Source organism: Ictalurus furcatus, chromosome 6 (genome assembly GCF_023375685.1).
Source record: "Ictalurus furcatus strain D&B chromosome 6, Billie_1.0, whole genome shotgun sequence".
Taxonomy (NCBI): domain Eukaryota; kingdom Metazoa; phylum Chordata; class Actinopteri; order Siluriformes; family Ictaluridae; genus Ictalurus; species Ictalurus furcatus.
Genome location: NC_071260.1, coordinates 33,707,051 through 33,778,132, shown reverse-complemented (window position 1 = coordinate 33,778,132; position 71,082 = coordinate 33,707,051). Strand labels below are relative to the sequence as shown.

The following is a 71,082-nucleotide window of genomic DNA, read 5'->3' as shown; positions in this document are numbered from 1 at the left end:
CTCATGATGATGCAATTCCAGGTTCGTAAGAACGCAAACGGAATGTACCAAGTCAAAAAGCCAAGAACACAAACAACGACAAGGAACATGAGCATTCTGGAGCCAATTTCCAGAAGTCCAGAGATTTTAGCCATGATTAGCGTCAACACTGCCAGCGCTAATAGCATGAAAATGTGCCCCAGCAGCTCCTGAAGGTCGCCGAGCACATCAGTGCCGTTTCCAGGTTTGCAGTCATTAAACAGGGTGAAAGGAAGACCATAAAAGTAGTCGAAACCATGGCTGTTGGGATGGTGGCAGTGATCGTTCCTGCTCTTACAGCTCACTCCCAAGTGCCACTTTCCTGGTCAGAATGAAAAAGTAATCATTAATCCCTAAGCAAAAAGAAAAACAAAACGTTAGCACTGACCTTTTACACACCAACCACACCAGAAAGATTGTCTTACCCACAATTCCTGTGGTGTAACCCTGCTTTTGTAGGACTCTGGCAAACGTGGTTTCATTGGGAGGAAGTCCTCCTGAAGCACCGAGGAATAGGATCACCTGCACTCTTCCAGTACTTCCGAGACCTTAGATGGAAATATTATCGAGAAAGTGGTACGGACTTCATCAAGGCATTTACGTCCATGAAAATGATCATGTTTATATTTCATATACATTTTGGATTAAAACTTCATATAGAAGTGAACATTGTAGTTTGGCTGGATTACGGTAATGATGAAGAGAAAGTGTGCATAGTGTTTTATTCTTTTCATTTTATGCTGTGCTGAGGAAGAAGCTCCAGATAAGAAGAACCAGATGTTCATTACACTGATACAAAGAAAACTATTTTGAATAACACCCTTGTTCCTGAGGCTCAGAGATTCTCCTCCCCCAAATAAATCAAATAGTTCTTTGTCCAGTGTGTCTGAGAAAGATATTAGCATGAATATTCATAGATAGTCACAAAGTGACTGTAAGAGAAGACTGCTGGAGGATGAGACTGTTTGAGCTCTTGCGTGCTTACCATGTCAGTAAGCAACAAAAGTCTCACTTGAAGAGACTCTGCTTTTTGTTATATTTTAAGTAATGTTCAACGACACCCTTCATCTAGCAAATAGCTTGAAACCTGGAAGAACATCAGATTTCTCTGAAAGAGGGTTCACCTCTTGGGCATTTACTTGGTGTCTGGATTGGACATGCTAGGTCATGAGATTTAGCCCCATTGTCTTAGTGCCCAAGTTTCTTTTTGACTCTCTCATGGTTGGCCCGTCTTCAGTGCTATGGGCTGATGTGTTATTGGAGTTGTTGGACCTGTGATAGGGGAACTGGAACAGGTCTCCTTGGGCCATAGGTTGTATTAGCTCACAGCCTTTAGGACACCCTTTGGTGATACTTTTTGGATTGCAAGGACCACCAGCGACCTTCTAGAGGCTCATGAACAGGTTTCTGCTGGGGAAAGAAAAATTTGCTGCTACACACCTGGTTGATAGAGCACCTCAGACAGGTCAATCACAGAAGTTGGTCAACCTCAAGACGTGTATAGTGGCAAAAGACCAAGAACAGCTACTTTGGTTTTAATACTTGTGCTGGAGTGATTCAGCTGCAGGTGGAAAAGTACTGGGGATGGTGTGATGGTATAGAAGGTTCATTCCCAGATTCTCCTCCTCACAGATCTCAGAAATAGCTTCAGCATCCATCTGCAAAGAGCAGTGCCTGGCAGATTCCCAGCATCTCGAGTAAGAGGAAATTGTGCAGGGAGGCAGATCTGGTGAATCCAGACTTCAAGCAACCTTTGTGCTGGAGAACCAGTGCTTCAGGTGTGAGCCTGGAAGCTGTGCTGCTGCAGGAAGTGAATGAAGAAAGACTCCTGAGCTGCAAGGTGTTGTGGAAAGAGGATTTATGTTGAAGAGTGACATCTTAGTATTAAGGTGACAGGATGAAGGACACCAGTGCAAAGATCGCTATCTGGTACCTCATTCCATCTGTTCTTTCATAAAAGGGCGTCAGAATTTCTGCAGTTGACTGTATACAAGCAAACCAAGACAAATATCATCGCAAATATTGTCAATTAAGTACATAAGTAAAGTGAAGAGAGAACTTGCTAATAGATACAGACCTGAACGCAAAGCGTGACGTCCCGTCATGAACGCAGCTCTGCTCGGTGTACAGAGAGGAGCAGCGGCAACGTGCTGAGTCAGTTTCACTCCTTCCTTCGCTAACCTGTCGATGTTCGGGGTTCTGACCACAAATCAGATGTCAGACTTCAAGCTTGTCTGAAAATTCAAGTCGACAACATCAACGACAAAACGTGCATGGTTTATTCACCTGATCGTATCGTTACCATAGCAACCAACGTCCCCGATCCCCAGATCATCAACCATCATGAGTATGAAGTTGGGTTGGGTGGCATCTTCAGCGTTTGTAACACACCGACTTACACCGACGGTTAGGATAAACAATCCGAGCAAATGCCTGAAATGGTGGAAACATTAGAGTACAAAATATTGCTTTAAAATATCATCTTTCCTCCTACATTTTTTACTTATTTGATTAACAGTAATATTTGTGAACACAAATACTGACACCAGATGATGTTTATACTTAGCTAGCTAAGGTACAAGCAGTATACACAACTTGCTAGCAAGATAGCTAGCTAGCTCTGGATATTGCCTCAAACATTTAGGAGGGAAAACCTTTCTAATTAAATATTAGAGCAATTTTCCTACATAAAAAAATACTGCAGTAATTTATGACTTCAAGTTTTTAATAGTATTATGATACAGTAGATATAACAGATTTTCAGCACATGCCTAATCTCACCAAAACTACAAAATAACACACAAAAATAACCCCACTTCATACCTCAGGCTTATGTGAGCCATCAGAGGAGCAACCCGCTTCTCCTAAAAGACACGTGTTCAAAATAAGTCATGAAGATCAGAGTCCAGTTCTGGGATTTACTAGGAATTACAGTAGACTGGAATGAGTAAACTGTCTTTAAAGGATAAAGTCCTGCGCAGTTCTAAGGACACAGGTAAAATATTACCCAGCATGCACCACTGAAAGGGAACGACATGTGCAGTTAAGTTTGCCAATGATGACATGTTTATTATTACAGACAGATCAAAGAACAGAGGTCAGTGATCCTTGACACAGCAGCTGGGTTATATAACACAGAAATATGGCATATGTCTTCATATTAAAATGCACACTATACGGCTAAAAGTATGTGCACCCCTGACCATCACACCCATTTGTGGTTCTTCTCTAATCTGTCTGAAGCACACAATTGTACAGAATTTTCTCTGTGAGCTCTAGAGTTACAATTTCCCTTCACTGGAACTAAGAAGCCCAAATAAACCTGTTCCAATTGTTGTACAAAACAAGTCCATGAAGACATGGTATGTGAAAATTGGAAGAAGGTAGAAGAACTCGAGTGTCCTGCACAGATCCCTGACCTCAACTCCACTGAACACCTTTGGGATGAACTGGAACTGGAGTCTCCTCACCCAACATCAGCACCTGACCTCAACCTCACTAATGCTCTTGTAGCTGAATGAACACAAATCCCCACAGCCACACCCCAAAATCTAGTGGAAAGCCTTCCCAGAAGAGAGAGTGGAGCGCGTTATAATGGGATTGGAATGGGATGTTCAACAAGCACATATGGGTGTGATGGTCAGGGGGTGCACATACATTTGACTTTCTGGTGAGTTGAACTGAACTGTCAGTGCTTACTGAAGATCAATGAATGAATGAATTTAAAATGAATACAGATGTGTGGGTAATATTTCTCAATACTGTATATTCAACAGTGTTTAAATGTCAATATTACGCTTTTAACATTCAAATCTTTGTCTGTTTTCTGTTTAAAATAAAATTCATGATACTTTTGCAAAAATAATTCACAATCATATAGTTATAACAGTATATAAATTGCATCATGAAGGCTGGATTCTCAGACAAACTGAACTTTGGACTAAATTTTATACTGTGAATAAATCACCCTTTCTTACCCCTTTTGCTCCACGGTGCTGTTTCAGAGAACCAAACAGGAACCTGTCAAATAGTTCAGGATCAGAATACCGTTCTCTTGCGCGTTTCCCAACTCTCTCGGGTTGAATCCCAAACGGCTTCATGTTGTCTCTGGAGTGCACTACACGGAGCGGTGAACGCAGTACTTTCATCCACTATGTAGTGCACTTATCTAGGGCTCAGGCTGTCATTTAGGACATTTTGCACTAAGATAAAGAGTAGTTCTTTACTACGCTCTATACCCGTGTGTCTCTAATACACGTCACGGCAGAAATATTTATATTTCGCTTAATAAAAACAAAAGTAGCCTTTGTTTTGGCCGCTTGTTTTTAGTATTGTTATTCTAACGTACGAATGCTAACTTCTGCTAGCTCGACTATGAGATTAGCAGTGTAATTTTAGCGCCAAGCTTTATGTTTACCTTCCTCCAAATATGCAAATACTCATTTAATATGGTCTTTACGGTACAAGGCGTTTCTTCAGGAATAGTGAATTTATTGTACAAAAGTTCAACAAATGTTGCATACAGGTTGGTTTAGTTTTGGCATATTTTACACAAAGTTTGCATAATTTATCTAACTGTTTGTACTTGTCAGAGCAAGTATACCTTTCACACACACCTTTCAACACATATTCACACACAAGCTCTAAGTCCAACCTAATTTTATATATATATATATATATATATATATATATATATGTGTGTGTGTGTGTGTGTGCGTGTGTGTGTGAGTGTGTGTGTGTGTGTGTGTAGTGATGAAATATTTGCAGGGGATGTGCAATTCATAAGGTTTGAAGTTGTGTTAGGTCTGAACTCAAACTACTAGAACAGCTAAATAAAATAAAATGAGATGGTGTAAAAGGGTTGGGGGTTTGATTCCCACCATTGTCCTATGTGTGGGGCGTTCGCATGTTCTCCCCGTGCTGCGGGGGTTTCCTCCGAGTACTCTGGTTTCCTCCCCCAGTCCAAACACATGCATGGTAGGCTGATTGGAATATCCAAAGTGTCCGTAGTGTATGAATGGGTGTGTGAGTGTGTATGTGATTGTGCCCTGTGATGGATTGGCACCCTGTCCAGGGTGTACCCCGCCTTGTGCCCCATGCTCCCTGGGATAGGCTCCAAGTTCCCCGTGACCCTGAAGAATAAGCGGTTTAGAAGATGGATGAATGGGTGGCTGGAGATGGTGTAAAACTGTGCCTGAGCACCAGGAGGTGGCAGTACTGCACTGTGGAATAAAAGAGATTTTGTGTAAGAAAGAGGCCACTGCTGAATAAAAAGTGTTGCTGAATCAAAAGTCGCTGAATAAAAAGCCCCCCCCCCCCAACAATCAATAAATATAAATAAATATAGATTGTTATATTGATATATTTATCTAAACTATAGATAAATATATATATAATAAAGTAGATTGTCTCTTTCCACAAAATGACATCGTTTATTAACAGTTGGAAAGCTTCCATTAGCATTAAGTGCCCTACCATAGACATTTACAAATCATATTCTGGTAAAGATCTAGTAAGATCTGGTAAGATGATGAGCTACATTTTGTTTACAAATATTTTGCCTCTAAATCCAAAACACTGCATACTATTTACAATTATAGGTGTAGGTAAGTCAGGAAGCGGAATGAGCTGGAGAGACTTGTAGTCACCACTATGATGGCAGATCTGTCAAAAAGTTCATGGTGATATGGGCCCATGGTCATTTTGGGACTCAGCAGGAACCTCGCCCTAGACACACATGGAGCATGACTTAAGTAATCTCTTATATGTCTGGTAGAATGGTTTCCCACCAATATTTTATGGTGAGAGGTTAATGCGTGACCAGTGAGAATGACAGTATGAGCCCAGGCTGTTTGACCATTAATAAGATTGGAAGGGACATAACTCTTGTTTCCAGGGTCTGGGTGACTTCAGGAACCCAGCTTGTAGTTGGAATGAAGAAGGTGTTGGTGTTGGTAGGATTTGGGTCTGCTGGAACAATTTGAGAAGAGGGCCCGTTGGTCCTGTCTCGGGGTGAGTTGCTCGGCTGTTTTAATAAGATATTGAAGGTTCTTGTGGTCAGTGTAAACTACACAAGGTTGTTCAGCTCCCTGTTGTCGACATCAGAAAACAGAAAATCTTCCGGGGGTGGGGGGTGCGGGAGTATAGGGATAGCTGGTGTGTCACAGTGTGTGTGTGTGTGTGTGTGTGAACAACATACACTGAGTACAGTTGCATCGAGGACAGTCTCTTTTTGTGTGTAGTGTGTGAGATCCGGAGGAGATCAGTGCTCCCTCTCTGTCTCGCCTTCCATCCTCCTCTCATCCTCATCCATGCTGCCACTTGTTTCTTCTCTCTTCCATCATGCAGTCTCTCATCCCACCGCTGTACAAAGCCATCTTAATTGGACTGTTCATCTTCGTCATCCTCCTCATCCTCTATGTCATCCTGTGGTACATCTGCAGGGACATCGACTGCGATCACGGCATCTGAGCAGGTAACAAAGGATACTAAATGTATGGTATTATGCGCAGGTAAAGAAAATCTCTGAAGCAAAGAAGCTTTCAAAATAATTTATTAATAATTGAAAAAGTTTTTCTATGTATGAAATAAATGACTAAAATAGCAGAAAACAGCAAAAAATAATTACTTCCTAGTTGCTTATATATAAATGCAGAGATCTCCTGAGAAACAAATCATTTTCAGACAAAAGTCCTTCAACAGCTCTGCAAGCAAAGTGCTTTTTTCTAATCTAATGACAAAAATACTGTAATCTCGAATATTGCACTAAGAACATTTTAAATGACAATAAAATAGTTTCACAGAAACAATTTACAACAAATATTTCCTAACAGAGCAAGAAACAGCTCAAATGATCTCACAGTTTAAAACTATGGAAATAAATTTAGTCGAGGTTTCTCAATTGTCTAAACAAAACTAAGGCTTATCTTAAAGTTGCTTTGACATAGAAAAAGAATAACGTTTAATCGTGTTAAACTAGAGAAAAAAACACCAAAACATGCACAGATGATGCTAACAATGTGATACGAGTTGTTTAGAAAAGCTAGACGCTTAAATTAGCGAAGAAGTATTATGTATCAGAAAATAACTGTTTGTCTATACCATTATTATATAATGTTGAAAGTATACCAGTTTAAATAATCCTGGATCAATAATACTTTTATTTCTATATTATTATATGTCCAGGTGTCGCATGTTAAAGGTAGAACTATTTCAGATTTCACAGAATATTACCATACTGCTCAAACACAATCCAGGAATAGAGATGGAGGGACTGGGACCACTATCAGTACCTTTTTGGTTTTGATTTACAAAGAGCAATTGGTAATTAAGAGTCATCTTGGTAATATCTGTATGATTTTGAAACTTTATTTGTATTATTTCCATGGTTGTTAGAGAAACGGAGTTGGGGAAAGTGGGCCAGGAGGAATCCTTTGGGGAGGAATCACTCATTGGAAAGACACACGTTCACCTGTCAGATCGATTCGTTTCCACTCCAGATGCAGCGTGCTGGGAAAAATATGATAAATTCGGGTAGGCAGACGCCTGAGGCAGAGCAAGATAAACACACACACACACACACACACACACACACACACAAAACGCTGTGGAGGATGGAGAGTGCCATGGTGATTGCAGAAATCAAATCAAACTTCCTGCTGCTATGACTTAAAGCATCAAGCAGCTTATCTAAAGCAGGTATAGCGAGCGAAAATGAGAAATGCTAACGATATCTAGGTCATGGGCTAAATTAATTACAGTTGTTATATTAATGAGCCAATGCAGTAACGTTAATACAGTTAAAAATAGGCTGCTGTGACACGCCGTCCTGCTGTAAACGCTTCTAAAAGATTGCAATTTGAATGTATTAAAGAACGACGTGTAGTACTTTTTATCCATTTAAAGTTACATTTAATCCTGTGGATCATCCGTAAAACAAGTTAGTTCTTGTTTTCACTTATGTTATAGCCGCTATAAACGGTTCCATCACCAGCCTCACTTTTTTTTTCCTCTCCAGAAGTTAATAAGATTTTTATTTTAAACCCTGCAGCTGATCATGTTACCGATAACCGCAAAGCGTAAACTCCTTCCCTTAGTTACAGCTTGATTGTTACAAAGTGCTGACACTGGAGACTCCTTCCATAAATGTTAAATAAACATCTTACAGAAAATTTCCCATCGATGACTATAGAGGCTTAAAAACAAAAACAAAACAAAACTGTTTATTAGCATTAGATAATGTAGAGCGTCAGCTGTACGAGTCCCTGTGAATGAGCTGTTACTATAGAAACGATAACATATTAGAACAAGCGCATTAATATAAACCTGTGATTTGCAGCTGGAATAGGGGATCTTGTGGGGTAAGGGGATCTTATGGGTTCGGCGATCTTTTGGAGTCAGGGGATCTTACTGGTTAGAGGATCTTATAGAGTTAGGGGATCTTACGGGTGAAGGGATCTTACTGGTTAGAGGATTTTATGGCGTTAGGGAACCTTTGGGGGATTTTTTGGTGGGCATTGGTTTTTGTTTTGATATTATATGTTATATTTAAATGCTTTGAATTGTTCAGTTGTTTCTTACGGATCAAAATTTTCGGATTAAGATAGTCTCCGATTGCACAAAAAAACACGTTTTATAATATTTTGAATAAGTTTTTCCACGAAGAATAAATCTTAGCCGTATGCACTGCTATTTACAGTATTTCCAATAAACACGTGAACATCACCGAGTCCTTTAACTTGGACCGCATTCTGATTGGTCGAGATTGTCAGGCCGCTCTAATTATGATTGGTCAGTGGTTGCTATGCGCGCGTCACTCTCAGCGCTTTCGATTCTGATTGGTCACTCACTGCACGCTCTGGTTGCAATTGCCCATTGAACACAATGGACCCACCCAAACATGGCACGCTCTGATTCTGATTGGTCAGCGGCCTCTGTAGTCACGTTGTACACAGCGAGGTCTGATTCTGATTGGTCAGCAGTTCCGGGTGTAGCGGTAGAAGTTGAGTGTGTAGCAGCTGAATCATGGCGATTTTAACACGAATAATCTCGGCCTTGAAGCTCTACCTGGTCGGCGTGAAGCTTCTGCTTTATCAGCTCATTCACAGGCCTTTTATTTCTCCAGGTTAGCGTTTAGATCTCCGTTCATTTGATAATGAAGTAATCTAACAGCAAGTTTACACAAGGACATCGGGCTGTGTCCCAAACGCCTCCTTACTGAATATATAGTGCACGAGATGATTTGTTGTGTAAACCTCACCAAGCTCCCTGAAACTCATCTAGTGCACTAGACAGAGTGGAGAAGTGTTTCATTTCACTTGCTTTTACAGTCAGTAGGAAGATAAATCCAAAAGAACACTAGATAGTCTGTAGAAACCTATTTGTTCCTCTCATATTGGGCATGTAGTGTACTATGTAGGATGAAGAGGATTGTACCCTATGTAGTGCACTTTAAAGGGGCATAAGGAGCAGAGAATCACTAAATGGCTCCGTACTGACCATACAGTATATCTACTACTTCTTCTTCCTCTTATTATTATTATTATTATTATTATTATTGTTGTTGTTGTTTCAGTTTTGCCAGAGCAGCATGGAAAGGTTGCCATAGTTACAGGAGGAACACGTGGCATCGGATACGAAATAGTGAAGCGACTCCTTAATCTGGGAATGCAGGTTATTATAGGTAACACACACACACACACACACTAAAACAACTCTGATGACTGTACCACGATCCAAGATTTAAGAGTTAGTGAACTATTATTGGGTTAAACTCTTTAGATAATCATGAATAATAAAAAAAAAACCCAAATGAATCAATATTGGATTCCTGACCGTATGCAACGCTGTGCTTTTCAAAACCAGTTCCGTATATCTGAAGAGTTCATTTAGCTAGTGATTAGATAGCCAGTTGCCGGCTGATGATTGGTCAGCTGATTCGGTTACGTCGCAGATACTGTCGTAAATATAACCTGCTGCGTTTCCTCCCTGTTATCTCCAAGAGGTTTCGGCCACTGAAGACTTACGGGCTCGCCGTATGTACCTGGACGTACCGCCGTCAGATGTCTCCATAATCACAATCTTTCGGAAACGGCGGTCCTTACTTTCTTTATCTCATGGAAAATATTTCGATTTGTCTTTATAAATTGTCAAAAGTCTCTCTTTTTCCTTCAGCTTTTACCATCACGGTTGTCGGACATGTGGAACGCTCTCTCTCTCTCTCTCTCTGCCCTCCACCTCGTTGTCTAATAACAGGAGGATAACTAATGGGACTCGTTAATTAGGCCGTGCATTTAATTCCCAGAAGCCAAAAATATTACGAGACAGCCTTCGGTGCCGTCGTCCACTGCTCCGGTTAGGACACTAAAAATAGGAAGAGCATTCATGCCTGCTTCGTTTTCTTACCAAGTCTTAAAATGTCAGCCATTTTAAAGTTCTGTCCTGATCCTGAATGTATAGAACCCTGTCTAACAAGACTTCTTGATAGGTATTTAATGTGTTTTATTTGTGTTACCCACAATGCCCTGTCAGCACAACTGATTCGTAAGTCCAGTTAATTACCGTGTGGCATTTTAACTCCTAGTTAGCTAGCTACTAAAATAAGAAGAATTGTTTTCCTTGTGCACTAATTAGTGGTTAGCACGTTTGCCTCGCACCTCCGAGGTCGAGGGTTTGAATCCTGCCTCGGCGTGTTCTCCCCAGGGGGGTTTCCTCTGGGTACTCTGGTTTCCTCTCCCAGGCCAAAAGACATGCATTGTAGGCTGACTTGCATCTCTAAATTGTCTGTTGTGTGTGTGTGTGTGATTGTGCCATAAGATGTGTTGGCACCCCATCCAGGGTGTCCCCCGCCTTGTACCCCGAGTTCCCAGGGATAGGCTTCAGGCTCCCTGTGACCCTGTGTAGGATACGGAAAATGGATGGAATGGATTCTTCCACATTTTTTACCTTAATGTGTAACTTTGAAGTGTTTTTGTTGAATAAATAAACATGAATTAACTTGACATTTAGAATTTCTTGATTTTTTTTTTGGTCTCCAGCCTCTCGTGATCAACAACAAGGCCTCGTTGCAGTGGAAAGGCTTCGTAAAGAGAGTAGTGAAGCTCAAGGTGGGTGTTTATAGAGTTTTTCTCTGGACGTAGTATTCGGTAATTGGTATTGTATCGTACGTATGCAGATATTTTTATTTGTTTAAAGTTAAATCTAATGTTATGAGACATGAAGTTTTCACTGTCTGTGAAGTCAGTCCCAGAAAGACATCCAGCTCACCCTGAGGATTGTAAAGAGCATGGAGTTGACGGTTTAACTCTTCTTGATCTTCTTGCAATTTTTTTGTTCAAGTCCTTGTTCTTTCTCTTCCTGTCTAAATTTGCTTCGCAGCACTTCTCGAAAGTCTGCAACTTCCCGTAAAGGTTAAACGAAACTGGGAAGCCAGCCATCGGTGGTGTTTGTGTAGACTGTAATGTCGTTGCTGTGAATAAATTTTTTACAATGATTTTTTCTGCAGTATCGTAAAGCCTGAGATAACTTCACAGGATGTTAACGCTTAATGACGCTGCTCCGTTATGTCACCGTTCTGCTCATTGTGGCTTTTTGTGTTTTATTTCAGTGGATTTTGAGCTTCTGGATCTGGCCTCCCAGAGCTCCGTGCGAGAGTTCGTGCTACGGTTTAAAGAACGAAAACTGCCCTTACACGTACTCATCAACAACGGTGAGGTTAACTGCCCCTCATTCCATCTTTCATTAGCAACAACAAAAAGAAAAGTGGTGTTTGTTAATAATGTGTCTCAAGATATGGAGAGCTTAATGCTCTCCTGCTTGGTGATCAGAGGGTGATCTTAAAGACCACCATGAAAAGATTAACTGCCCAGATTACAGGTACACATTCCCTACCCTGGAGCCAGGCTTGGAGGTGGTCTCTGCAGGTGAGTGCCTGGGCCCCAGGACACCCACATTACCAGAAATGGTGGTGCGAAGCTGCAAGATGAAGGAAGGGCAGCAGGTGTGTGATGGACAGATGGGTCCAGATGTCATTAGCAGGGAATGGAGTGGGGTGTCAGGAATTTCGTGCCCCTGCCGTGCTAACACTGGGGCGTTTCTCCTGCAGCGGCTGTAATGCTAGTTCCCGAGGAGAAAACAGACGACGGTTTCGAGCTTCACTTCTCCGTTAACTACCTAGGTCACTTTCTCTTGACTCGGCTCCTTCTGGACACGCTGGCACGTTCTGGGACGGAGGAATGTTCTAGAGTAATTAGCATTTGCTCTTCGGCGCACTACGTGTCCGATAGAAACCTGCGGGACTTTCGCAGCTTGTAAGTACCGCATTTGTGTGTAGCGTTAATGCGTGACTGTTACATTAATGTAGTAATGTTAATGTTGTATGTAAGTGATCTGTGTCTCTCCGCTCCGTTTCGAAGGCAGGATTACAGTTCCCATGCCTCGTACACCCGAAGTAAACTGGCGCAGCTCCTGTTCACCTATCACCTCCATCAGGAGCTCCAGACCGCCGGGTATGCCGTGACGGTGAATGCTGTAGACCCGGGCATGGTGGACACCGAGCTGTACCGCCACATGAGCTTTCCAGTAAAACTGGCACAAAAACTTATCGCCTGTCTGTTGTTCAGGGTACGAGAACATGACGATTTGTTTGACTGAGCATGGATGAGATGTGTGTTTGAAAAAATAAACAATATGATAATGAGTACTTTGGGAACTGTTGGTGATCTTAGAGACAGAATTCCCGTCATTAACGTGGTAAAATCATTTAGTGTTCCGGGATGTAGTTTGAGAAACGACGTTCGTGATCCATTAATGTCTGGTCTCTCTGCAGACTCCGGCGCAGGCGGCAGAAACAGCCGTGTACACAGCGGCATCTCAGGACTTTGAAGGCGTCAGCGGCTGCTACGTACACGAAGGAAGACCCGTGAAATCATCTCCGGCTTCTTACGATGCCAAGCTCCAGGCTGAACTGTGGGAAAACACCTGCAGGCTGTTACGACTCCCAGTTAAAGACGTCAGAGAATTATGAGGGAAACGAGTTGGGTTTTTAATCAAAGCAGGAAATGTTTTTACTTTGTGTCTTTGTTTTTATGTGTTCTGTGTGAACGAAGTATAAAATGTAGAGAGTATAATATCAGCGTAAAAATGTCGGATGTGTTTCACAGTGCGCAAAAAAAATCCGTAGACTCGGCATATGAAACACGTCCTGACTGACATGGAGTAAAGATGGATTTGTTTCTGTGCATTGGATTTTTCTTTCCGTCTTGATAATGTGATTATTCCACTTTTTTGCACTGAAAGCCTGTGAGAATGTACAGTACAGAACTATTGTGTTTTCATATAAAAATATATAACGTTGTGGTTTGTTATTTATAATAAAAACGTGTGTTTCATTTACATTTTGAAATCATTTTATTTATTGAAACGCATCTTATTTGTTTGCTTTATACACCTCTGGGAGTGAACTTGGATATAAAACTTGTGAAATAGTCATGTGTTTTTTTACTGTCTAGCGGTGGGTGAGATATGAAGCTTGTGTGACAAAGGCCACGTTCGTTAAACGTAGGAGCACACTGGACATGATGACATGGTGGGCTGGACGTACAGAGGTGGAAAGCGACGTTACCTCACAGCTCCATGGTTTACAGTTCCATCTTGAGTTCTGGTTACTGTTTTTGCAGACTTTCACAAGTTCTCTTAATGTCCATGTGGGTTTCCTCTATGTTCTCTAGTTTCCTCTGACTTCCAAAAACATGGCAGTATGTGGATTGTCTAAGATAGGTGTGAACGTGTGTGCATGGTGCCCAGTGATAGACTGGCTATACTCGCACCTCAAACCCAGTATTCCTGAAATATGCTCTGGATCCAGCAGAACCCCGACCAGGATAAAGTGCTTACTCACAATGAATGAATAATGTACTTTATCCGGGTTAAAGGTCGAGCATCAGCAGCGCTGATGATGGTGATGGAGGTCATCACCAGGAGACATCTGACATATATGAGTGGTGAATTAAATGATATTACTGACTCTTATTGATTGGCAAGATCTGTAACGGTGAATAATAAACGTGCAGTAAATGTGCACACAGCCAACACAGCAGAGAACCATCCATCGTACCACTTATCCCACACAGGGTCTCGGGGAGCTTGGAGCTTATCCCACGGCACAAGGCGAGGGAAACCCTGGACAGGGTGCCAATCCATTGCAGGGCACAATCTCACACAATCAGCCTACAACGCATGTCTTTAGACTGGAGGAAGAAACCGGAGTACCTGAAGGAAACCTCCAAAGCATGGAAGAACATGCAAACTCCATGCACAGAGAGTGGGGACGGGATCCAAACCCCCAACCTCAGAGATGCAGGGCAAACTACTAAAAACTAGACACTGAGACACTTAGTCAAAAACTTTTTCGTTTCGCGTCTCCTCTTCCAGCTCTCGTTGGATCCTCTCCTCGACTGCTAACGAGAGGAACATCTGCACCTCGCTTATTGACCATGGCGTGGTTTTGCGCGCAGCCATTTCTTTTTACAAATCCAAGGTTGTGTGAACAAATGATTCTGTTATTGCTGTTTCTAACTAACTTTAAAACTAGCGGGTTTGATGGCCCCAGTGACGATGATAGTGACGATTCCCTCTGACCAATCAGTGATCTGCAGGGTTTTGACGTAAATTTTTGGTATCGGCTCCACTCGACCAAGGTAGTGCTAAAAAAATACCAGGTACCAGTTACTATCCACAGTGGAAAGACCCCAAAAAGTGAGCAGAGCTGAGTCAAGCCGTACCGTGCAGGGGGAAAGCGCCACAAGCCACCGTGCCAACCAAAGAACCATGTTTACTGCAAATGAGCTGCTAGGATAGAGTAAGACACGCCCCTGGGGGCGAGGCATATACATTCTAGAGAGCACTTAATTGGACGAACACAAGATATGAGTTGTGAAAATGTTTTTTAACCGTTTTCCTGGACATGAACAACTATAAAATTAAAATCTCAAAAACTCTTCTTTTTTGTTTGTTTTTTGTATTTTATTTCTAGATGTATTGATATTCATAGCACTAATGGTAGAAAAAGCAGGTACAAAAAGCTCTGAAACACCGAATTTTGAGTTTTAAAATTTATATAAATTTAGATTTATATGAAACTATATTTGGGAATATTTGATATTGTTCATACTTCAGAATCTTTTTAAAGTATTAAAGCTTTATGTGAGGCGCTGCTCTGCTTCAGTCCAGTAGGTGGCAGTAAAGCACCATAACTGAGTCGCACGTAGAAGAAGATAAAAAATGATGGTGTTTAATGCATATAAGCCTCACCAGTCTTAAAAAACAAAACAACAACAACAAAAAAAATATAATAAAAAAGAGCAAATAAAAAAAAGTTCAACTTTATTTTATCTGTATGCGAGATATCTCAAATCATCTCTGCTTTAGAGTCGGAGGTAAGTTAATGTCGCTCTCTGAATCCCACATTGTTTTTCTAATTTAATTATAGGAGCACTACACAGGGAGCTTCACCACAATAACGCGGATATTACTGTATATTTATTTGATTTTATTTAGCTCGTGAATGTATGTATAATTTTCAGATTTAGTATTTCATTGTGTTTTAGTCTTCACTGCTGGTTCAATCTAATTAAATCCATAGTTTAATCGTTTTCCAAATATAACGATGTAAACGCTTCCTCAGATGGGTTCAGGTTAGAAAGCCTGAATTGTTGATGTTTTTATCAGAAATACAGCGCGTCTGTCTACATTGCTGATGGGAAATCTGTCTCCTTTCAGTGAGTCGGATCATTTGATTCGGCTCACCAGTGAGAGTCGACACTTTCAGCTCCTAAACAGCTCACTGCCGTTACTTTTCTAAACCAAAGACAAGGTTTTGCAGTGTTTAGACCTGTCATTCTTGTTCCCATGACTACAAACCTTTCCCGAAATCTTACCTTACTCTTTTAATAAACAGAATTATGTGTGTGTGTGTGTGTATGTATGTGTGTGTGTGTGTGTGTGTGTGTGTCTGTGTGTGTGTATCTATCTATCTATCTATCTATCTATCTATATATATATATATATATATATGTATATATATATATATATATATATATATATATATATATATATATATATATACACACACACACACACACACACACAGTCTTGCTGATTCAAACACACAGCTACACACGTCTTACTTTCCATTCACACAAACAACCAAGTCAGATGTTGGATTTGAGGTTTCTGAGGATGAATTTGGATTAAATTATGCTGTAATTGTAACAGAGTTGTGTTAAGAAAGAAAGAAGAGAAAGAAAGAAATGTCTCTTGGATGCGAGTCTTGAAAGTCTTAAAGTTTACCTCAGGAGACACACGGCTAATCAACAGAACTTTGCTCTCATCCATTTCTAGGCTCTATACAGTTTGCGTCAACGTTTTAATCGGTATAAACCTCATTATTCCTGTAATATCTTGTCATGTGTTGTCTGATTTTGTTTCTTGTGTCCATGCCAGTAGGAGTAAAGGTGAACTTCTCATCAGTAAAGTGAAAACACGCTTCAGAAGCGTTAGGAGAAACTGACAAGGCCTAATGACTTCACATTCCTTAACGAAATCCTAAATAAGAAACACAAAATTGGTCATCATGTGTATCGACTCAAACAACTGATAATGACCACGATTATATCTAACGAAAGCCCAGTGTATTTTGGTGTTATCGTGATGTTAATGCTGTAGAACTTGGAGAAAGTGCATTGGAGAAAGAAAAGCTACGAGAGAATAAAGGTGTCCATAAAGGTGTTGTTGAATATATATTCTTTACGTTTGGTTTGGTTTCTCCTCCAGAAATGAAAGGTGCTCTGTTTTGAGTGCTCTCCTGCTCCTCATGGAGACATTCCTACATAAGATGATGCTCTGTTTGAGGAAAACGCTGAACTATGATGCCCATAGCAATCGCTTGTAGTCAGCAAATTTCTTTCCATCTCAATCCTTCTCGTGTACAAATGCAGGAAGATATTAAGTGTGAGGCAGGTTTTACTCCAGACAGTACGCACCAGAGCCTCCAAAGCATCCACACGAGAGAGAAGCCGCATCACTGCTCGCAATGTGGCAAGAGTTTTAATCGACAGGGCCACCTCCTGACACACCAGCGTGTTCACACGGGAGAGCGGCCGTACCAGTGCTCGCAGTGCGGTAAGAGCTTCACTCAGCTGAGCAATCTCCACTTACACCAGCGCATCCACACAGGAGAGAAGCCGTACCACTGCTCCGAGTGTGGGAAGGGTTTTACTCTGCGTGGTCATCTTCGAACGCACCGCGTCGTGCACACGCGAGAGAGGCCGTATCAGTGCTCGCAGTGCGGCAGCCGTTTCAGTCAGCCCAGTCACCTTCGACTGCACCAGCGCATCCACACCGGAGAGAAGCCGTACCTGTGCTCGGAGTGCGGGAAGACTTTCAGTCAGCAGAGTCATCTCCGAATACACCAGCGCGTCCACACAGGGGAGAGACCGTATCGGTGTTCACATTGTGGGAGGAGTTTCACTCACCAGAGTCATCTGCAGCGACACCAGCTCATTCACAGCAGCGTGAAGCCGTATCACTGCCTGCACTGCGGGAAGAGTTTTACACACGGGAGCACGTTTCAAGCACATCAGCGCATCCACACCGGAGAGAAGCCGTATTACTGCTCAGCGTGTGGACGCAACTTCACTTATTTAAGTAACTTACAGAGGCACAAGTGCAAGAGTCAGTTAATGTGATTCAATGTGTACACGTCGTTATTTGCGTTTATTATATAATATAACTTTTAGCCTTGATGTCCTGTTGAAGGAAAAACTGAATATGTTCGATTGTATTCATTTTTATCTTAAAGCTTGTGTTGTACAGGAATAGTTTCTGTGTAAACTGAATAAATTATATCAATCATGAGTATGCAATAGTCTTGGCATTAATTTATTAGTTATATAGACAAGCTGCCAGTTGTCGTCCTGTTCGACCGGATTTTGGATGAGGCCCCTGAGCAGTGTGGGGATTGTGTACCAACTTATCCACAGACAGTTCGTATCCACTGCCCAACATCTTGTCATCTACAAGAACCACGACCCAGTCATAGCTCAGCACCTTGTCCTGGTCTGTATGTCACTTTCTTTAAAAAATATAACAGTCCCATGTGAATGTGCATTTGGAACCTGCATGAACAAAACCCAATTTATTTTGGTTTGTTCTTCATATATCTATCTCTTGAGCCCAGTCTTTGCTTTTAGTGCCACTATTCTTTCATCAGCTGATACATTTTGGAAGGAATGGAAAGAGCCCCTCTTGCAGGGGTTTGGCAAACTGTACAGCTTGTACTCCTCCAGTAGTCTGTCTGGTGATGAGTCATTTCAGGAAATCCATGGAGGTGTAATTCCATTTGTTGTTCCTTGTGGACTTTGGCACCACATACAGTACATATTCTACACCAGTGGTCACCAACCCTCTTCCTTGAGATCTACCTTTCTGCAGGTTTCATCTCCAGTTAAAATCTAACACACCTGTTTTAGTTGATCAAGAACTTCCTTAAGACAATGTTTAGATGGTCAGGTGAGCACCATTATGGTTGAAGTCTTCAGGAAGGTAGATCTCCAGGAACAGGGTTGGTGACCATTGATCTAGCATGTAAGATTTATGGAACACTGTGAGGGGAAAAAAATGGATGATACGACTGTTGAGACTTTTGGTAGAATCTCAGGGTTCAGTCATAAGGTTACTACAGAGCAATGAAGATCTCGCACTCTTTTTGCTGAAGTGATCAGTCTTCAAAGAGATGTGAATCAAAGCGATTCAGATTTCAGTTCTGCCCCGTACATGGGCCCTTAAGGGGGACATTTTAAAGGATTCCGATACTAGCGCACCCATTGAGACACCATGATGCTGTGATGTACAGCATTACCCAACTTTATGCTGTCTGGCAGTCCTAGCAGGAAGGCTTGTAGATTAGGATTCACATGATTGAGTAGACACCATTTGTGGAAAAGTTTCCACCTGAGAGCTTACAAGACCTATGTGTTATGGGCTCTAACAAACTATAAGTGAGGTAATCTCCTGAACATGGAACTGCGTCATTTGACCTACAGAACGAGGTGATGTGCTGTCAGAAATCATATGATAGCACCAAGTAACATCTGTAAAATCTTTATTTACCCAGTGGTGTTAAAGTGCACAGTAGAAACACTCACTTATTCACATGATCACCATAATGAAAATGCGGAACTGTGGGGTTTTTAAAATGAGGTTTTCTGTGACCAGATGTTGCTCTTTTTCTGACCTTGTGACCTAGGAGAAGAGTGGGATTGCATTTAGAATTTTAGGCATTAGAGGGCGCTGTTGGCCAAACTTTCTCAAATCCTCTCGCCGTGCTGAAATTGACTGCAATTCAGCTCCTCGTTTTTAAACAAACAAGATTTCCAATTTTCTGCAAAAGTTAATCTTATCCTTTAAAATATTTGTTGGGACAGTATAAATGTTAACAGATCCAGGACATTTGCAAGCTTTGCCATGTGCCATTGTTTGTAAAACTCTTAAAAAGCTATTGATGAGATTAAACTGACTTCAATTGTTCAGATTTGACTCCTGCATTAACCTGTTTTTATGCTGTATGTCTATAAAAGGAGAGGAAGGAAAGCTCACACTACGAGTTCTTTCAAGTTCTCCCCCTCTCTGACCACATCCTGTTCTTTACTGCAGTGTGTTCAGCATGTTCCTGTCTAGCCACGGCTGCGGCCTAAATCACTCACTAACACACTTTTTTAACACCCAATTTTTTATCAAAATCTACTGCCACCATGTGCTATATCATCCCACAGTGGCCAGTTGTCATGGTAACCGGGGAAGTCTCGTTGTCCGTGGCTGTCAGTGCTAGCTAACCACGAATTTGCTTACAAACATGTGTGGCCATGTTTTGTCATGCTATATAGTTTAGTATAACCCAAGTGTGACATGGCAGTATAGTGGTTTGCGATGTGACCCCAGTAAGGCATGGTGATATATAGTTGATCCAAAGTGCTGTACAAAACATTAAAGTACATTACATTAGATAAGATTATAACACAAAGAATAAAAAAGTTTTAAGAGAAGATTTTAAAATATCTAAAGACGGAGCAGACCTCACGTGAAAAGGGAAACTGTTCCAAAGTTTGGGACCAAACACAGAAAAGACTCATCTTTGTCTTAGTACAACAACGGGGGACAGATAAAGAAGTTGATTGCATGATCTCAGTGCTCTAGTGTTAGAGTAAAGTTGAAGCAGATCAATGATGTGCTTGGAGCAGAACCAGAAAGAGCTTTGTATACATGAATTACAATTTTAAAATCAATTCTAAACTTGACAGGAAGCCAGTGAAGAGATGCCAGAACAGGGGAAATATAATCCCTCTTTTTGGTCCCTGTTAAAAATCTACATTTTGCACAAGCTGCAGATGAGATAAGGCGGATTGATGTAACACAAGCATGAATCACGGTTTCTAGGTCTTTTCTAGAGAAAAACTGTTTTAACTATGCCATAGATCTTAAATAAGAGAAGCTTCTCCTAATAGCACTGATTTGTTTATCAAAGTGTGAGTCAAAAATAACTAAATAAATAAGATTTTTGACATATTTGTTAACACACACACAGACAGACAGAGAGAGAGAGAGAGAGACAGAGAGAGAGAGAGAGAGAGGACCTAACTGGGCCTCAAGAGCAGAGGAGACAGTAGGGGAGCCCAAAATAATGACTTCAGTTTTGCTTTTATTTAACTGCAGACAATTGTTAGTTAAATGTCTCAAGACATTTAAAAAGGGACCCAAAAGGACTGATGTTATTTGACCTAACTGGCAAATATATTTGGGTATCATCAGCGTAGCAGTGAAAGGAAATATCATATTTCTAAAAAATAGAACCCAGGGGACACATATAAAGGGAAAACAGCAGAGGACCCAATATGGAGCCCTGAGGAACACCAGACGATAAGTGCACCGATGAAGAAGAGAAATTCTCTATGCTTACTGCAAAAGTCCTATCTTTCAGATAAGACGCAAACCACTGCACAAGTGCCAGAGTTGAATGACATTAAAATATCACTAGTAACCTTTTACAGGGTGGATTCAGTGCTGTGTAAAGATCTAAAACCTGACTGAACTTGTCTAAAATATCCGAAAAAATTCAAATAAATACAATTGTGCATAAACAGGCGATTTGGAAATAGGTCTATACTTGTTGTGTAAAGTTGGATCAAGATAAGTTTTTTTTAAGCAAAGGCTGCACAGTTGCATGTTTGAGGCTGGCTGGTAGAACTCCGGTAGCTATAGCGCTATTAATAACAGCTTTCGCAACTCAAAAACCTCTTTCAAAAGACGTGCAGGAAAAACATCCATCATACAGCGTGAACACTTCATCTGTGAGATTAAATCAGACAGCCGAGGAGACTGGAGGAACGTTAGTTAAATACCTGAGCGGAAGTGAATCTTGAAGACATAAGAGAAGAATTGAACACTTCGATTTTGTTGAAAAAATGAAGAACTTCATCACAGGACTCAGGAGAGGGGTCAGCCCCAACAGCCCGAGAAGGGTTTAGCACAGAATCAATAGTATTAAACGATACTTTAGGCCGATTTGCATTCTCAGCTATTCATTTGGAGAGATCATTTGATTTTGCCTCTTTCACTGACCTCTGATCATTTATTAAACACGCCTTAAAAATACCAAAAGAGACATGAAGTTTATCTTTCTTCCACTTTCACTCCATTTTCCTGCACTCTTGTCTAAGAGCACATGTACAATCATTAAGCCATGGCTGAGAGTATCTTTCTTTTTAACTCTCCTGGACTTGAGTGGGGTGATGGTGTCGAAGGTAAGAGCGCAAGTATTATTAAAATCTTCAGCCGACTCTACAGTATCCACATCATTATTAAAAGCATCAATAAAATGACGTGCTGGTATATGGAGGGTTGGGACATGACCCCAGTGTGTGTGTGTGTGTGTGTGTGTGTGTGTGTGTGTGTGTGTGTGTGTGTGTGCATAGAGAGGAAGGGTAAAAATGCAGAAAAAGCAGAATCTGTTTGTAATCCTTTTATATATGTGCATTGTTATTAGCATGATATCCAGCTGTATCTACTAAACATGTGGAAGTTCCTGTGTGTGTGTGTGTGTGTGTGTTATTTGTGATTAAGGTTCTTTTGCTGAGTAACTTCCTCTTTCCTTTGTTTGTGTTCTCTGTTCTTATTTCATGAGCAAAGTTCACACTCAATGTGTGTGTGTGTGTGTGTGTGTGTGTGTGTGTGTGTGTGTGTGTGTTCCTTTAACAGACATATGTAACACTAATAGCAATGCTAATGCTAACACTGAGAGGCAGAAAACATCCGCACAGGAAGCAAGAGGCCAGGACGTGGTGAACTCTGTGCTCCTGAAATGTGCTTCTGTGGCCATTAGTGAAATAATTCCCTAAACACACACAGAGGAAATCATCTCACAGGTCATTATTTTTTGCCAACATGTGATCAACTAGCATTTCTCACCAATGCTAATGCTAACACTCAGAAAAGTAGCTCAAATAGAAATTGGCGTTTAAGTTGCGTGTACGTCACTTTTAAGCTAATTTCTTTCCCCACACCTTTTCTTCAGTAAGCTAATGAGGAACAGAGCAGGGGTGAGACATCGGTGAGTTAGCGAAACATTACCTACAGCGCACAGTTTGTAAGCTAATTACGTTATTGTCAGTAGCTAGCATGCTAATCTAACCACGTTGTTGATATGTAGATAAATACTCAGACTTTGACAGGAATTTATTAACCACACAGATGTTCAGCCTTTTTGTGAGCTGGTTAGCGTTAGCTCGTGTAACTTACAGGATGTAATGTATCAATGGTATGAGGTTATATCTACATTATTTTCATGGTTCTCTGAGAGAACTTACAGAACAGTTTGCGTTCGCTAACACTGGAAAGAGGACGCTGACTGGGCATGAGATCTGACTTCATCGAAAAACATCCACGACCATGTTGTTTAAGTGCAACACAATCATGCTAATCATGCTAACCCGACTCCTGAACAGAAAAAGAAATAGTCTGTAGAGATGATCCGTCTATCCTTTAGCCTTTCTGATTTTTTTTAAAAAAATTAGACATTACTGATGCAGCATTTGTTAGGTCTGTAGATTAAAGATTTCTCTCATGCTCATTTTGAAAAAACTAAAACGAATCTATTTTTAGTTTCGCACATTTAGTTTTTTTTACACAGATGACATTCGTTCCAGTGAGACAGTGATGTCAGCCACACGTCCCGTCTCAAAGATGAGGTATTTCACACGTTAAATACTGTGTTTAACAAAAGTGTTAAAACCATACCCTGTACAGAAAACAGCTACTTCGTGGTTTAAAAACAAACAGGAAAAATAAGCATTTCCTGTGGGGGTTTGTTTTTTCTGCCAGTTTGATTAGCTGTCACGCTAATACATTATTCTAGCATTTGTTTTCATTCGGATTTATTTGTGTGTTATTGATCATGAATCCTGAAGAAATAAAAAAAAATAATAATAATTTTTTTTAAATGTGATTTTCGCAGTTTGTGCACTTTTTTTTCTCCTTGTTTCTCCAAACTAATTTTTTTTTTTTTTTTTTTTTTACACTTCCTGTTCATCTCCATTTGTTTTGTTTTTTTTATGTCCCAGAGTGAGTGTGTGTGTTTATTTTTTTAATGCTGGTTGTGTGTATCAGTGTAACACACACTTCCTGTGTGATCACTCCACAATATTCCAGCTCAGTGTATTTATAACCGCTGTGGGCTTTGAGAGATAAACATGAACATGGCTATCACTTTTCCACTTCTGGAATGATGAGAGTCTTTATTGTTTATTTGCTGTGTTTCTGACTGAGTGCTAACATCCCATAATACATCTGGAGCTGGTAACCCATGGTAACTGGGCCAGTGGCAATAAAAAAAATAAGTGATCAGGGTGTTCTGGGGGAGTGAGATCACAACTGAGTCATGATGAAGGTGTGTGTGTGTGTGTGTGTGTGTGTGTGTGTGTGTGTGTGTGTGTGTGTGTGTGAAATGAACAGAGCACAATGAACAATGAACCACACACTGAGAAGAAAGACACATTGTGTGTGTGTGTGAGAGAGAGAGAGACAGTTCAGTGAATAAAGACCCCCCCTCCACCCCCACTGCAAATGAATAGACACTTTACTGATGAGAGAACTGAGAGGTCTGGAGGCGAGACAGCAAACCGAGACAATTTATAGAAAGTTTGCATGTACGGAATAAACGGAGCACGACAGGGCGGCGTGAGGCGGAGTCACTGTTAACACCTCGAAGTTGATTATTTTACTATAACAACACGAGCCGAAGAGATTTATTCCTCTTATACTTTTGTATTTATTAATGTTGAGCTCTGTTACCATTTATAGCTACAGTTAACATTCTACAAAACACGTTTCACTCACGCTATAAACACTCGTTCCTTCACCAGCCTCTGGTAACATTTAACAAAAAACACAGCTTGTCATGTTACCGAGAAACCTTAATAATAATAATAATAATAATAATAATAAGCGTAAACTCGTCTGTCCTGAAGATGTCGGAAAACTTCAAGTTATAGCTTCACCTCTGACACTGGAAACTCCTTCCATAAGTGTAACATACTGTAAACATGTCCTTTCAGAAACACATGATTACACATGTTGTTAAGTCCCTGTGAACGAACGGTTACTATAGAAACCATAAGGTGTTAGAACGAGGACGTTAATATAATCCTGTGCTACTGTCCGAGCTGCTGTTCGTGGCGTTTTTTGTTGTTGTTGTTGTTGTTTTTTGTGATTGTTGCGGCCAAAAATGCTTGATTTTGCTACTGCATGTTTTGGGTAAAAAATTTCCTTAAAATAAGACCTTTTGGCTGTACTCATGTCTGAGAGGCTGAATGTGCGTAGTGATGACGTCACCTGACACGTCTCGCCCCAAATCTGCAATCGTTTTGAAAAATCACTCAGAATATTTTGCGTTTTAATCTCTGTGATGGTGAAATCCTGGAGGGACTGAATAATCTACAGCTTCTGCTTTGGACCACGCCGTGGTATACGAGGTATTTAATCACGATGTGTGATGATGTAATAACGGTCGTCATGGCATTCGTTTCGTAGTGTTCCAGGGTTCGGAGACTGTAGATGTGTAAGCTCCTTTTTCTCAAGTCTCCTCACTTCACTGTTCCCATAACAACAACTAACCACGCCCACGCACACGGACACGCCCTCAGTGTTACAGCTACTTAACCTTAATGTAAACACCGAGCATTTTACACAAAAAGAAAAAGATTTATACTAACAAATGTTGTGGAAATGAAACACGGTCACTGGATCAACATTCGGTCCTCACAAAAGGGTTAAACACACACAGACACACACACACACACACACACACACACACACACACACACTTGAGACAAAAGAGCTTTGTGTATAAACTTACGGGGAAGTGAATTCCAAAAAGGAGGATACTACTTTTTTCACATTTCACTACCTAATATGGCCTCTCTCTCTTTCTCTCTCACTCTCTCTCTCTCTCTCTCGCTCTCTCTCTCTTTCTCTCTCGCTCTCTCTCTCCCTCTCTCGCTTACTCTCTTTCCCTCTCTCTCTTTCTTTCTCTCTTTCTCTCTCTCTCTCTCTCCCTCTCTCTCTTTATCTCTCTCTTTCTCTCTTTCTCGCTCTTTCTCCCTCTCTCTCTTGCTGTCTTTCTCTCTCTCTCCATCTCTCTCTCGCTCTCTTCCTCTCTCTCTCTCTCTCTCTCTTTCTCAACCTCTCTCTCTCCCTCTCTCTCTCTTGCTCTCTTTCTCTCTCTCTCTCGTCTACGTCTCACCAAAGGAATTTAGGGAAGATGTTTTGGGTTTTCCCCCCCTTTAGCCAAATACTTTGCAGGAGTAAAAATTGAACTTCACACCCTGACTCAGCATCTTCACACCGTGAGAGTGTGAGTACCGAGTGCAGTCATCGTGTCAGCGTTAGCTACGTGTTAGCTTGATAAGAGATGCTGATGGATTACATTCAGGTGATTGAGTGTGAAATTGTTTATATAAGAGCACCGTCACTGTAGTGCTAAGTTCGTCATACAGGACTCACTGATAGTGCTCGGTGTGTGTTTATAAAGTTTCTCCCCTTGCTTCTATCACTCTAAAACAAACACTTGTGCTGAGAATTGTCTCGGGTCACTCGGCTCCCTGACTGACTGATTTATTTATTTTTATCCCACAGGTTTTCTTGTCTACATCAACATCACCTCATGCAGTCAGCAAAAGTCAGTTAAATTCGTTTCCTCGTTTTTAATCTAATTGTGCTTTTTGGCAACCTGATCCACCATTTTGAAAAGGAAAGTGTTTTAAGGTTGCAGCAATGCTTTCCAGGTACGTTCCCTCACCTCACTAACATCACCCGAGCCGACGAACGGAGCGGCCCGAATAAATGGCCAAGCTCTGAACAACAACAAAATATCTCCTTTAATTCATCTGTCACACGTTCAGAGTGTCACTGTTATTATTAATCTGTTATTATTAATCTGTTATTATTAATCTGTTATTATTAATACGTTATTATTCATCTCTGTGTGCTGCTAGATTCTTAATGACTTTCACTGAGGTGAGAAAATCCGATTCTGCTCCCATAGGCCTCCCATGAGAGGTCACACACACACGCACACACATGCACACACACGGAGCATCGCAGGAAAACCCCAGAGAGGACACTTGTTTACGCTTGCATTGACATTTCACATCATGGGAAAAAGAAACCAAACATAATGAAGACATTTGGGGAAAGGGATGTGAACACACAGTATGGCTAAATATATCCAAACACTTTATTATCCAGTGTGTGTTCCATGTTTCAGCTGAGTCCATCATCGCTGCCCCGCCCCCCATCCCCGAACCTTCCCACATGGAGGAGGAACTGCTGACATGGAGTTAATTGGGATTATGTATGTCATAAATGAAACTACGTTTGGAGGAAATGCCGTGCTGCTCATCATCGTGTGTGTGAACCACCACAAACTGTGAGAAGCATGGTGGAGGCAGGATCATGTTCAGAGAACATCCATGTGAAACTCCACGGACTGTATCAGGAACTCCACTGTTCTATATGTACTGAATATTCAGAACAGGATCATGAGTGGGATATGTTTTGTGCAGCTTTTAAACAAACTGGATGTGTGATGCTTCACAGCGATTGTCTGCTGCCATGGAAACAGGGAGTCTTGGTAGTGTGTGTGTGTGTGTGTGTGTGTGTGTGTGTGTGTGTGTGAAAAAATCCTGAGGACTAACAAAATGACACCAGTTGTGATCTGTAGCTATTGCTATCAGAACCGAATATGAAGTGCTGAAAACTCACGCTGGAATGAGATTCATTTCTGTATCATAAAGACTGTGTGCAAAATTTCAGTAATAAATAAGCAAAGTCTTTTCTCCCTAGACTGGCAGAGTCATGTGAAGGTCTGGAAAAGGAACCAGACTGAGTCCAGATGTCCTGACATTTTCCTTTAGAATTCGCTGGTATAATTCAAAAGTGACGAGTCGTCCTGGTCCAGATGCAGCAAAACAGGTCCAAACCATGATACGACCACCACCATGTTTCACAGATGGGATAAGGTTCTTATGCTGGAATGCAGTGTTTTCATTTCTCCAAACATAACGCTTCTCATTTAAACCAAAAAATTCTATTTTGGTCTCACTCGTCCAAAAACATATTTCCAATAGCCTTCCAGCTCGTCCTTCAGCGAACTACAGAAGGGCAGTAATGTTCTTTTTGGAGAGCAGTGACTTTCTCCTTGCAGCTCTGCCATGTACACCGTTGTTGTTCAGTGTTCTCCTGATGGTGGACTCATGAACATTAACATTAGCCAATGTGAGAGAGGCCTTTAGTTGCTTAGAAGTTACCCTGAGTTCCTTTGTGACCTCGTGGACTATGACACGTCTTTCTCTTGGAGTGATCTTTGTTGGTCTCCACTCCTGGGGAGGGGAACAATGGTGTTGAATTTCCTCCATTTGTACACAATCTGTCTGACTGTGGATCGGTGGAGTCCAAACTCTTTAGAGATGGTTTTGTGAACTTTTCCAGCCTGATGAGCTTCAACAACTCTTCTTCTGAGGTCTTCAGAAATCTCCTTTGTTCGTGCCATGATACACTTCCACAAACACGTGTTGTGAAGATCAGACTCTGATAGATCCCTGTTCTTTAAATAAAACAGGACGCTCACTCACTCACACCTGATCATCATCCCACTGACTGAAAACACCTGACTCTAATCTCACCTTCACATTAACTGATAATCCTAGACGTTCACACATACTTTTATCCCTCACAGATATGTAATAATGGATCATTTTCCTCAATAAATAAGTGACCGAGTATAATATTTCTCACTCATTTGTTTAATTGTGATCTCTTTATCTACTTTTAGGACTTGTGTGAAAATCTGATGACATTTAGGTCGTATTTATGCAGAATTATAGAAAATGCTAAAAACTTTCAAGCAGCACTGTGTGTGTATATGTAATATATATATATATATATATAATACAAAATATTATATGTAATACGTAGGTTGATCTCACTTCTTAGCACTACAGTGATTATGTTCTCACTTACCATTAATCTATTTCAGGAATGTGCGTGACATTTTCGGTAAATGGGTTCGCATTTTTAAACAGAACTCACAGCATGAACGCATTCAGGTTGAAGAAACACCACCTCCACTTTTTCAGCACCACTACGGACAATACAGACCACTGATACACACCTTTTAAAATATATGGGATTTATAGGAATGTATGATTTAATTAAATTAATGCCAAATCATAATGTTCTAAATTTAGATAATAGAATAATCTATATTTCAGGTACACCATGCAGCCAAAAGCATGGGCACCCCCTGACCATCACACCCATACAGTATGTATTTGTTGAACTCATTCCAGATGTATTCCCTCTTTGCTGTTATAATGCTCTCCACTTTTCTGGGAAGGCTTTCCACTAGATTTTGGGGTGTGGCTGTGGGCATTTGGGTTCATTCAGCTACAAGAGCGTTAGAGAGGTTGAGGTCAGGCGTCATGTGTTCCAATTCTTCCCAAAGGTGTTCAGTGGGGTTGAGGTCAGGTTTCTGTGCAGCACAGTCGAGTTCTTCCACCTTCTTCCAACCTTCACACACCACATCTTCATGGAGCTCGCTTTGTGCACAACTTGTTCCTAATGGTGTTGGAGTGGTTTATTATTTTGGAAATTGATTACAAAAACACAGTAAGGTCATGATGCAAATCTGTGAAAGCTGAAGTACAATGGCTGCTAATGATATTGCTGGATTATGCTAATGCTAAAGCTAAGTGAAGGAAAGGTGCAGAAGGTACGGAAGTAACACTTCCGCTCACTTCAGTTATTCTGGTCGATTGTGACTTCCTCTCCTCTTACTCTCTGTATGTGTGTGTGTGTGTGAGAGAGAGAGAGAGAGAGAGAGAAAGTGTAAGAGAGATGTGCCTTTCAGATTTTGTCTGTTTTGCTACATCTAAATGCTAACTTCCTCTTTCTGCACAAGAGGAAATATGCGAGGTGTTTGTCTAACACATTGAGTTCTTTATTGCTGTTTTTTTTCAGGACTATGTAGTGAAGGTTACAGTCGCATTCAAAATTATTCACCCCCCATTTCAGATCAGGTGTACTGTCAGAATGTTCAGACTTTCAGCTGTAACAATGAACAAATCAAACAAAAGCAGTTGAAATAGTTTGATACAACGAATGCTTCAAGCAGTTTCCCCAAATTCAACTGAAAATGCAACTTATAATGACACCTCCAGTTTCAAAATTATTCAACCCCTCATGGCGAGCATCTTTAGTACTCAGTAGAAAAGGCTTTTGCTGTTATGACCTGCTGCAAATGAGATGCAGAACTTCTGCAGCGTTCCTGAGGAATCTTCTCCCGTTCCTCATGAGCAGTGGCCTCCAGTTAAGGAATATTCTTGGGTCTGCGTGCTGCAACCGCCTTCTTCAAATCTCACCAGAGATTTTCTATGGGGTTCAAGTCAGGTGACTGTGATGGCCCTGTGGAATCTTCCAGAACTTCTTCTGTAACCAAGCCTTGGTGGAATTTGAGGTATGCTTGGGATCATTGTCCTGTTGGAACGTCCGATGACGCCAAAGCTTCAGCTTCCTCACAGACGGCATGATGTTTTCTCCTAGGATTCCCTGATACTTCAGCGAATCCATCTCGCCTTCCACACGCTACAGGTTTCCAGTGCCAGAGGATGTAAAGCAGCCCCACAGCATCACAGAGCCACCACCATGCTCGACTGTGGACAGAGTGTTCTTTCTTCATTCCTCCTCCAGACGTACCACTGATCCATCATGCTGAAAAGTTTAGTTTCATCGCTCCACAGAACAAAATCCCCAAACTTCTGTGGATTATTTATATGATTTTGAGCGACTTTTCTTGTGCTTTTGGGTCAGTAGTGGTGAACGTCTTGGAGTTCTGGCATGGAAATCTTCTGAGTTTAGTACGCTCCTTACTGTGTTCACTGAAACCTCAGTGCCTGTTCCACCAAGTCTTGCTGCAGGTCTTTTGCAGTCTCGAGAGTTTCTCACAACCTGTCTTCTCAGAAATCTGCTTGCAGCCATTGATGGTTTCCTTTTTCTGCCCCATCCAGGTATTTCATACATTTTTGCCCCTAGCCAGTTCAGGTATTTCATGTGTTCCAGCTCACGCACCTGGTGCAACTAAAGAAGCCCTTAATTTATTGCATCAGGTGTGCTTGAGACAACACCTGTTTTGCAAATTTATGATGTTGTGAGGGATTCTATTCAGGGGGTGAATAATTTTGACTGCAACTGTAAATATTACTGTGTGTGTGTGTGTGAAGATCATAATGAAAGTAGCAAATTACTGCAGCAAACAGGAAGTTACAGAAAGAACTGCTGCATGAGTTATAAATGTGAACATGAGCATGTTGTGTATATACAGAGGTCAATTCTCATCTATTTAGGACAAACCCATGTTTCAGCGAATGTGCTGATGACCAATGTTGTCCTGGCCCTGTGTGTGTGTGTGTGTGTGTGTGTGTGTGTGTCTGTCTCTCTCTCTCTTTAACATCACACCACCTGCAAACGTAGTAGGAGTTTATTAAGTGGTGATCTAATGATCTCCCGTTTAATGTTAATATTTATGTCAGGGAGTTCGCTTAAATGGCCGTCTGTGATCCTAACATGGCAGAAGGTGCCAATACTTTCATCTCTAGAGGAAAATACAGAGAAGGACACATGAGCATGCCACCTGTGAGCCAAACACAGCCGAGGGTGCTAATAGAAATGCTAATCTTTATAAGTCCTCATTCACAGCTCTGTATGTTTGAAATTCAGTTGAAATAATAATTCCTTCTTTTGAGTCAATGATTTACAAATGTTGCCATTTAACAGATAGGAGCAGATTTGCACATGTTTCTAGATGTTGCGTAATCATAGTGTATTTAGCTACATCAAGTTATTACACCTAGTGGTCAAAAATGGGAACTGCAACAAGCGCTAATGAATGGAGGCCGATTGGGGTAGGAATCACGCCGGGGCAGTAATCACGCTGCCCCATGTTCATGCTGTGATCATTTTGATTGGAGGAGGAGCACCAGACTGGACGGATAATGACGGGGTGGACAATGATCTTGTTTGATAGCAAATAATCTGAAATAAATAAGACACATTTCCAGAAACAAAGGCGAAGTGTAAGTGCAGAAAGAGTGTCTAGGATGTACAGAACCATTTCTACTGTCAGGTACAGTGTAAAGACTGAAACGGAGAGTAATGGAGTGGATACTGTCTGTGCATCAATAATGTGCGCGCGCCACAGTTTGCTTATATAAAGGATGAGAAATCCAATGCAATGCAAATCAACATTTTACAAAGTCTCATCGTCTACTTTTAGGACGCTTTTGGGTCATATTCACGCAGAAATATAAAAAATTCAAAGGGTTTACGAACTTTCTAGCACCGTTGTAGCTTTGAATGACCTCAGTGCTTTTAGTGCTGGCAGTACAACACATTTTCTTAGCATTGATGAGATTTCAGACCACTTGTTGTTCACACCACAACACCGTCACCACAGTGTAACTGCTACATTACACTGAATTATGGAGTGTCGTTCAAAATGGCCGCTTCACTGGAGACCATCGCATGTGGATCGGTCTTCAGAGATCATTTCTTAGTGCACAAAAATGCGTCATGAGTCATGTAGAGAAGGATCATTCACTAAAATAATGATATTTTCACTTATTTAATTCGATTATTACATTTATTAAGCTCCGGAAAGCCGGATCCTGTTCCAGCACGTATTAATCACTCAGCGTAGCCGTGCGAGCTCGTATTTATAGCAGCCTCACAGCATCCTACACCACAGAGGAACATCCCTGAAGAGCTCGATGTGGTGTGAGGCAGAGTAAAGAATTAAGATAAATAAGTATTATTATTATTATTCAAAGCAGGTTTTTTTTACACTGCACTTCCTGTGCATTTCTCCACCAAGAAAATGAAAACACAACCTTCACCAGAAGATTAACAGCTTTTCTCTTCTCTTTTATTTGCATAAACAAAATATTGTGCATTCCAAGGTTTGAACTTTCGATTACAAAATAATCTTAAACATTAAAAAAAAAAAAAGAAACAAAACACTGCATGAGTTTCAACATCTGACAGCAACAGCGAGCAATCAACTCGGGTCTGGATAGTGATAGTGAGGTCCCAGGAAGCTGTCAATCAAACTCTCAGCCCCGCCCTGAGGCTGAAGCTCTGCCTCCTCCATCCTCTTTAAGAACTCCCACGTACATTATTCTTCTTCACAGTGGTACGTTCTTTCTTTTTTAATTTTTAATAAAAAAGAACATTTTAAAAAAAGGAGGAGGAGGTACGGGCCACAAGATGGTGGTTTTGTTTCGTCCAATCAGAACTCATCTTAGATTTTTATTTTTTCCGTTTTGTCTTACGAAATTAAACACATTTTTAGAAAAAGAAAGGGTGAAAAGATGAAGGCAGTGCAGTGCATAGTGGAGTCTTGATCAGAAGTTTCATGACGTGCTTGCCTTCTTTTCCTCTTCGATAGCTGGGGAAATAAAAATACAAATTTTTTATGTCAGTATATTAATATAAACATAATGTTTTGCTTGTTCTGAAATTATCTTACACTCCAGATATATTATATCCTCTGCAGTACAGATTATATATCCTGTAGTAAACAGTGTTTAATGATATACGTTTTTTAAACGCAAATCTTACTCTCTTTTGACGGCAGAGGATTTTTCTCCTGCGTCTCCGTCTTCTTCAGCTTGCTCTTGTCAAAGCTGGTCACTTCCTCCAGGTTGGGTTTGTCTGACATGCTTGTGGCTGATTTCTAAAGAACGAGAACGAGAACGTTCATGGCGTGTTGTTCAGCGTCAGTGTGTAGAGCCACTAAAATAGACTTGAATAACAATTTTTTATTATTATTATTATTTATTATTATTTTTATTCATTATTATTTTTTACATTTTCCTGCTGCTGAGTGAAATCCGGAAATGGACAAAAAATAAAAATAAATCCATAACCAGACGTCTTGTAAGGCACGAAAGGGGAGATTGTGATATTCTTATTAAATAAAATGCATTCTTATTTTATTTTTACATTTAAGACGACTGCATTGTGACCCCCTCTTGCAACTGGCACCGCCCTACGAGCACCGTCTACACTTTTATATTGTGAATTATTATTATTATTATTATTATTATTATTATTATTACTACTACTACTACTACTACTATTATCATTATTATCATTAATATCCATATTTTATTGTGGATTGTAAAATCCCATAACCTGCAACACATCACACTGCATTACACTGAGAGAGAGAGAGAGAGAGAGAGAGAGAGAGAGAGAGGTTTGAACAAAGAGAACACCACTTCTGCTGCTGATATTCACCCTTTGGAAAAGTGACATCATTAATTATAGTTATAACACTCCTATAACCTGCTATAATCAATAACAATCCAGCAATGCCATTAAAAAAACAACAATGCCTTAATTTACAAGATCATGCATAATAAAGGCGTAATGTCTAAAACAACAACAACAACAACAATATTTTCGGAATCATTCTGAGATGTAAGATATATAATACCAGTCACTGCTTCAAATAATGTATTGTAAAGTATTAAAAACAGAATAAAAATCTATGAAATGAACTCACCGTAGTTGAGAGCAGAGGAAACAGATGTGAGTGGGAAGCAAGGCGCTGTAAAGGCAAAAGCCCAGCCTTAGCCTTTTATACTCCTTATGCAAATGAAGCTGTTACGTCACGACGCTGATTATTCTATTCATTAGCATACAGCCAATGAGAGCACAGCAAGCCAACGCCCCTGAGAACTGATAAAGCGCGCAAGGGAGACATCTAGTGGCCATTCTGTTAATAATAGTAATAATAATAATAATAATAATAATGATGATGATGATGATGATGATAATGATAATAATAATAATCCATCCATCTTCTACCGCTTACTCTTTGTCAGGGTCACGGGGGAACCTGGAGTCTATCCCAGGAAGCATCGGGCACAAGGCGGGGTACACCCTGGACAGGGTGCCAATCCATCGCAGGGCACAATCACATACACACTCACACACCCATTCATACATAATAATAATAATAATAATAATAATAATAATAATAATACTTTTTAAGCATATGTGCTATTTGTGTGTATTTATTTAATAATTTAAAAATAAATTCAAACAAACAAGGTGTAATGTAAATGAATTTTGAAGTTTTATTTAGTACAAAAGCAACAAAGGAACAATTTCCTTTTTTCATTAAAAAACAAAACAAAACACACCATCTACAATATTTCTCACAGCGAAACAGGAAGCACTGGGCCATCACTTCTTTCTTTTCAGAATTTCTTTCTAAAACGCCTTTTCATGAATCTTATTCTCGACGTTAACGTGCGTAATATCTGTGATAAAGTTGTGTCATGTATCAGTATCATTCATTGCACATCTGTTAAAAAAGTTCTCACACGTCCCTTTAGCAGAACCCAGACGATGTAAGGCATCTTTACACCTCAGTCAGTTCAACAGCTCAACCACTGTTTACCTTCAATACTGTATTTACACCTTTTGTTCAAAACTGGAAACAAAATTCTACAGTACCTGGACTTTTGACAGTGTAGCGTAGATAAATAGCATGCTACTGAGAGAGAAGGCTTTTAATACAGCAGTTCAGACAAAACTAAAATATAAACAGTGCTCTCCTAATTTCACGTGTAGTCTGTGTAGCCAAGACGTGTTTCTTCAACCACCTAGAGTATCATGGGAGCCTCCTAGCAACAATCTATTGACCACTTAGGATAGCATAGCAACCACCCAGCAACACCATAGCAACCAGCTGGGATAGCATAGCAACCATCTAAAAACACCATAGCAACCAGCTGAGATAGCATAGCAACCCCCTTTAATATCATACAGTAGCAACCGACGAGAAACAGTGTAGGAACCACAAAGCAATAACCTAGCAACCACCTGGCAACACCCTAGCAACCAACTTGCTATAAAACTAATAGAAATAAATGAGAGCTATGTAACTACAGAAATTAGTTCTGATATCTGTGACTTAATTAAAAAAGAAATAGAAATGTTGCCCATGAGACGTTCGCACTGCAGTATTTTCACACGTGAATGTTCACCTTTATGCAGTCGTCAGAATCATGCTCATAATGATACGAATATGATGTTTGTTGAAATATATTTTATATATGAAATATTTATAATATGAAATATATATATATCGTGCAGTTCAGTCTCTCTCTCTGGGTCTGTTTTTGATAGTGAAGTATCTGGAGTAGATGTTGCTGTACATGACATTGTTCTCAAGTCGAATTACATTTCTCAGACATTGCCAGAACCAGGGTTCTGCGGCGGGCGTCCGGGGCCACTCGAGCACGCTGTGGCTGCAGAGTCGCCTCCGCAGGCGCAGGAAATGCGAGTTCTGCAGCACAGGATCAAGTAGCAGCAGCACGATCACGTCCTCGCTTTCATCCAGCAGACGCTGGTGTGCCAGGTACATGGCCATCTTGAATGAGCCGCTCTTCACGTAGGAATGAGTGAGGACAAAGACTGTCTTGCGACTCTGCCGAATGCTGTTGGTCAGGCTGTCTAGGACGGGGCAGCCGGGCAGCCAGTCACGTTCTTCCAAACAGACCGGAAGGAAGTGATCACCTTGTTCCTCCAGCTGAACCCGGAGATGGTTCAGGACCCACTCGGAAACCTGCGGGTCTTTGGTGTCGTAAGTAACAAAGGCATCGTAGGCATTAATTCCAGAGCTCAAGTGCTGGTACCCTTTGAATTTGGCTTTCATGTAGTAGAACACGTATGAAAAGTCCCAGTAGAACATGTGCATCAAGGTTGCCACAAAGGTGACCACAACAATGAGCGACGTGAAGAATAAGTAGAGCGCGAAGGCGACGTTTTCATTATTGCATTGATTGATTTCAAAGGATATCAGCCTGTTGCCCTTGGTTGCTTCAGGCATGCTGCACTGCACAGAAGTGTACAGTTTGGGGATTTTCGGCAGGTTGCTTTTCAAAATCCAATGGATAAATTCTCTTATGTCGCACGTGCAACGATACGGGTTCTTATGGAGCCACAAAGTGTTCAAGTGATTTTCTTCCTTGGGTGGGAAGGTGGTGTCATTAATGATGCTTAATTTATTATAACTCAGATCCAGCATTTTAAGATTGCCCGCGCCTTTGAGAAAGTAGCTGTCCAGACGAGAGATTCTGTTATGGCTCAGGTCGAGGTAACGCAAGGACGGGATATTCTGGGTTATGTTTGCAGAGACATACGTCAGGTGGTTGTAGCCAAGAATGAGCTCCTTAAGCTGTGTAAAGGTCTTCATCAAAGTCCAGTCGAGACTCGTCAGGGCATTGTTGTTCAGTCTGAATCTTTTTAGTGTGACAGGCAGGTATTTGTAAACATCTGTAGGTAACTTCAGGATGTTATTGCGTGATATATCAAGATGGGTCAGATTTGTCAAGTTCCAAAAAAGTTGCGTGTAACTATTGTATGTACCTTTCTTACTTTTCCAAAGCTTCCCCAGTTGATTATCCTTGAACTGAAGCTCGACCAGCGAGTCGCTGCACATGTGCTTCGTCGTTAGTGTAAAAATGCTGTTGGAACTCATGTTTAATACTCTCAGCTTAGGCAAATTTTTTAGGAAGTTCAAATTATGGGTCACCCCGGGCACAATGAAATAATGTTCGTTAAAGCTGAGGTCAAGCACCTCCAACTCCTTTAATTCTTCAAAAGCGTAATCGTAGGCCAAATCGATCTTGTTATAAGACAAATCTAAATATTTTAGGTTAGGCAGTGTTGTGAATTCTGTTCCATTTAACGCCGATGCAAAGCCATTTCTGGACAGGTTGAGGCAGGAAATGTTTATATATCCCTCAAATTCCTTCGGGGAAATAAAAAAAAGATTATTTCTGCTCAGATCCAGCACACGACCAGCAGCGAAGCACTCAGGTTTGATCAGCCCTTTAATAGGCTGATAAGGTTCTATATTCCTTTGAAAAAGAGAATCTGTCAGCCCAGGTAGGTTGAAGCGTGGAGGCTTTATGTTATTATCTGGCTCACTAACCTCAGAGTTAGTGATAGGATAGAGACGGTTTTCTGACAGATACAGCAGTTTTAAATTATTAAATTTGTTAAATATGTCTGGATCCACGTTCACGATGAAATTGATTCCTATATCTAACGTGGACAGATTTTGCAAACCATAAAGAGATTCCAATGAGTGGTTTTGGATCTTTCTGAAAACCAAACCTTGGATATGCAGCGTGTGAAGACTGACCAAGTTGGCAAAGGTTGGTGCTAGGTGCACAGTTTCTGGATAAGCTTGTAATCCATAATTAAATGAGAGATCAAGTTTTTCCAGGAGCCTTAAGTTACTCAAAAATGCTCCATCCTGGATCTGTTCTGTCAGAAAATTGTAGGAAAGGTAGAGTTCCTGGAGCTTCAGTATGTTCCTGAACCAAGCTTTCTTGATGATAGAAATCGAATTCCCAGCAAGATGCAGTAATTTAAGAGTTTGAAGGTGGTCGAAAGCTCGTTCATGAATATCGATAGAACCATTGGCACACGGTGTGCATGGATACGGAGCGTTGTAACAGCGTGGACAATTTCCCTGAATTTTAAGGGTTTCGAGATTTGGGAGCTGTTTGAAATCATCTTCTCCGATGAACGATATATTGTTGGAAGCGAGTTCAAGTGTTACCAAGGAGACAGGCAAATATCTGGGAACGTGGGTGAGATTATTATATGACAAACTCAGATGTAGTAACTTGTCCAAACTTGAAAAAGTTCCGTTATCAATTTTGAAACTCTTCAAACAGGGATTCCCGTAAAAGCAATTTTTGGATAGATAAAGATGGGTCAGGTTTTTTAGTTGTAAAAAGTTTCCGGGACTTAGCGAGAAAATGTTGTTCATGTCCAATCTCAGTTCTTTCAGGGAGTTCGGAAGCTGTGCAGGTACCTCTGGCAGACCCACTCCGTTAAGCCGCAATTTTTCCAGGTTTATTAAGTTTGCAAAAGCCCCCTCGGTGATGTTCACGTTAAATTTGTGGTTCATCCAGTCTAGATTTAGATCGATCAGTTTCTGCAGGTCTTTCAGTGCATTTGCTGATAGGTTCTTGATTCCATTGTCAGATAAATCAAGGCTGATGGTGTTCTTAAAAATAACGGGCAGGTCTCGTAATTTCCGTCCATGGCAGTCAAACTCAACAGTCTCTGTAGTTTCATTCATGTGGATGTTGCATGGGTGTTTCCTCAGAAATTCTGTATCCTGAACAAACACTGCCAATCCGATCAGAAACTTGATTATCACCAAGCATACTAGCATTAGCCTGTGTGTGCTAGCCTCCTGTAAAATAAAAATGAGCTGTATTTGTATGCGTATATATATATATATATATATATATATATATATATATATATATATATATATATATAGGACAAAAGAGCATTTAGTGTCTAAAATGTAATTGATGATGTTAGATAAAGAAAACAAGTGAACATTTATAAAATAGTTTATTAAAATGGCAAAGAACAATTGTAAAAATCTCGCTTTCTCACCATGTTAGCGATAATCCATATATAGTTCCTTTAAGAGTTGACACCCAAAGAAGTGATGTTGAGTGATTCACGTAGAGTTGCCTCTGTGGGAAAAAAGGAAGTTTTGCTCTAACAGCCGACCAGCAGTCTTTCTCCAGTAGTGTGTGGTATAATAGCTGCTGAGGTTTTGTCACATGGCAATCAGTAAACTTATATTAAGATCTTCGGTTTTCCCCATAACTGTACACCATTTAGCAAACGTTCCATTCAAATCTGTTGTCTGGAGAAATCGGTGCATGTATTTTACCAGTTGCTGAGTTCTATCTCAGTGATTACCGTTTTATTTTTACACCTCCGAGTCCACAGAGGAAGTGCTGAAGAGCCATTTCCCTTTTCTCCAAGTTATTCTGTTAGTCAATTGTAAGTCAGCGTACATCTAAACGGACATAATCATGACACCCTTTACAATGTAAACTGTTTTACATTTGAAAATAAAAATGAAATAATACAGGAGACTGGAACATGACTGACGACACACAATACTTGCTCAGGGTCACGATGGTTTGAATGATATTAGTTTGTTTATATTTTTGAGACATAGAACATGACTAAAATCATTCAAACAGATGGTGGGCAGGTAGAACGCCACGAACGGATTAAAGAAAACATGCGGCATGATGTAGCTGAGGTTGAGGAACTGTCAGAATTCATGCATCATGCTGACACTGCTGACATTTCTACACCTGCTTTCAGTGTTTTCCCGGGGGTGCAGTGACATCTTTAAAAAAGAAAGAAAGAAAGAAAAAACAGGTTTAGGCCACGCCCACTTCAGGTTTAAATCTGAGTACAGATACCCGTATTCGAGCCACTAAACAGATACAGATAACGTCAGTGCTTTACACCCCAATAACACACTAATGTGCACACTGCTGTTGATCTTAGTGTATAATCTGCGCTGTCTGTATTGAAGCATTTTACAGTTATTTAACTTGACTGGAAACAAGTTTAAAATAGCAGATTTTATTTTTCAGACCAGACACACGCTGAAGCACAAGACAAAACAATCCCTACAGTGTAATTTGGACCAGAGCACTACTGAATTCTGGATTGTGATTGGTCAGAAGGCGTTCAGTAGCGCAGCTGCAAATCACAGATTGATATTAATGTGCTTGTTATCGTTTGTATAATAACAGCTCGACATAAAGAGATAAAAAAAAAACTGCGACATTGTTTATATTTAACATTTATGGAAGGAGTCGCCAGTGTCAGTACCAGTAAGAGTCAGAGGTCCAGTAAAGCTGTAAGTTCAAGAGAGTGGGAAAATAAAAGAGCTGAGGAAACGAGAGTTTGTATCTGCTGTGTCATAAGTGAAAGCAGGAACTACTTTCGTAACATTAAAAGTAACTATGATTGAGTAAAGAAACAAAGCATGATATGTTAATATCACCACTTTAATATGTATTTATATATATGGTATAAGAAGAGTAAAACACTTCAGGACATGTTGGTATAGGAAAATGATCAACTTCAGGGTGGGAACAGCAATTGAAAAACATTTGGAGACCATTAAAAAAAAAACACGACACCCTGCATATATGTAAAAAATTCCATCGTGAATATTACAACGTTTCCTGGAAGAGCTTGTTGTAGTGCTTCTGGCTTTCAGTGGCCATGACGCTCCTGAGACAAAACCAGAAATACTGCTGTGCTTGAGGATTCCTTGGCCATTCCAGCACGGATCTTTTGTACAGCCTCTTCCTGAGTCTCAGGTACTTGGAGTGACTGGACGAAAATCTCTCGAGGAAAATCAAGATGATGACGTCGTCCTTCTCGTCCATGAGCCGCTGGTGAGCCAGGTAGAACGCGGTCTTGAAGTGGCCGCTCCGTATAAAGCGAGTGGTCAGAATGAATATGGTACGCTTGCTAAGCTGAATGCTTTGAGAAAGGTTCTCAATGAGGGGACAACCTGGAACCCAGTCACGATCTTCCAAGCAAAGATGGAGCCTTGATTCGCCACGATCTTCCAGTTGAACTCGGAGCTCCTTCAACACCCATTCGCTCACTGCCGTGTCAGTTCTATCGTAGACTACAAAGGCGTCGTAGGGCGTGCTTTCCGAGAGAAGGCGGCGGTAGCCCTTGATTTTGGCGAGGCAGAAGTGGTAGATGTACCACACATCCCAGAGAAAGAGATGGCTTGAGATGGACAGGGTGAGGACACTCAGGATGACAGAAGTGGTCAGGATGCTGAGAATAATGGACAGAGAGTTATGCAGGCAGGCTTGAAGGTTGAGAGAAATCACACTCTGGCCTCGCTGAGTGCCAGGGGACGCACAGGTGACATCAGTGGCTAGTCGGGGAATGTACACAGACGTCCGATTGATCCACCGGACGAACCATGTCGCATTGCACGAGCACACAAACCGGTTGTTGTTCAAGAACAGGACCTCCAGCTTGTCTATGACGTCTTCGGGGAAGCTTGACTCTTCAATGTACTTGATTTGATTATAACTCAGATCTAGTATTTTCAGGCTAAATGCATCTTGGAGGAACTCTGGGCTCAGCCTCGAGATTTGATTCTTGCGCAAAACCAGTGTCGCAATAGATTTCGAACAGTTGGAAAGCTTTGGAGGCACGCTTGTTAACAGGTTACCACTAAGGTCTAAGACCTCCAGGTTTGGAAGAAACCTAAGACCGTCCCAGTAGAATGATTTCAACTTGTTGTTTGTAATGTTGAGTTCTGTGAGCGTTTCCGGAAGGCTTTGAAAAACCTGCTTGGGAATGAAGTTAAGGTTGTTGTGAGAGATGTCAAGGGATTTCAAGGCCATTAGTTTTCTAAAATAGTTGTGATATCTGTTATCACCATCTCTCCATAACATATCAAGGCGATTGCCTTTAAATTCCAAATGTTCCAGAGATAAACTCTGTATCTCCGTGTTGGTGGATGTAGATATTTGATTGTGGTTCATTATTAACTTGGTCAGTTTGTTGAGATTGTTGGTAAAATTTAGCATGTGAGTCAAGCCCTCTGCTTCAAAGTAGTAATTGTTGTGACTGATGTCCAGCACAACTAAATTGCTCAGTTCCTTGAACGCTGAGGAGAACATCAAATCAAGGCGATTGTGGGAGAAGTCGAGGTATTTCAGATTTTTAAGACAAACAAATTCAGAACCATTTAAAGCTTGGCTCATGGCATTTCCTGATAGATTGAGACACCGGAGCTCACTCAGATTCAAGAATCTTGAGTGTAAAAAAAAAATGTTGTTTCTGCTGAGATCCAGCGTTTTCCCAAAGGAGCTACACTGTGTGTTGAAAGGACTCAAAGTCCCAAGTTCTTTATCTTTACTTTTGCAGCTTCGGGCATATTCATCGTATCTGAAATAGTGAATCTCTCTCACTTCTCCACTTTGGTACTGAGTGCCTCGTGACATTGGGGAAGTGCCGTCCTGCTTGAGAACACCACGTGCCGTTGCCATTGCAGCTGCGTACTCAGCTTCTGAAGGCGATGAGATTTTGTTGTCTGATAAATTGATGATGCGGAAACTTTTCAGCCCTGTGAGGATGCTTAGATTAGTTAACTTGATGAAGTTTGTCCCGAGGTCAATCATTTCCAGATTCTCCAAACAAGTTAGAGGCTGAATATCTTGTTGTTTGAGTTCTTGGAACACAAAGCCTCTGATTCTCAGGATCCTGAGAGACTTCAGTGAGGAGAAAGACGGAGACAGGTTTAGTGATGAAGGATACCTCTGGAGCTCATAATTAAAAGAGAGATCTAGTTCTTCTAGTAAAGGCAGTGAATGAGGAAAGGAGGTGTGTGTGATGTCATTCGCTAAAAAGTTGCTCGAGAGGTCTAACACTTGAAGTTCTCTGCAGCCCTGAAACCACTGCGGCTGCACGGTAGTGAGAGAGTTGCTGTGAAGCCGGAGAATTTTAAGTTTGGTCAAATTGAGGAAAGAGTTTTCGTGAATCTGAAGAGGAGCGCCGTCAGCACAAGGAACGCACGGAAAGGGCGCATTATAACAGCGGGGACAGTTTCCGCTCAAATCCAAGATCTCTAACTTGGTCAAGTTGTGAAAATCCTCCGGTGCTACCTTCTGTATGTTATTGTTGTATAAGTAGAGCTCCTTGAGACTCGACGGTAGTTTGTGAGGGACATAAGACAAATTGTTTGACTTGAGCGACAGCAGAGTCAATTTGCCAAACTGCAAAAAAGCGTCCTCCTCAACATAATAGGATCTATTGCATGGGTTTCGGAAGTAACAGTTCTGGCCAAGGTACAGAATCTCGATGTTGGTAAGCTCCGTGAGATTTTCCTTCAGAATTGAAGAAATACTGTTGACCTCAAGGCTGAGGAGCACGATGTTCGGAGGAAGTCCTTTAGGGATGCTGGAGAGCTGATTTCCATCCAGGTAAAGCGATTTGAGAGTCTTAAGTTGCCAGAAGCTTCCATTATCGATCTGCACACTTTTCACGCACACGTGGTCTTTCGGGCCGATCTTGATGGGCACGCAGTTGCAGCGCATGTCGATCTCGGTGATGTTGTTCAGGCCGAGGAAAGAGGTCTCGTTGATGTGAGGAATGTGGTTGATGGTAAGCGTCAGGTTGGTGGTGTTGGATGGAATTCCTGGAGGAATTGATGTTAATCCTCTGCTGGTGCAGTCCACTTTCACTTCTGTGTCATTGCTAATCCTGGACACGTCACATTGCAGACTTTTGGGATACCATTCAGTTTCCGAGCACACAGATGGACAGAAAAGGAGAAGGAAGGCTATTTTAAGGATGATGATCCTTTCTGCCATCTAAGAGGAACAAGGCATGTATTATTGATTGCGTATTAACAAGCTATGGAAACTGAACCATCATTCTGGACAGAAATTTGTACGACTGGAGCAAATCAGCAAACTTTAAATGTACTAACATTTGAAATTTAAACTTTCTGACAGATTTGAAAGTATACATGAGTATAAATATAAGTATAAATATAGGTATAAATATGATAAGGATAATAAGAATGAAGAACTCACCGTTTTATTGGGCTCTGGCCTCACAGCCTGCCAATTCCTCTGCGTTTCTCAGACTGTGCTGCGACACTCTGGAGACGAATCTCTGAGCAAATCATACGCATTCATTTTTTTTTTCTTTGACCATAAAAATACAAAACCATAAAGACAAGTGAGAGTAGTTATATTTAACTCTGTTAACTTCCTCATTGTTGAATTACCTACATGCAGGTTCAACCCTGATGCAAAAAAAAGAGAAGAAAACCCCACAAACTGTCTGGTATGAAAAACAAGACTGATATGAAAAAGAAATCATGTTGCAAATAATAACAGTTTATTAATTATTCTTAGTTTGTATATAAAATCTTCAATCAGTTCTACATTTCACAGACACTTTCATTTAATTGAAATGCTTTCCATTTTAAGAATGAATTCTGACAAATTTAAAAAAGAGTAGTCATTTGCACGATTTCCGCATAAACGAAAGCAAAACCACACAAGAGGGGAAATTCTTCTTCAACATTTCCCTAGAGTCACTGGGGAGTAGGGACTCTTTTCTTTAGACGCTTCATGCACCCCTTTTAGTGCCAAGCACACGCTGATATTTTACCGCATTCACTAAAAAATGCCTCAATAAGAAAACAAAAACTTGTCGAGTGCGACCTGAAATAACGACACCAGATCATAATAACTGGAAATATTTAATACGCTTGATAATGCAAATATACCACATCTGACTTATGTAAGGTAGTCATAAATATGCAAAAGTTGTTTTGTTTTTTTGTTTGTTTTGTTTTTCATTCTATGACTGAAGCATTTGTACATAAATAACCAGGCAAATAAGCTGCAAGTGTGCTGTGTCTGCACATTCGGAACACGTCATATTTTTAATATCATCACTGGAACATAGGCATAACCCAAGGTTTAAGAAGTACAGATTTCCTGTTTTAAAAATCCTATGTATTATATAATTTATTTTCTTTACAGATTACATAAAATATACACAAGGCATGGATTTGTCAAAGCACACTGGCCAAATTAAATGGATTTCACCGCCCACCACATGATGATGTCAGTGATGATCACGGGTCAAATTATGGCTTTGAAGGAGCTGAAAATCAGCTGCATCCTTTTCCTTTTCCTCCAGGGATGAGATAAAAATGGCTGCTAACGTGTGGAAAAACGAGCTGCTTTGGTCGTCAGTCTGAGATGTTACAGCGAGTGAGAGGGTCGTCGTTTTCACGTTTCTTGGGTTATATTCTTGTGCTGAAAGTTTTCTTTCCTGACTGAACGGCGCAGTAATAACTTTTCAGTCAAGCGCTAATTAGTATCAGATGCTGGAAATCACACAGAAGCCCACTTTTTCTGTGAGTTGGAGAGATTATTTCCTTTTCTGAATCCCAGCTTTTGTAAAAGGATTCTTTGGTCGTGAGTTGAGATTGGCGGTCTTAGGATGTGATGTGCTCACTGCGACAGTCACTCTGACCAATGACAGCCGAGGACAAGGTTCTGGCAAGTCCACCTGCTAATTTACGCCCACCAGCCAGCTCTCCTCTATCATCCAGAGAGAGCGAAGACATACACGTGCTTCCTCCGAGACACGTGAAGCCACCCAGCAGCATCTTTTCAAACTGCTGCTCAGGGCAGCGCAAGACACTTGGAGTAAAGCGCTATCTGCCTTCTTCTACATACATGAACTCGTAGATGCCCATGATTATCTAGCTATCTCTGTGGAGAGAGGAGAGGAGAGGGAGTCGTAGCAGCACTCGCACTCTGAGATTTTTATAAAGACTTTCTCACAACGACACAACTTTGTCATCGGCTGTCATCTTTGGTCGCACTAAACGGCACTAAAGTGGCTGTTGGTGAGCTTACATGCGCTAACTCACAACCAAAGAACTCTTTTAGATTGTTGTGGGCTGAAAATCGTACAGCGTAAAGCCAGACAGCAAGTTGACCTGTTGGCCATGACCTGATCATCTCTATTTTTTTTACTACAAAACGCAAAAGACCAGTACAGCGTTCAGAAAGGGGTGGGCAGGTTCGTGATCATTGTCAATGGGCACGTTGTGTGAGCTGGATAGACTTTCTAAATCCTGCCTGATTATTCAACACATTTCTACCCGGTCACTCATGGCATGTCTTGGCCTGACTGATTTCATCTTCCATCGCAAAAAATGCAAAAGTGCCAGCCGGGGTTTTCTTAAACGAGAGCTGTCTGGAATTGCACACACTTTTGGTTCTTTTAAAGATCCAACAAAGCTCCCTGAGCCAAAATTGTTTCCATGAAAAACATTTTTTTTGCCACTGCTAAACATGGAAGTTGAAGGGAAATTCCATCTCTGCCTTCCTGAGGCAACCAGAGAGTCAGTCGAAGAAGGGGAAGACCTCCACAGACCTCTGGTTTTGGCACGTAAGAATCTGTGCCATGCATGAATGGTCAGGATTGGTGTAGATGTGGTGCGTGTAAATGGCAAGCCTTCTGTTTCAGCACCATCGTCAGCACACTACACTGTGGTAGGAGGGGAATAAAAGACAGAGAAAACGTGTTACAAAGAAATGACATCTAGTTCCATTTTATTCTTTAAACAGAGAGAAGACGAGAAACAGAGACGGATGTCATCTAGAATTAAATGCGCTTAAAAGAACTTTATCATTAAAAATGTATACAACAGTATGAGCACAATTTGAATATGAACAATATCACACGTTTTCATTATTGACAGCATCTGATTCTTTTGTTTTTTACACTGAAGGCATTTGGGTTTGAGACCAAAAGATGAATATGATACGACAGATCAGAATTTCAGCTTTCATTTCCTCATATTTACATCTAGATGTGTTCAACAATACATTCTGATCTATCGTCTCATATTCATCCTTTCATCTCAAACCCAAATGTCTTCAATGTAAAGCAAAAACAATAGAATTGGCCTTTCTGTTCCAATACTTTTAGAGAGATGACTGTAGATATCGACATCATAGTAGCACTCTAGAAATACTGGATAATTATGCCCTTTATAATTGCCTGGACACGGTAGGGGCGCCATTTCTTTTTTGGAATCGTGCCTTTTTCTACCGTTTTTGATTTAGCTGGGGAGAAAGGGAAGATGTTGTAGCTTTCGTTTGTTTTTATTTGGAAATAGGGAAGACACTTTTAAAAATCACAGTTAGCGATCTTTTTTTATTATTTTGCAGATACTTGCTCCGAAGTTAATTCTCCAACAGCTTTTGTAGATTTTTCAATACATTTTCCATCAAAATGACAAACTCTGCTGTCTGGTCTCTCTAAGTATTATTATTCCTCTCTTCCAACTAGCGCTTGTTTAGAGATGAACAAAAAGGGTTGTCATAGTTATTGGGATGAAATACACTTGAGCTGCGATCACTGCACTTGGACGTGTGATCTACAGGGTGTCCCAAAAGTCTCCATACATAGGGGAAATTAACACACCAAAGAAGAACGTATAGAAATCACTCTCATGGCTGGATCGGGAAGCTCTCGCGAGGTTGCGATGGACTTTAAAAGGAAACATAACAAACAAGCACATCACACTTATTGTCAAACGTATTGACAAATTCAAAAAGACTGGTAGTGTTGTGGACCAACCGAATAGCGGACATCCACGAACGCACAACCAACATGGTGCTGGCAAACACAATCCCCGACGTATGGAGACTTTTGGGACACCCTGTATATATTATAAACAGTCCAAAATACATATGCCATATACAGTATAGAAACTTACGAAGCAATACAGGAATACAATTTAGTTTTAAGAAATGGAGCCAAGATTCTGGAGTAAATACCTGTAGTTTCTCTAATCTTGGCCATCCTTTGGCATCCTTCGCGTCCCATGCTGGACTCTGTACCAGGCGTTGCATGGTGCTTTCGTAAAAATGCAGGATCTAAAGTCTGATGGGCGAGTTTGCGATGCGGACTTTGACTGTAGTTTTTTTCTTCTGCATTAGGGTATCCGAGGCCTTTCAGAGAAGATTCAGTGATCAGGTGGATGTTCTCGGCAGTGCAGAGTGGTGAATCCATGGGCGTCACGCAGCTGCTGCTTCCTGTACTGCACCCCGCATCGATGGAGGAGCACTGCGAGCTCTGCAGGGAATGAATTCCTTCGCTCTGGAGTGAGGACATCCTCTTCGGCAAGTGGTACTCGTACAACCGCGTCACCTCCTTCTCAGATGCCGGTACCTTACTTTGCTGTTCTTGTGTGGCTTGTTCAATTAAGAAAGCTTCTTCTGCAGCTGAGCGAGTGTTCAGGTCCATCAGAGATCCTCTGAGATTACTTTGAGCTATGGTATTAGAGCTGCCACACTTTGGTGTCTTAGAGTAAACGTGCTCCTCTGCTTTACAGTTCAGGATCTGATCTGATCGTGCGTTCTGAAACGGAAAAGGTGTCCTTTGAAGGTCAAACCCTGTGTGAAGAGGTTCTCTTGAATTAACATTGTTGTATCTCCCAACAACGTCCTCTACGTTAGAGCCAATGGCCTTTATTTGCGTCGATTCGTTTTTGCTAGCAATTCCCAATCTGGAGTCTCCCTGGTCGACTTTTCCTTGTCTCTTGCCCATCATGGCGTCCATGTGCATTTTGTTGAAGTAATCAGACAGCGATTTGGTCTCCATTGTTTCAGGCTCCATCTCAAAGTGGTCTGAATGGAGGGCCTGACAGGAAGCTACAGCTGTGGACTTCAGTTCTTCGTCCTGGTTTCTAGACGTGGCCCTCAAACGGAACTCTGTTTTCTCTGCGTCCAGCGTCTGATATCCTTCAGCGGTGGCCACAAACATTTTCAGTGGATTGTCTGAGAGTTTCTGAGCTGCTGTTAGCTCTGAGCTCTCTGTCATTTCGGAGGAATTAGTCTCATTTCCAGAATCTGAAGCAGACTCTGGACTATAGGTTCGAGATATTTCTACACCTGTGTGTCACAGAAAGATAAATGTTTTAGCCAACATTTCACAGTTTTTTAAAAATGGTATGATCATCTAAAATCGTCACGGTTTCACGGCCATTTAAAAATACACAAGCATGTGGAAAAACATGCATTTACAACATCCCTCCATCCATCCATCTTCCATACCGCTTATCCTACACAGGGTCATGGGGAGCCTGGAGCCGATCCCAGCGGACTTGGGGCACAAGGCGGGGGACACCCTGAATGGGGTGCCAACCCATCGCAGGGCACAATCGCACACATTCACACACTATGGACAATTTGGACACGCCAATCAGCCTACAACACATGTCTTTGGACTGGAGGAGGAAACCGGAGTACCCGGAGGAAACCCCAGAGTGCAGGGAGAACCCCTTTTAACCTCCAACCATGGAGGTGCAAGGCAAACCACTAACCCACCGTGCCCCCTGCATTTACAATATAACACTGGTGTTGTCTTTAAAATGGTAATTTTCTACATTTTGTTCCTTTTTCTGTGGGTGGAGTATCTCAAGGCCAAATTTCTAATCTTGTTTCACATCCCAGTCTGTGACATAAACAGAAAGAGTTCATCCTTTACCAAGCTTAAATTGTTGGTGTAGACACTCACCACTTTGCTAGTAATATATAAAGCTAAACATATTACCATGGGAGTGCCATGCTTTTAATTATTGCTCTTCACTTTGCTGTTTTATTTACACCATGGTGTGACCAGGACTAGACTATACACACCAAATATGGATGTAGTATGACATGTACTAGCAGTGTAACATAAAACATTTGCTTTGTTTGAGAAAAAACAGAACCCAGCTTCATGTGTATCTAAGACTTACATACTTTTAGTAAAACACTGAATAAAAGATATTTAAACAAAGTGGAAGGATTATCGTTAGATTCAACACCTGTGCCGAACCGTGAAACCGTGACATCATAACAAGCCTTCACACCATATGAGTCATTTCGGACATATTTTAAATCTTTTATTTGTACAAAAAACAAATGACAAAGACAACGAAACCAACGAATGTGTTTACAACATAAACAATGGAACAAAATAAACAAATGATTCAGCAAAAAAAAAGCAACATCTCAAAACTAAACAATGAGTTCTCTTACATGTTTAATGAAAATAAATATATGAAACAATATGGAAATCTAGGTGAGGGGATGGAGCGTACATTTAAAAAATGAACAAAAATCAATGGCTGGAAGACTTCATCAATGGATGAACGTTACAATGGAGTAAGAACCTGAATTATTGTCAGATTGTGGGCGGGACTGATCTTCAGAGGCTGCCAAAGCTTCTAGCGCTTGCAAAGTGGAAACGACAGCATCATCCAACACTTCCTGTGTTCCTCTGTCCGCGTTCATCGGCACAGAGTCGATTAGTGACACCGGGATGTCCAAGTTTCTTTTCTCCCTCATTTGTTCTCCTTGGTGCTCATCTTCATCTGAGCTGTCCCTGAATCCTGGTGGTGGAGCAGCTATGGCCAGGTTTAGCGACTGCAAAAGCACGTCGTTGTCTTCGACATCGTTTCCCTCTGGTGGCGGTGGAAGAGATGTCAGGTCGATGATATCGTCGCTTGATTCCGACAGGGAAAGCAGTGACAGAGCTCTTTCTCGAGAATCCGCCATCGCCATCACTGACATGTCATCCTCACAACTGATGTCGTCTTCGTCCTCGGCATCATCAGTGGTTTCAGCGTAGCAGATGTCATGCAGGAGCGGCTCCTCGATTCCTTCAGTGGTACCAAAGATTTTACCGTCGCCGTAGACCATGTGATTCCCATACTGGAATCCATCCATATCCAAACAAGAATCCAAGGGTTTATAATCATCCTGATGCAAATAAAGTGGCCGTTGGTCGTCCAAAACCTCCGGAATGTCCTCCCTCAACCTTTGGTACCCCAAATGCTGAGGATTCACGCCATCCAATGGAGCGTCTCCAAATATAAAAGACACCTTGGCGCTCTTGGGTGACTCGTCAGACTTGCCTCTGAAAAAGGGCTGCGTGTGGGCATGGGTTTGCATACAGGTGCCCCTGCTCGCCCGATGCGCTTGGTGGAGCTCAGTAATATACATTGGGGTAGAGTCTGGATCTGAGAGCCTGCCACTATAGTCCTCGCACCCAGTATAGGAACCGTAGTTCCACTCAATCGCTTGAAAGTTGTGCTTTTCCCGGGAATCATGGCCTAAAAAGAGAGAGGTGGCACAGCAGTCAATGCCAGAAAAGATATGGACAAATATTAAAGAATGTTTTCAGTTTTTAAACACCTTCATGAAAACATGCATCCATATCTATCCACCCTTACCAGATGTGCTGTTGGCCATGTTAAAGATGGAGCGCCGTGAATCCACCAGCAGTCTGTAGTAACCCGCAGTAAGACATGCCAGATTCATTGCATCACTGGACTCCATTATTAGTGTGATGGGCTGAGAAAACAACAACATCTAAATGTAGTTTGAAAGCAGAATAAATTACCAATACCAGTAGAAATATTTGACAAAAAAAAAAACCAGCAGCACATGCAGCGCCACATTGATATTCATCTTCTATACGTCCATTTCTAACATGTCAGTGCACCAAAGAACTGCACCAATCTCCCCTTTCTAACACAAATAAAAACCTCATATATTCATGCAACTCCAGTCCAGCACAGTGTGGAAAAGCATGAAACCATCGAAATTCAAAAGATATTTAGAGACAGAACACTCAAGCCATAAAGACAAGCCTGTCGAGTTTGTCAAAAGAAAGCTGGACACGTCTCAAAAAAATGATCAAACACGTGTGCACTGTTCACTAGCAAACACTTTTACATCGTATAAAATCGCTCATCCCAAAGCAAAATGTAAAGAGACCCACACAGTTCCAGAGGATCTTGTTTAATCTGCTGCAGTCCACATGACCAGAGAGTTCCTCTGCGAATCTGACGCAAATCCTGAGTTTTAAAGAATGAAATTCAGATTCTCAGAGGAACCCAGATCTCCGGTAACACTATACGGTGGAGAATACGGGATAAGTTTGAGGACATAAAGCAGCAGACTGTAATACGCATTAAACCACTTCATCCATCCAGCCACCTAACCATACACCTCCTTATCCATCAATCCATCCATCTAACCAAACACCTCCTTATCCATCAATCCATCCATCTAACCAAACACCTCCTTATCCATCAATCCATCCATCTAACCAAACACCTCCTTATCCATCAATCCATCCATCTAACCAAACACCTCCTTATCAATCAATCCATCCATCTAACCAAACACTTCCTTATCCATCAATCCAGTCATCCATCTATCCAAACACCTCCCCATCCATCAATCCAGCCATCCATCTATCCAAACACCTCCCCATCCATTCATTCATCCATCCATCTAACCAAATACCTCCCCACCCATCTAACCAAACACCTCCCCATCCATCCAACCATCTAACCAAACACCTCCCCATCCATCCATCTATCCAAACATCTCCCCATCCATCCATTCATCCATCCAAACACATTCCCATCATCAAGCCATCCATCTACCTATCCAAACACCTCTCCATCCATCCATCTATCATCACAACTTCACATCCATTACATGACCCTCATGACCTTATCAAAACATCCCAATCCATCCATTCATCCTTCCTACTGTATTAATCATCCATCCCTCCATCAATTCATCCATCCAAACACCATCCTATCCATTCATCCAGCCTTCCATCCATCCCTCCACCCATCTATCTATGCAAACACCTCCCCATCCATGCATACATCCATCCATCCATCCAGCCATCCATCCATTTTACCTTCACATCGAGCACGTGGAGCTCTACTCTGACGTTCCTCTCATCCTCTGTGTACATCTCAATGCGGTTAACATGGCTGAAGTCGGCCAGCAGGGCCACCATGTTGGTTTTGGTGTTGATGACGTGGCTAATTCCATGTCGTGGCCCAACCAGAAGTGTCACCTCTGTGTGTTTCTCTGCTTGCTAATGGCATGTCATAAGCACACACACACACAGTCTATAGTTGTACTTCTATTTAAATAAGATTTCAATATTCCAGCATGCTAAACAACAGATGTTTCAATTCTAAGTATAATACTATTAAATAAGAAATGCTGAAATGAGTTTAAAACAGTTCTTTACATTTGAACCTGAGAAAGTTCTGTTTGCAGCGAAGAAATTCTTTTGTATTTTTATCTTTTATGCACACACTCACAAGCAGTGTGGACTTAAACACTCTTCCTCCATACAGTCTCAGGTCACTGAGATACTTCAGGTAGTGGACTTTGGCCTGCAGCGCCGTCAACTGCAATCAATCAATTCAATTCAATCAGTCAATGAATCAATTCAATCTAAATATATACATACAATAAAACGAGGCCACTACTCAAATTGTATTGCCTAATTTAGGGTCTGTTAAGCACCTTAAATGACATTTTTGTACAAAATTGCCCTGCTTTAGGGAAAATTGTGTTAAACGTGCACAATATAATATAAATATAATATAAAAACATTTAAACTGAAATTTGCAATTGGAAATAAACCATTTACATTAGGTCAACAAATGTTTACATATGCTAGAAATATTATTATTATTATTACTTACCTACTCTGATCTATCACTAGGGGTCAGTATACAGCATATTTAAAGATATGTGGATCCCACTGTACAGGGCAAGTGTGCATGCTTACCTTTTTTCCAGGAGGCACCAGGTTCTGATTCGTTTTCAGAATGTGTGCTATGGCCTTCTTGATGTTTTTCTCTTTCATGCTGGACAGAACCGCCGGAGGAAGAAACAGAGCCAACCCCCACTCTTTCCTGCAGACAACGAGAGAAATGTGTTTCTGTCGGTGTTCTGTAGACAACTATGTGCGGGGATACATTTAATTAGTCCTATGACCAATGTGCTAAGTGCTTTTCACTGACTCTTAAAAAAATGATTTCTTTATCATCAATAAAAACATTAATACTGAGTAAGGCGAGTCAGAAATTGGTGTTGGAAAGCCTTGGAAAAACTTTGACCAGCTGCCAGCTAGCTACAGTATAGATATATACTGTGTGTATATGTGTATATATAGTTATATATAACCAGAGCTTGTGTTTTAGCTCGCTAAGTAACATTAGCTAACTATACTGAGCTCTGTTCTACATTGATTGCACATAGGAGGTTCTTATAATGCTTTTGGAATACTGAGCACAAAACAAGATCAGCAACAGATAATTATATCTCTGAAGCAGTTAATATTTTGGCCACACCCCTAAACAGAATACTAACAGACTACATCGCATAGTAGTACACTAGTGGTCTCACCACTATTTAGGCATACTGGGCCATGTTTAGAATTAACAAAAGTTCAATATTTATGTTACTCGTATGCAGAGGCAGGTTATGGAGCTGATTTAAGTTAATTTTCTTATAAATCTCCAAAGGCTCCACAGGATTTTGCAATACCTAGATGCCATTCAAGAGTACTGGCAGGAAGAGTCTTCACACAATTAAATGAAATTCAATGAATAACGGACCTGCAACACTCCATACATTAGTTCCATTAATGTGGTAGAACTGGTACGAGACCCAGAAACGTCGGTGTACAACAGGGGCAATCTGCTGCAAGGGTTTACACCAGGAGATAAAGTACTGGTTTACTAAATTATTCACATGGCAAGTGGCAAATGTCAAAGGTCTTGGGAGGTGAGGAGGAGTCCCACAGTGACTGGATCAGTCCCCTGATATGTGTCCCCAAGAAAGACGGGGTGGTCCAGTTCTGTGTGGACTAAAGAAAACGTCAATGCTATGTCTAAATTTGCAAAATGTCCAATGCCAAACCGTCCAAGCGACTGGGCGAACACTGGAGTTGACTAAGGGCTTACTGACAGATTCCCCTGACTGCTGTGACCGTTGGATTTGTTCAGGGCTTCTGCCATGTTTCATTTACAAACCGTCATGGTGCATACGCCACTGCCTGTCTCACCAGTTGCAAAACCCGAGAGCTGTCTTGGAGCTGGGCAGAGCTAACATCAAACCCTAGAAATGTGCAACTGCAACAGTAAAGTACACTATCTTGGCTTTTTCATGGTTCAAGGGCAAGTGCAACCCCAAATTGACTTCAACTTGTGGATGGATGGACAGATTGACAATGGATATTGCAGAAAGGGACAGATAGATACCCAAACAAGTAAATTTAGAACCACTTACTCAATGTATTTGAGGGAGACTTTCTGAGTTTGTTTGGTGCTGATTGTGAGAATGTACATCTGAAGAGCAGCAAGACGAAGAGCTGTGTCATATTTCAGCTCTGAACCGAAACGCTCCTGAACAACATCCTTACAGCTCTGAAAAAGAGAGAGAGTGAGAGAGAATAACAAAGACAAAAGATTATTTTAATTTAACAACCTCTTAGACCCTTGTACCAACCTACCAGACCCCTGCTCCACCTCCAACCTCTTAGACCCTTGTACCAACTTCCCAGATCCATGCTCCACCTCCAACCACCCAGACCTCTGCTCCACCTCCAACCTCTTAGACCCTTGTACCAACCCCCAGACCCCTGCTCCACCTCCAAAGTCCCAGATCCCTGTAACAACTTCCCAGAACCCTGCTCCACTTCCAACTTCCCACAACCCTGCTCCACCTCCAATCTCCCAGACCACTGATCTACCACCCAACCTCTCAGACCCCTCTACCAATTTTCTCAGATCTCTGCTTGGCCTCCAACCGCCTCCACATCCCGGACCATCCAGGCCCCTGCTCCATGAACAACCTAACCGACCTCTGCTCCACCTCCACCCTCCTCCCAGACTCCTGTACCAACCTTTCAGACCCCTACACAAACCTCCCAGTCCCCTGCCCCACCTCTGATTCCCCAGAGCCTTACACTTCATCTGATCTCCTTATTTATTCTGTGTTTGTAGCTCTTCAATCCAAGTTTATTTTTTGATTGCAATATTTAATTTAAAAAAAACTTGCACCTTGTAAGCCAGGTTAGTCTCTTAGTTAAAATAATCTTATTATCATGGCTCACATTCGTTGCAGTTACCTGCACATAGAGATACTCAAAGGTCACAGGGTCATGACGGAGAAGATCCACTGGATCCCTTGGTACAAAAGCAATGCGAAATAAACACCTCATCTTGTGCGAGCCAGGTTGTTGAGTCACCTGGAACAAAATTATTGTATACACACAAATTATTTTCTTTCCAAACTGTTATAACAACATATATATCATCTGAACCTTAACACAGTAATAATTGTTGAATAACAGCTGATACTGACTTTGTGTTATGCAGTCAATAACCATAATGTTTTTGCAGTCAATAAACATATTATTTGGGGGGGAACAATCATTTTAAAACCATAAAACAATGATATAGCACTGTAAAACTTTTTTTTAATTAGACAATGCTCAAATTTTAGAGATTTTGTGAAATGTTATTAGCTTCCTCGCCAGGTGTTTAGTATTCAAAATAAAAATAAAAAATCTGTGGTTACGTCCTGAACAACTTCTTATAAATCTAAAGAAAATAAAATACTATTATAGCTAGGAGGGATATATGGTGTGTGGTTTGGGATGCAGCGATGAAGAAACTGAAACACACTTTCCATGTCTTAATCATCTTTTATAACACATTTGGATTATTTTAAACTTTCTAGTTATTCCATCTAAATTATTTACTAGTTCAAATTTAACATTCGAGGCGTACCCGACTTAGCATGTCTTGCTCGTGCAGGAGAACCAACTTTGTGTTGGAATTTTCCATCTTCTGCTCCAACATCAGAGAAAAATGCTCAATGCTTTTAATAGACAGCTTCTCTTGCAGCGTCTGTAGGACGTCCTACCAAAACGCAAAAAAGATGAATATAACAATGTTAATTAGCTGATGCGTTTTAATCAACTTGAGGCAAATCCATTGTTTATTTCTGAGAGAAATCATTGTATTGAACTAAACCCTCTGAATACACTGTTTTCTTCAGGGTTTTATCCAATCATGTATTAAATTCAGAAGATAATACATCACAACCCTCACAGTGTTAACTGTCGCTCTCCGTTAGCCTTCTGAACATGCACAATGAACCAGTTCTCAATAGTAGATTTACATTTTTGCAATCATTACAGCACCATTCCCATGATACAAGCTGCTTAGCCTTATTGGTATTTTCATCGTTAATGTAGATTTTAATGAACAAGATTTTAATACCTTAATTGAGGTGTTGCTGTCAAACTTGAATGATTTCGTCTGGCCATTTTCAAGGTAGACTTTCAGAACATTTGGCATGAAGAGAAGCGAATTATCCTTCACCGTTTCCTGAAATCAGAGTTAGCAAAATCTACCCTTTAATATCATCATACGTGTATAATGCAATTTTAAAAAGAATCAGATCCGCAATTACAGTTATGACAGTATATCAGTAGGGCTGTGTGAGTGTTGTGTAACAGTAAATAGAAATGGGAAGCTTAGTTGAAACAGTGTGTTTGTTTTTTACTTACAGGAATTTGACCGTTAACGATGACCTCTTCGGCAAATCTAACTTTTACCGGGTTTGATTTCAGCTTTGCCTTTTTGGCGGCACTCATGAAGGCAGATTTGGGCGACTGGAGAAAACAGAATTAAAATTAAAACATTTAAATATATATACGATATCTCACAAAAGTGAGTGCACCCCTCACATTTTTGTAAATATTTGATTATATCTTTTCATGTGACAACACTGAAGAAATGACACTTTGCTACAATGTAAAGTAGTGAGTGTACAGCTTGTGTAACAGTGTCAATTTGCTGTCCCCTCAAAATAACTCAACACACAGCCATTAATGTCTAAACCACTGGCAACAAAAGTGAGTACACCCCTAAGTGAAAATGTCCAAATTGGGTCCAAAGTGTCAATATTTTGTGTGGCCACCATTATTTTCCAGCACTGCCTTAACCCTCTTGGGCATGGAGTTCACCAGAGCTTCACAGGTTCCACTGGAGTCCTCTTCCACTCCTCCATGACGACATCACGGAGCTGGTGGATGTTAGAGACCTTGTGCTGCTCCACTTTCCGTTTGAGGATGCCCCACAGATGCTCGATAGGGTTTAGGTCTGGAGACATGCTCGGCCAGTCCATCACCTTCACCCTCAGCTTCTTTAGCAAGGCAGTGGTCGTCTTGGAGGTGTGTTTGGGGTCGTGCTCATGCTGGAATACTGAATACTGATCATGCTCATCAGTATGCCACACACGCTTGACACCATCTGAACCAAATAAGTTTATCTTGGACTCATCAGACCACAGGACATGGTTCCAGTAATCCATGTCCTTAGTCTGCTTGTCTTCAGCAAACTGTTTGCGGGCTTTCTTGTGCATCATCTTTAGAAGAGGCTTCCTTCTGGGACGACAGCCATGCAGACCAATTTGATGCAGTGTGCGGCGTATGGTCTGAGCACTGACAGGCTGACCCCCCACCCCTTCAACCTCTGCAGCAATGCTGGCAGCACTCATACGTCTATTTCCCAAAGATAACCTCTGGATATGACGCTGAGCACGTGCACTCAACTTCTTTGGTGGACCATGGCGAGGCCTGTTCTGAGTGGAACCTGTCCTGTTAAACCGCTGTATGGTCTTGGCCACCGTGCTGCAGCTCAGTGTCAGGGTCTTGGCAATCTTCTTATAGCCTAGGCCATCTTTATGTAGAGCAACAATTCTTTTTTTCAGATCCTCAGAGAGTTCTTTGCCATGAGGTGCCATGTTGAACTTCCAGTGACCAGTATGAGGGAGTGTGAGAGCGATGACACCAAATTTAACACACCTGCTCCCCATTCACACCTGAGACCTTGTAACACTAACAAGTCACATGACACCGGGGAGGGAAAATGGCTAATTGGGCCCAATTCGGACATTTTCACTTAGGGGTGTACTCACTTTTGTTGCCAGAGGTTTAGACATTAATGGCTGTGTGTTGAGTTATTTTGAGGGGACAGCAAATTTACACTGTTACACAAGCTGTACACTCACTACTTTACATTGTAGCAAAGTGTCATTTCTTCAGTGTTGTCACATGAAAAGATATAATCAGATATTTACAAAAATGTGAGGGGTGTACTCACTTTTGTGAGATACTGTATATATACTGTATATACTGAAGAACATAATTAGGAAATTTGGAAAGGCGCATGTCTGGGATCTTTATTCTAGAAAATGAAACGCACTTACAGGGTACGGCTGGATGACCGTCAATACGATGGCCTCCTTACAACTCCTAAAGCAGAGAAGAAAATAAATGGTGAAAATGTTCAGACGTGTGTACAGCGGAATTGTGCGAATGTCTGAGTGAACTGTCTCTCATTAGGAAGAATTAAATGGACAGTTTGTAATGTTTCAAAACAGCTGTAATAATCCTTTTAATCATTTTTAAATATTAATAAAAAAAAAAGATTTGCAATACTATCATGCAATCCAGCCGTTCTCTTCATTTCTTCAAAAATTCGATATGATTTCACTGTTCTGTAGCATTTTTAAGGTTAAGGTACTGGGGTGTTACTGCATAAAAACATCTCCGGATACACCGCCCATAAAACATCACAGGCACGATGGTGGTGTGTTTCTGAAACAATTCTGTGACCTATTTATTGTGCTAGATCAGAAAATATCTCAAATCAGATCTGAGAGGAACAGCGCTAGTACAGATACTCTGTGTGTCTACACAAGAGCAAGATGCATTTTGTAAGAAGCTGTATTTGTGTATTTCACGCTGTGTTACAGTACCTGACCAGGTCGATCACTCGCTCTCTAGGAGCACCGCTGACTGGTTCATCGTTAATCATAATGATTTCATCTCCAGGAAACAGTTTCCCCTCTGATGGACCTCCTGTGGTTGACATGAAACCTTTGACAGTCTGTTCCATACATAAGAAGAAACTTTTTCGTGTGCGGCTCGGTCTCTCTAATGTGCATGAGGAAACGGTGACTATTACCTGGAGTGACAGAACGAACTACAACAGGTTTTTCACTTCCTGCCACGAAGCCGAAGCCTAAAACTGGGTCTCGTCTCATTTCAACTTTCCGAGGCGCTAACTTGTCGCCCTCCAGCCCAAGACGCACTTCCTCCAGAGAACTCGGCTGGGAGATGTGACTGAGAGAGAGAGAGAGGGATGGACAGAGAGAGAGACAGAGAGAGAGACAGAGAGAGAGAGAGAGAGAGACAGACAGACAGGTCTCTCAGACACTGCTTTATTGAACTTTTCGTCCATTTACACTCGTTTGTCCTATTAAATAATTGTAAATTAATAACAGGTTAAAAAAGGATGCTAAATACATGCCTTCAACGTTTTAGATAAACAAATCACAAAGAAGCACAAGTAGAAAGGAACTGGACTCATAGACTGCTCAGGTTCTCTAACATCACATAGATCTGCTTCCACAAAGACTAGAACCCTGTATTGTAACTCCACACGGCTGCTGTGAGCACTGACAGAACCGACACCTTGTCTGGTTTCCACACAGCCAGTATACTGACATGTCTGTCACAGCATGAGAACATTATCAACCGCTCGCTGTACTTCCAACACTTTCTTTTTTCAAATCAGACACCCAGATATATTTCCGTGTGTCCGGTGCCCCAGTGGTCTGAAACGCTGTGAAAGCTTCTAAACTGCAGTTCAATCGCTGGCTTGTTCAATTCTGACCTTTTAAAAATAAATAAATAAATAAATAACAGGCCAATATTGGGATCATCTCATTTGGGGATTGATTCATCCTAGAATCATCTCATTTTAGGTTTGAGTTGTTTTTGGATTAACTCTTTTTTTGGGATCATCACATTTTGGGGTTGGCTCTTTTTATTATCGACAATTTTTGGAATCATTTTGGGATTGTCTAATTTCAGGACTGACTCCGGGATCATCAGTTTGTGGGATTGTCTCATTTTGGGATCGACTCTTTTTCGTGTTGACTCGTTTTGGGTTTGACTCTTTGGGATCGACTCTTTTTGGGGTTGACTCTTTGGGATTGACTTGTTTTGGGATCGACTCTTTGGGATTGACTCTTTGGGATTGACTCTTTTTGGGTTCGACTTTTTCATGTTGACTCATTCTGGGGTTGACTCTTTGGCATTGACTCTTTTTGGGATGACCATTTTTGTTTTGACTGTTTTTAGGAGCAACCATTTTTAGAATTGTCTCATATTGGGATCATCTAATTTTTTGATGAACGCCTTCTGGAATCATCTCATTTTGGGTTTGATTTTTTGGGGGAGATCATCTCATTTTGAGGATTGTCTTATTTCGGAATCATCTCCATTTGGTATTGTCCAATTTTGGGATTGACTCTTTCTGGGGTCAACAGTTTTTGGGATTGTCTCATTTTGGGATCATCTCTTTTTGGTGTTGACTCTTTTGGGGGTTGACTTTTTGGGATCAACTAATTCGTTGGGGTTGACTTTTTTTGGTGTTGACTCTTTTGGGATAATCTCTTTTTAGAATTGACTCTTTCTAGGTTCAACAATTTTTGGGATATAATCATTTTGGGATTGACTCTTTTTTGGGATCGTCTCTGTGTTTTTCCCCATCATACACCATAGCAATTTGGCAAAAAATTTTTTTTTTTAAATAATGTTTTTTAATCCATTTTTATTCTCACTTAATGTTGTGGAACAAGTTAGTTCCTGTTCTCACTTATGTTGTAGCAGCTATAAACATTCGTAGCTTCACCATCCTCTCTTTTTTGTTTTGAAATAAGACAAATTAGTAAACACACTCCGACCAATCAGCATCAGGACTTTAACAATGCTGTGGTATAATGTATAGTACTGTTTAGAATTGGTATAAAATGGGCGTTTATGGTCATTTACTCTCAGTGAAAGCAAAAACATTCAACAGCCCCAAGGTTCTGTGATTTCATAGACACAAACACAATGTAAGCTATGCCTTTTAATTTTTTCCAAATGTTTTAATCAATACAAAACCCATGAAAACTAAACGTCTGCATTATGGACGTGTCGATACAAAATGTCTCTTGGTATTAAAACTCATCCCTGTTTCGTTGCTCTGCTCTTTCTTCCTTCTCCCCATATTGTTCACTAATTAGAGCAGTAGCTGTGTTCAAATCACCGCCGGCTCCTGACACATGCGGCGCCCCACGCCGAAGGCCTACAATTATTCTATCACATGAGGGAGCGAGGACAGAGCTAGTCCTCAAATCACCACAGCTCAGCATACACACGATTACAGAAACAAAAACCCACAGACGTCTTCCTCAGGTCTGTTACACCATCACCTAACAGCACATAACATCACACAGGGAATACAGTAAAGATACAAATCAGTCATATACCGCAGGAAGTGTTTCTGAACCTCAACATCACCTACTGTTTCCATGGAGTGTCACCACAGACAGAGAGGCAGACAGGCAGACAGGCAGACAGACAGACAGAGACAAAAACAGAGAGACAGACACAGAAAAAAACAGAATGACCCACACTGGAGACAGGATACAACTGGCTATATGTTGGTGTGCATTGGCATGGCCTCCTGCTAAACAGGCCACGCCCACCTTCACATATGTTCACTGAAATGGCTGTCATTAGAGTCATCAGGACTACAAAGCCACGCAGCGTAGCGTTCGGTAACAGCTTAATCAGATACATTAGCATTGTTGTACCGCGAGTCCACTGCCTCACTGCTCGTCTTTTGATGACTGATGAAGTAAAAACAGTTCTTGGTAGCCACTCGGCACTGCGTTACATGACACGAAACGAAGCTGAAACGACGGAAGGCCTTGTTTTAAAGACTGTAATTTCAGATCAGCCCTCGCCCACACGCTGTCTTTCACGCCAAACGCAGATTACGGGTCTCTTCAGGCTTCCTACGAGCAAAGCAGTCGGAGCAGCGCTCAGCGTGAACAATACACCCGACTAGCACCGTTTAACACAAAGCAGGTTTCACACTGGGAGAGTTTTATGATTATTACTCGTCACGTCGTACCAGATCCCAGTGAAATCACGGCCGAAGTCTAGAACAGACAAAAAAAACCTTGAGCTTGTGGTTTTATTTAAGTTTCACCATCCCCGCTATCGTATTTGTAGCTGGGTTGTGAGCTTGCTGTGCTGCTATTGGTGGATTTTAGATGAGCATCGTAGCAGCAGCGATCACACTCATGACCAAAGGATTCTTTTACGACATGCAAAACCAGGAATAAAAATAAAACAGATAAAAACTCAAAAGATGAGCAATGATATGATGTCATCGAAAAAAGTGGCAACCAATCACACTGCTGTAGAGAGAGCGAGAGAGAGCGAGACACCAGATCACGTCATTGTCGTGTAAACATGTCATTTCCATCCGACTCACTCGATGAAGCAGTCACGCTCGTCTCTACTGGACACCGTGTCCCATCCGTCTACAGGCCCATGAGACGAAGACGTCCATCCGCCCGAGGCTTTGGTCCTGTGGCTGAAAAGAGAAAACATAAGGGGAAGGGTGTGAGGTGCGAGTTCTAATCCCAGGACCACCTGAGATGTGACGCGAGTGTGTGTTTAGTAGTTACCATGATGCTAAGAAGTGGTTAAATGTTTTTGTTTTTTAATTGTTGCTCGAGTGGAGCATCGACGAAACTGTAAAGTGAAGCAGCGGCCATTTTGAACTACTTTACTCATATAATTAAACATTTAAATACGGATTTATTTATACACAGTGTCACCTTACACACTGCACCCTCGTTCCACACACACACACACACACACACACACACACTTCGACATGTGTGTGTATAGAGGTAAATATTTACCAGAATGAAAAACGTCATTTCTATTCTTTCTTTTTTTTTTGAACAGAGAAGAGTAAATAAAAAATGAATTCTCCTGTATACCAAAACTCAGCAATGCATCTTCATACTTTTACTTTTAATAGACGGATATTTTTATTTCATTTTATTTTAATTCCTTACTTTTATTTTACATAGTAACAGCTTACATTAATAGATCGTATAATATTACATAGAGTAACGGGTATATAAGAACAGATTTATGATAAATATACGGACATATCTGAGACAATGGCTTTATATATAAATATTAAAAACCATTATTTAGATTATAAACAGAATAATTCCTAGAATAAAGAAAGCAATATATAGATGTAATACTGGACAGTTAATATGTGTTTAATGCCAGTAATTAGCACAGTTGGTTAACATATTCCCTGTAGGATAAGCTAAGTTCCAGATGACGTGACTCACCGTTTGAAATGACGCATTGTTCGGACAGCACGCGGGTTGCGCTGAGTTCATTTTCCTCTACAGATGTTTGTGTATTGTATTTTAATCCTCAGAGTGGGCGCCTCAGTGCTGTAACGCCGTGTCTGCGGTGCACAGTGAAACTGAACACGCTCCACAGTCATTAATAAATGACGTAGCGTGTGGAGGAATGTGCGCTGAACAATTAATGACCAGCGTAACCCTTCCCTTTCAGCTGTTAGTCTGGCTACAGGCCACTCCTACAAACCCACAGTCGTCTGGGTACGACATGTCAATGGCTTTATTCTGACTGAAACAGTGTAGTTATGCCTCTGTTGGCCCCACCCACTAGTTTAATCTCACACTCTGATTGGCTGATGTTCATCCCTGTTCTCTTTACTCATCCTCCATCTGATCATGCGACACAATTTAGTGGCAATGTTCTGCTCTATGCTCTAATTGGATTCTATGTTAAAAGCTCTATGCCCAGATTGGATTCTGTTTTGACAGCTCTGTGCTCTGATTGGATTCAATGTGAACAGCTCTATGATCAGATTGGATTCTATGTGAACAGCTCTATGCTCTAATCGGATTCTATGTTAACAGCTCTATGCTATGATTGGATTCTATGTGAATAGATCTATGCTCTGATTGGATTCTATGTGAACAGCTCTATGCTATGATTGGATTCTATGTTAACAGCTCTATGCCCAGATTGGATTCTCTATTAACAGCTCTTTGTTCAGATGGGATTCTATGTTAGCAGCTCTATACCTGGATTGGATTATGCTTTGACAGATCTATGCTCTTATTGGATTCTATGTTAACAGCTCTATGCCCAGATTAGATTCTATGTTAATAGCTCTATGCTTGGATTGGATTCTAGGGTAACAGCTCTATACTTGGATTGAATTCCTATCTTAACAGCTCTATGCTCTGATTGAATTCTATGTTAACAGCTCTATGCTCAGATTAGATTCCATGTTAGCAGCTCTATACTTGGACTGGATTCTATGTTCTTATGTATGGTGCCATTTGTTTCTTCCATATGCTAAGAGTTACCCATAAGAACAAACTCTTAAAGATAACTAGTTTAGCAAGAAATATTATTGTTATTCCCACCCCTAATTTATCGGACAGTGTCATTTCATACACGCTCCAGAAGGCATATAAAATTTTAAATGATCCAGACCACCTACGTTATCAGTATTTCATCCCCCTTCCTTCTGGCCGCAGGTATAGACTACCCATGTGCAGAAAGGCCAGCTATGGTAGGAGTTTTGTAACTATGGCTGTACGAGCGTTAAACACATAGGTAATCAGCCATTGTGGTGCCATCTTATGCTCTGGCATTTGTTGTATGACCCTGATGTTTTCTTTTTGTTCCCTTCTCCCCTCTATGTCTGTGATTGCTTTTGATGGTTAATATGTATGGTGTTGTGTTTGTTTGTTTTTCTATGCACCCACGGTGGAAATAAATTTCCTCTTCGAGGACAAATAAATTATCTATCTATGTTATATTGGATTATGCTTTGACAGATCTATGCGCTTATTGAATTCTATGTTAACAACTCTATGCCCAGATTGGATTCTATGTTAACAGCTCTATGCCTAGATTAGATTCTATGTTAACAGCTCTATACTTGCATTGGATTATCCTTTGGCAGCTCTATGCTATGATTGGATTCTATGTTAACAGCTCTATGCCAAGATTGGATTCTATGTTAACAGCTCTATGCTCAGATTGGATTCTATGTTAACAGCTCTATGCCCAGATTAGATTCTATGTTAACAGCTCTATGCTCAGATTGGATACTATATTAACAGCTCTATGCCTAGATTAGATTCTATGTTAACAGCTCTATACTTGCATTGGATTATCCTTTGGCAGCTCTATGCTATGATTGGATTCTATGTTAACAGCTCTATGCCAAGATTGGATTCTATGTTAACAGCTCTATACTTGGATTGGATTATGCTTTGACAGATCTATGCGCTTATTGAATTCTATGTTAACAACTCTATGCACAGATTGGATTCTATGTTAACAGCTCTATGCCCAGATTAGATTCTATGTTAACAGCTCTATACTTGGATTGGATTATGTTTGACAGATCTATGCACTTATTGAATTCTATGTTAACAGATCTATGCTCAGATTGGATTCTATGTTAACAGCTCATGGCTATGTTAAATTGCACTATGTGCACTCTGTACAGCTGTTACTGACCCCGACTTTCCATTTTTACAGCATACCTTTTTTTTTGCACTATTCCTGAAATGGAAACATTTGCATAGCACTATAGCTGTGTGCTAGTCTCATGCTTGCCTTACTGTCACATTTATTTACAGCACATTGGGAGAAACAGAGCAGTGTGCACACGAAGTAACATCCACCCCAAATTGCTAATATAGTTGAATGTATCCTTCGCAGAGAGGAAGAAATAAACCTATATGGTGTCATATATCGAAGATCAACTGAATATAATGTTCTATTTGTTTGTAGTGAACGCTAACTTTTGGACTATTATTGCATTTTCTCCGATCAGATGTTTTTGAAGCAAAAGGGCCTCAATAAAAGCCTTATTGATCACTAAAGGTGACCTGGCTGGTGATTGGTGTCAGTGAACAGGATTAATTTCCCCTCCACTCTTGGGCACTGCTGTGTTAAATTATTAAAAAGCGCAAAGTGATACACGCTCTCCAGTGGAAGTGTCGGTACACTAAGGCTGAGTTCTGTGTGCTTTGTATAGGCAAAGTAATTACATAGAATGCATTGTATCAGAAATTAAAAATTAAACAAGGCCACATACAGCCAGTCCAAAAAAAATCTGAATATAACACCAAAAATTACTGCAAGAAATTAGAAAGCTAAGGACTGATATTGTAAGTTATATTAAGTTATGTAGTTATTAATCTCAACACGTGTTTAAGTAGCAATCCAGGAATCATACAAAACAGGTTAACACAATGTGATAACAAGCCAATGACAGGACAGCCGTGCTTCACATGCAACAAGCGTGGGACCTAAAATCAAGAAGCTATTCTACACATTTATGGTTAGTTTCTTACTTTCTTGGAAAATCTCTCAGTTATTGTAAATGCTAAACAACAACAACAACAACAACAACAACAATACAAACCCTGTGATTTCCCTTCAGAATAAAATAGGATCGTCAAATCAAATGAAAGTGTTTTTAGATTAACATGGCTCTCGTTTGAGTGAAATGTTGTCCAGAAGCGGTGTTGTACACGTTTGGATGATTTACATATTACATATTACATATGAACAATTTAAATATTAATCTTTATAATTAACACATAATCATCAATGGCATCCAAGATTTATTTTGTAATGAAAGTAAATGTAAACGTCTTTTTGGTCTGTTTTAATTTTTGGTTAATGGTTTCCTATTTTACCCACAATGCCGTTCAACTACATGCTGCTAGTAGTGCAGAGGGAATTATGCTGCAATAGATTGTACTCGGAACTTCACCTTGGAATTCCAAGTCGGTAAAAGTTTAGTGTAATGTAATTCTGCTGTTTTCAGTCCAAATTTATAACGCGGTAGTACCACTGTAACAGGATTTTTATGAGTAAAGCTGAACAAGACAGTTGACCTGCATTATCATTTCTCCTCAGAAATTTTGCACGGAAATAATTAATGTAGATCTTCTTTATGTGCTTATCAAATTCAGAGACTAGGCATACAAAGATGATTTTGCTCTGTGCAGCCATGTTTTATTTTTCTGAGCCAAAGCACTGGAATGCTTTTAGAAAGGAATTCTGGAAAATCGACTTCCGAGTACAATGGATTGCAGCATTCGCCCTCGCTTCATCTCTACATTCACCCTCGCTTCATCTCTACATTCACCCTCGCTTCGTCTCTACATTCACCCTCGCTTCGTCTCTACATTCACCCTCACTTCATCTCTACCTAAAGAGAGCGACACAGCGGCGCTTTAGTCCTTTAGTCCATCCAGCTCTTTCACCTCAAACAGATCAGCTGTTAAACCTTCAACTTCCATGCTAAGACTGCCGCCATCACACTCATCGTCTCGTAGATCGCTGACTAGCCAAGCCGAGTCTCTGCGCCGTGGACTTTCAGTCTAGCGTTTACATCAACGTCTCCACTACTTCTCATTGACATGATTAAATTATAAATTGATAAACTGTTAACTTGTTTAAGATTTTTGTTTTTATGATGCTGTCGAAGGTCACATGACAATGCTAACATGGCGGATGTAGTATGTCGGGGATTGTACTCATAATACAAACTGATACTGATTAGTACGTACTGATTCATCGGCAATGCAGTACGTCCCGTAACAGTACGCGATTTTGTACGCGATTTCGTATGTCTCCTGTCACGGCAGCACGGCGGACAACTGCTAACTTCTCACGGAAAATACAGCACCTGCGAACAAACTAGCACGAGACGCGCTAAGCACATATTTTCACAGATATTTCAGATTGAACACATTTAATGTGTTTAAAGCTGGAATTTCAATGTAAATATTTCCCAAAGGCCTGTGTGGTTGTTGTTTTTGTCAATGTTTGGTTGAGTTCATCCTGTATGTCCGTTATTTCCGTTAAGTGACATTTGTAAATGCAGCTGTTCTAGAATCTCTGGAGCGGCGCGTGCGGTGAAAATAAATAAATAAATAAATAAATAAATAAATAAATAAATAAAAGGGGTAAAAAGGCGGGAAGGGTGAGGTGACGTACCCGAGCTGCACGCGCACTGAGGTGAGGTGAGGTGAGTCACTGTATATGTGGAGACTCCTCTCTTCTCTTCTCTTGTTTTCTCTTCCAACGTTTCCGTTTGAAATTCCTGTCAGATTGCTAACAGGTCGGTATTCACAAACACCTCACCGTCCTGTGACAGTCTAACAACAGCCAGGTGTACCGCAGGTACGCGCTGATTAAACACGGGCCTGTTTTTACACCGAGTGAGGAGGAAATTAAACGCGTCGAGTTTTTTTTTTTTTGAAGACGCACTGAAAGAAAAAAACCCCAACGAATTTAAGACCACCACTACACACAACGAATATATGTTTTTCTTCATCTCTCTCTCTCTCTCTCTCTCTCTCTCTATCTCTCCATCTGCCTCGCTATATCGCCGGAAAATGGCGGACTCACCCTGACAGTTTGGGCATCCTGACGAAGCTGAACACGTCCATCAGGTCCGCCGTTCACTCAGCTCCCACAGTCACGCGCGGATAACCGAGGAGTAACGGACGCCCTGACGGGGGAAACTGACTGAGAGTGCGCGAGGACCGCGGTGGTCTAAAAATCTGCCCCTGCGCGGTGTTATTACCCCCAGACGACATTTTCTCACGGCTTTTACTGCCGCTAAACTGCCAACATGTCAGCATCGGTGCCATCACGGCGCCCGGGCATGATGCAGGGGGAGGATGGAGAGAGAGAGAGAGAGGGAGAGAGAGAGAGGGAGAGAGAGGGATGGGGGATGGAGAAAGAGAGAGAGAGAGGGATGGGGGATGGAGAGAGAGAGAGAGAGGGATGGGGGATTGAGAGAGAGAGAGTGATGGGATGGAGAAAGAGAGAGGGATGGAGAGAGAGTGATGGGGGGATGGAGAAAGAGGGATGGGGATTGAGAGAGAGAGAGTGATGGGATGGAGAAAGAGAGAGAGGGATGGGTGATGGAGAGAGAGAGAGAGAGGGATATGGTGAGAGAGGGATGGAGAGGTGCTCGAGCTCTTCATGTGAGAGGGGGATAAGAGAAGAAGAAGAGATGCAGAACAGAAGGCAGCGTGGGAGGACAGAGAGAGAAGGAGGAGTGATGGAGAGACAGCATGTCCGTAATGAATCACTTCAATGATTCGATTCTCTAGAATAACTCCTTGGGGTTCGTTTGATTCGAACTATGTTTGATTCATTTGAATCGAATCATGGATGATTTAATTCGCTTCTGACTCATTTATTTTGTTAATCTCACAAATCATGAAATGTGTTATTCGTTTATCTGGATCTGTACACGTTCTGATTGATGATTTGTCCTAAAAATATCAAAGTGCCATATCATTTATTTGATTCATTTGAATTTGATTCATGCTGAAATTCCTATAGTAACTAGATATGAGGCGTATTTGATTCTTTCACATTATGCTTTAGACACTTGATTCCTTTGTTTGAATTGTTTACCTCTCAGACTGATTCACTGTAAACGATTCATTTCGAATCCAAGAAATGAATTGTTGGTGAGTCATTCGTAACGAACAGATGCAGAGAGAGACACAGATGAATGTGGGAGTGATGAAATCTAAATCGAATCTATCTATCTATCTATCTATGTATCTATCTCTCTATCTATGTGATTGAGGGTTTTTTTCAGTGCACAGTTTTACAGTGAAACTCTAAGAGGTCCAGACTCCTTCAGCTTTAAATCTTCAAGACCAGATAAAAACAGAGCTGTACCGAGACAAAGGCGACAGAGGAGAGAAAAGCAGCAGATGGAGGAAGTGGATGAAAGTAACCTTTCAATAAATCCGTCGGATCGATTCGGCCTCACTGCTCCAGACTAAACTGATTCAGCTCTGCTAAACACACATTAAACTTCCAATTTGAACAAAAATACAGACTTCATCAAGCCCCTGCCTGAAATGTTCTCAGTGAAGGGACGTGGGGTGAAACAGAGCAAAGGAGGTTCAAGTAGAAGAAAATTCCAGCAAATTTATTGTGAAATGTGCATTTCATATGAAGATATGGCGCAAAATAACCCCTCGTAGGACACGAAAAAGCTCATGGAAACAG

At 41.0% G+C, this 71,082-nt stretch overlaps 7 protein-coding genes across 7 annotated transcripts in view; 2 read left to right on the top strand and 5 right to left on the bottom strand.

The window, feature by feature from the left end:
* Positions 1–4,133, bottom strand: part of arsh (arylsulfatase H) — a 7,217-nt gene extending 3,084 nt beyond the window's left edge. Inside the window, exons 1-6 of the mRNA XM_053627804.1 lie at positions 3,996–4,133; positions 2,842–2,882; positions 2,305–2,451; positions 2,096–2,217; positions 444–566; positions 1–340 (exon numbers count right to left, since the gene is read on the bottom strand). The exon at positions 1–340 is cut by the window's left edge and continues 84 nt beyond it. Coding sequence (XP_053483779.1) covers positions 1–340; positions 444–566; positions 2,096–2,217; positions 2,305–2,451; positions 2,842–2,882; positions 3,996–4,118 — 896 coding nt within the window. The 5' untranslated portion in view covers positions 4,119–4,133. The remainder of the gene's footprint in view (positions 341–443; positions 567–2,095; positions 2,218–2,304; positions 2,452–2,841; positions 2,883–3,995) is intronic.
* Positions 4,134–8,991: 4,858 nt separating this feature from the next.
* On the top strand, positions 8,992–14,974 carry LOC128609279 (dehydrogenase/reductase SDR family member on chromosome X-like). The gene is made up of 7 exons (XM_053627799.1): positions 8,992–9,142; positions 9,593–9,700; positions 11,055–11,123; positions 11,624–11,725; positions 12,122–12,326; positions 12,432–12,639; positions 12,845–14,974. The coding sequence occupies exons 1-7, from the start codon at positions 9,043–9,045 to the stop codon at positions 13,040–13,042; spliced, it is 990 nt and encodes a 329-aa protein (XP_053483774.1). The 5' UTR covers positions 8,992–9,042; the 3' UTR covers positions 13,043–14,974.
* A 441-nt stretch (positions 14,975–15,415) lies between these two features.
* LOC128609280 (zinc finger protein 239-like) lies at positions 15,416–18,003 on the top strand. The gene is made up of 2 exons (XM_053627800.1): positions 15,416–15,452; positions 16,849–18,003. Exon 2 carries the CDS (start codon positions 16,941–16,943, stop codon positions 17,760–17,762), a length of 822 nt encoding a protein of 273 aa, XP_053483775.1. The 5' UTR covers positions 15,416–15,452; positions 16,849–16,940; the 3' UTR covers positions 17,763–18,003.
* A 14,577-nt stretch (positions 18,004–32,580) lies between these two features.
* On the bottom strand, positions 32,581–34,348 carry tmsb4x (thymosin beta 4 X-linked). The gene is made up of 3 exons (XM_053627803.1): positions 34,247–34,348; positions 33,298–33,412; positions 32,581–33,124 (listed from the first exon to the last, which is right to left on the bottom strand). The coding sequence occupies exons 2-3, from the start codon at positions 33,395–33,397 to the stop codon at positions 33,090–33,092; spliced, it is 135 nt and encodes a 44-aa protein (XP_053483778.1). The 5' UTR covers positions 33,398–33,412; positions 34,247–34,348; the 3' UTR covers positions 32,581–33,089.
* Positions 34,349–34,806: 458 nt separating this feature from the next.
* On the bottom strand, positions 34,807–40,498 carry LOC128609269 (toll-like receptor 8). The gene is made up of 2 exons (XM_053627779.1): positions 39,184–40,498; positions 34,807–38,971 (listed from the first exon to the last, which is right to left on the bottom strand). Exons 1-2 carry the CDS (start codon positions 39,184–39,186, stop codon positions 35,849–35,851), a joined length of 3,126 nt encoding a protein of 1,041 aa, XP_053483754.1. The 5' UTR covers positions 39,187–40,498; the 3' UTR covers positions 34,807–35,848.
* Positions 40,499–40,529: 31 nt separating this feature from the next.
* On the bottom strand, positions 40,530–45,005 carry tlr7 (toll-like receptor 7). The gene is made up of 2 exons (XM_053627777.1): positions 44,184–45,005; positions 40,530–43,958 (listed from the first exon to the last, which is right to left on the bottom strand). Exon 2 carries the CDS (start codon positions 43,956–43,958, stop codon positions 40,782–40,784), a length of 3,177 nt encoding a protein of 1,058 aa, XP_053483752.1. The 5' UTR covers positions 44,184–45,005; the 3' UTR covers positions 40,530–40,781.
* Positions 45,006–45,873: 868 nt separating this feature from the next.
* frmpd4 (FERM and PDZ domain containing 4) lies at positions 45,874–69,652 on the bottom strand. Its single transcript, XM_053626067.1, has 17 exons — positions 69,451–69,652; positions 63,425–63,526; positions 60,053–60,210; positions 59,844–59,946; positions 59,292–59,337; positions 57,589–57,693; positions 57,299–57,406; positions 56,804–56,935; positions 56,140–56,259; positions 55,299–55,435; positions 53,794–53,920; positions 53,318–53,407; positions 52,903–53,085; positions 51,413–51,533; positions 50,351–51,292; positions 47,970–49,085; positions 45,874–45,932 (listed from the first exon to the last, which is right to left on the bottom strand). Exons 1-17 carry the CDS (start codon positions 69,489–69,491, stop codon positions 45,874–45,876), a joined length of 3,690 nt encoding a protein of 1,229 aa, XP_053482042.1. The 5' UTR covers positions 69,492–69,652.
* Positions 69,653–71,082: the final 1,430 nt, after the last annotated feature.

Bases quoted from the DNA above. Each gene is read 5' to 3' on its own strand.
- tlr7 (XM_053627777.1), bottom strand. From the start codon at position 43,958: ATGGCAGAAAGGATCATCATCCTTAAAATAGCCTTCCTTCTCCTTTTC.
- LOC128609279 (XM_053627799.1), top strand. From the start codon at position 9,043: ATGGCGATTTTAACACGAATAATCTCGGCCTTGAAGCTCTACCTGGTC. The intron at 9,701-11,054 runs GTAACACACACA...TTTGGTCTCCAG, and splicing joins GGGAATGCAGGTTATTATAG to CCTCTCGTGATCAACAACAA. The intron at 11,124-11,623 runs GTGGGTGTTTAT...GTTTTATTTCAG, and splicing joins AGAGAGTAGTGAAGCTCAAG to TGGATTTTGAGCTTCTGGAT.
- frmpd4 (XM_053626067.1), bottom strand. From the start codon at position 69,491: ATGGACGTGTTCAGCTTCGTCAGGATGCCCAAACTGTCAGG. The intron at 49,086-50,350 runs GTTCTTACTCCA...TGTGACACACAG, and splicing joins ACAATCTGACAATAATTCAG to GTGTAGAAATATCTCGAACC. The intron at 45,933-47,969 runs GTATTTACTCCA...TAAAAATCTCAG, and splicing joins CAAGATTAGAGAAACTACAG to AGTGCGAGTGCTGCTACGAC.
- LOC128609280 (XM_053627800.1), top strand. From the start codon at position 16,941: ATGATGCCCATAGCAATCGCTTGTAGTCAGCAAATTTCTTTCCATCTC.
- tmsb4x (XM_053627803.1), bottom strand. From the start codon at position 33,397: ATGTCAGACAAACCCAACCTGGAGGAAGTGACCAGCTTTGACAAGAGC. The intron at 33,125-33,297 runs GTAAGATTTGCG...TTATTTCCCCAG, and splicing joins TCCTCTGCCGTCAAAAGAGA to CTATCGAAGAGGAAAAGAAG.